The sequence below is a fragment of the Balaenoptera acutorostrata genome, chromosome 1, assembly GCF_949987535.1.
Source record: "Balaenoptera acutorostrata chromosome 1, mBalAcu1.1, whole genome shotgun sequence".
Lineage (NCBI taxonomy): Eukaryota > Metazoa > Chordata > Mammalia > Artiodactyla > Balaenopteridae > Balaenoptera > Balaenoptera acutorostrata.
This window is the reverse complement of record NC_080064.1, coordinates 97,087,560-97,148,507: the sequence shown is the minus strand read 5'-3', so window position 1 is coordinate 97,148,507 and position 60,948 is coordinate 97,087,560. Positions and strand designations below refer to the sequence as shown.

At 43.7% G+C, this 60,948-nt stretch overlaps 1 protein-coding gene across 1 annotated transcript; it reads right to left on the bottom strand.

Moving 5' to 3' along the window:
* Positions 1-13,723: 13,723 nt before the first annotated feature.
* Positions 13,724-30,122, bottom strand: GSTM4 (glutathione S-transferase mu 4). The gene is made up of 8 exons (XM_007169454.2): positions 30,002-30,122; positions 29,707-29,782; positions 29,210-29,274; positions 28,829-28,910; positions 28,630-28,730; positions 27,795-27,890; positions 27,597-27,707; positions 13,724-14,233 (listed from the first exon to the last, which is right to left on the bottom strand). The coding sequence occupies exons 1-8, from the start codon at positions 30,035-30,037 to the stop codon at positions 14,117-14,119; spliced, it is 684 nt and encodes a 227-aa protein (XP_007169516.1). The 5' UTR covers positions 30,038-30,122; the 3' UTR covers positions 13,724-14,116.
* Positions 30,123-60,948: the final 30,826 nt, after the last annotated feature.

The window sequence follows — 60,948 nt, the reverse complement described above, 5'->3', positions numbered from 1 at the left end:
GTGTTGGGTCTTCGTTTCTGTGCGAGGGCTTTCTCCAGTTGCGGCGAGCGGGGGCCACTCTTCATCGCGGTGCGCGGGCCTCTCACTCTCGCGGCCTCTCTTGTTGCGGAGCACAGGCTCCAGACGCGCAGGCTCAGTAGTTGTGGCTCACGGGCCCAGTCGCTCCATGGCATGTGGGATCCTCCCAGACCAGGGCTCGAACCCGTGTCCCCCGCATTGGCAGGCAGACTCTCAACCACTGCGCCACCAGGGAAGCCCAATAAGAAATTTTTAAAACAAAAAACTTGTGATAGCTGAATTGAATTTGGTGGAGGAGTTCCCCAAAAAGTATTAGGGAAATTCATTTGTATTCATTGTTGAGCAACTGGATTAAGGCATTTCCAGTTCAGAAGGAAATAACTTATGTGATTCAAGAAAAATTTGTAGAGCTATTTCGTTGATGGGATGGGTGGAGTGAGGAACTCTGATGTGTATGGGCATGGATCTGCCTTTAAAGACAGTTTAAGGGCTTATGAAAACACCTGGACTTGGTACAGAAATTGCATTTTCCTTATCCTTCAGCTGCAGGACTAGGTGGCACAATGAGCCATGTGGATACAAAGGGATTTAAGGAGTTCAGGTGGATGGTAGGGGAGAGGGAAGGAAGTGACATTTAGCCAGTGATTTTTCTAATGTGCAAGCTTGCTCATGTCACTCCCCTGCTTGAATATGGCTAATGGCTTCTTAGGCCTCGGGGGAAAAGACAATCTCCTCCAGTTTACAAAATTCTTCATAATCTGACCTCTGCTTCCTTTCCAGCTACATCTCTTGGCAGGCGCCCGCCCCTTTCCCTACCCTGGAGCACTGGGTTCTAGCTTTTCTGAATTCCCTAGACTCTAGAGTCAGGCTACCTGGGTTCGGGTCATGGCTCTGCTACGGTAAACTCTGGCCTCCTGTGCCTCTGTACCTTCTCTGACAAATGAACCCTCCGTCACTGGGACCTTGTAAGGAGTAAGCCAGTGTTTTTAAAACATTTAGAATGGATGGATGCTATATAAATTTGTAAATATAAATTATCCAGAAGCACCATGTTCTCTTTTATCTTCATGCTTTTGGACTTGCTGTGCCCCCTGCCTGGAATGCTTTTGCTCTGGCCAGCTAAGCCTGCCTAATGCCTATTCATTGTGTAAGGTAAGCTGAGAAGCCCCTGCCTAGAGGAGCCACAGCTGATAACCCTTGTGGGAAGCATTAGTGATGGTCACCAAAGATTTCTGATTGTTTTCCTTCTAGGGAAGCTTCATTACCCTCTTGAATTTACGTGTAACATTCTGACTTGCTTTGGCCAATTAAATGCAGTGGAAATTACACACGTTTTCCAGGCAGAAGCTTTAAAAGCCAGTGTGGGAGTGGCCATATCTGCTTCCGACTGCTGTCACGACTGAGAGCAGGTGCCAAGCAGAAGCCTCCATCAGTTTGGGTCTCTGACAGACCATGAAAACCAGGGCCTGTTGACCACAGTGGACGTGAAGCATAAGCAAGAAATAAATATGCATTAAGCCACTGGGGTGTGGTTTATCCTGGCCGACATTCCTCCACCTCCCCACAGCTAATTTAAATGCACTGACTTTTAAAATCCCTGTTCCTACAGGATTCAGTGTTCTCTTCCATCAGCACTTTCCACACTGAACTCTAATTGCTGGTTTAAACGTCTGTCTCTGCCGCTAAACTGTATGTTGCCTGAGAGCAGAGACTGTGACTTAAGCCAATTTTTTTTTTTTAATTTGGAGCTTGTATAGAGCCTGACACAAAGTAGACACAACAATGCATTGATTCCTTTCCTTCTTATGAGAATGGAAGGAGAAAAGAAGAGCTTGCTTCAGAAAAGTGCTTCATGCTCTCAAGGAGCTTTAAAAATTTCTCTCTGTTCTGGTTGGGAGACAACACGAAATGCCCTGTTCTTGAAGCAGATGGCCGAAGTGCTTGGAGTCAGCACAGAAGTTCAGGTTCAGGGAGGTCCCGGGGATCAGCAAAGAACTCTGAGTCTGGAGGGTGGGTGATGAGATTTCGTGGTCTGGCATGCTCCTTGCTTAGGCCAAATTGTAATGAAACATTGCTGAGGACCAACAGGCATGAGCTCTTAGTGTTTTGGGGGGATTTTCAATAGAAATAACTATAGGTGCTTCACACGTGAGATTTAAATCCAGAAGAAAAGATTATATAGATGTGAGTATGTTTGAATTTCAAATGAATAGGTGCTGCGGTGCAGAGGACACATGGAGACCCAGGGCCAACCTGAGGTTACTGTCATTAGAGCGGGTGTTTGAAGTGGTGGCGAGGGGTGGGAATAGAATAAACAGGATAATGTTCATGCTGTGTGAGAAGTTGGAGGGAAAATGAGAGATCTGTATCTTATCTTCTGTGGTGTAATGTTTCCAACTGTATTAACAGATTTTTTTTTTTTGAACTGTGACTGAAACCGTATCTGCTTCCTTCCAAAATTATGTTTAAAATGGGAAGAAAAGCAGAAGAATGTAGGAAATGCAGAGTGGCTGTTGGGCCTTTTAGGCAGGACTGTGCTTTTTCAGGAGGTGTGGCTACCCCACCAAGGAGAGTCTGGGAAAAGCCAGATCTGATTAAATAGGAATAGGACAATGGGCATGTTCTGGAATCCACCAGGACTGGACCCTCTTCTTTGCTTCCAAGTCTTGAGTTACCATGTAGAGCAGGCTGGTCTCTGTGTCTGTCATCAATCAGGTGGTAGACTAATAAAGTGGGACGATCGTGAACCTGGAAGTGGGGTCACCAGAGGGATGGACACAAAAGCCGATCCAGGGAGTAATTTTAGTTTGCAGGTATCAATGTGTAGTATAAAAGCCTTATTCAGCATCTCTTTGGAATCCTCTCACCAAAGAAGGGCGTCCTATAAGCATTGTAGATAAATGCAAAACAGCTTATCTGCAAATCTGAGTGCAGGCTGTTTTCTATTAAATTATAGAGCTCGCTTAATTTTCCCTGTTTTACACTTCCCATTCCCTTACTATTTCATATGGGATGAACTGGAAGTCACTGACATTATGCTTTAGTCTGTCATTTTCAAAATATCAACCTGAATGTCACCCCGAGATGCCAAACTTGGAACTGGATGCAGTAGTTGATGACACTTTGGGTGGTTCCTGTTTTGGGTGAAAGAGGGTGCACGTGTTTTTGTTGGTACAGGGATGGTTGCATGAGTGTCTTGTGGTGGCTGTAGGGATGATTGTTTGGAAATGCACGTGATTGTTTGGAAATGCACGTTATGTTTCTGTTAGGCATCTATCCTCTGCATCTTTTAAACATCATTCTTATAGGTGGGGAATTTCTCACATTATAGGTCCCACCTCCCCAAGGTAAAAGATTGCTAGTTGACACTCGATATCCCATCTCCCCATCTTCTGTTGTCACAGAAGCTCCACTTCTGCTGGGCATGTTACTTCCCAGGTGGAAGACATCATTTCCAAAATGATTAAGTTCTAGCCAATGAGATATAAATAGAAGTGTTATATGTTACTTCCAGGAAGTTTCTTTAAGAAGGAAAGAACAAGCCCCATTCCTCTTTCTCCCTCCTGCTGTCTGGAACACAGATGTGACAGGGCTTTAGCAGCCGTTTTGTGTCTATGAGGTGACAGAGAGAATGGAAAACACCTGCTGAGGATGATGAAGCATAAAGTTAAGAAACTAAGTCATTAAACCTACTATGGGGTTTCCCTGGTGGCGCAGTGCTTAAGAATCCGCATGCCAATGCAGGGGAGACAGGTTCGAGCCCTGGTCCGGGAAGATCCCACGTGCCACAGAGCAATTAAGCCTGTGCGCCACAACTACTGAACTTGTACTCTAGAGCCCATGAGCCACAACTACTGAACCTGCGCACCACAACTACTGAAGCCCGCGTGCCTAGAGCCCATGCTCCACAACAAGAGAAGACACCGCAATGAGAAGCCCACGCACCACAACGAAGAGTAGCCCCCGCTCGCCGCAACTAGAGAAAGCCCGCATGCAGCAACGAAGACCCAACACAGCCAAAAATAAATAAATTTATTAAAAAAAACGAAAAACAAAAAAAATCCTACCATGAAGCCAACATTCCCAGTGCTTAACTATCTACCTCCAGATCTTTTTTCACATGAGAAATAAACTTCTGTCCTATTTAAGCCACTGTTATTATTTAGTTATATACAGGAGAACTTAACCCTAACTAATTCACTTGCTCTTCCAGCCTCCCTTGTGGCTGAGGCATGGGCCTGTGACCCAGGCTCTGTTAACTGCACACGGTGGTACGGGACCTCAGTTCCAAAGAGGCAGGCCCTGAGAATTTATCTGGCACGGGTAGTGGTGGAGGGATCAGGATTTTGGAGGCGACAGTAGTGACACATTCGCCTCCAGTGCCACATGACAGGGTTAGGAGCCCCAGTGTCTGTGCCCAGCAATGGCTGTGGGGTTGTCTCTAGGACAGTCCCACTTGTGGTTAGGCACACTTCCTAGCTACCCAGCTTCCAATGCCAACTCCTTGGCCCTCCCAGGGATTCAGTGAGCTACCTGATACCTCTAAAAAATTATTTTCCTGTTTCAGCAACAAGGAACACTAAAGGATATGCCACTCCCCTTAGGTCTATCTGAGGATAAACATCTTATCTTTAGTACCTTAGTCTCTATCCTACCTGCTTGAAACCACTAGCTTAAACCCAAGGTTTCTCCTTGTCTTGAGTTTAACCTTTAATCCTCACTCTCCTGAGTGTGGGAGAGACTGCAACTGTCCACCAAATCTATTCTTCTGTTGAAATATGTGTCTACCCTTGTGACTAGGTAAAGCCACACAACTGATCACAAATGGAATGTGATCAGCTGTGATGTTTGCAACTTCTGCCTCACTTGTATAATGGGAAGTTGCTTCCTTGAGTTTGCTCTATTTTCTTTCCCATACTCATGATATAGCTGCAACCAAGGAAATGAGGAAGCAGCCTTACGAATGGCAGAGCCACAGGATGGAAGGAGCCTGAGTTCCTGAATAACTTCATGGAGCAAAACTGCCTCAACAGCCTGGACTATTCCCCATGGGACATGAAGGAAGACTAAACTTCCATTTTCTGTAGGCTGCTGGCTTGGGGTCTCTATCAGCTTCATCTTTCTCTGCTGATACAATGATAATGGAGGAATACTAGGCATGGAACTTGTAATTAACAGCAGGTAATTACAGGTCAATGCAGGAGACCCCAATGCAGGCAGCCATGTTCTCAGAATGTGTCTTGTTTTCTCATTCTAGAGGGAAAGGTGCACATTGAATGGTGTAGGAGCACTGCCATGAGGTGCCAAAGAATCCCAAGTCTTGAGAACTCTGCCAGATCCCAACCACAAGAAAATTCATCTTTTTTGGTTGCCTCAGTTTGAAGTACATACGTTCTACTGCTTCTACCCCAGGCTTTAAAATGTATGTCTTTACCTTTTATAATTTTGACCACAATGATTAGAAAAACTTCATTTGCAACTGACTTCATTATCACATATTCCCTCTTTTTTAAGGATTGAGTTATTTTGCTCCTTTTTTCCTTGATAATCACCTTTTACATTTCAAATCTAAGATTTAAGCTTTAATGTAGCTATGCCCTTTTAACTTGAGCTTCTAAATCATGAGTCAGGAAACTAAGGCCACCTGTTTTTGAAGTTCTATTGGAATACAGCTCCATCCATTCATTTATGTATTGTCTATGGCTGCTAAGGGGACCAATTGTCGCATATGACCCGCAAAGCCAAAAACATTTACTGACTTATCTTACCAGTTTCATTAACTTTTAGCTCTACTAGACTTTTTTTTCTTCATGTCAGATTTATTTTTGATCGGGGCATTTTTTTCCCGCTCTCTCATGTCTTTTTTTAAACTTGAAGTATAGTTGATTTACGGTGTTTTGTTAGTTTCAGGTGTTCAGCAAAGTGATTCAATTATACACAAACACACATTCTTTTTTTTCAATTCTTTTCCATTATAGGTTATAAAAAGATATTGAATATAGTTCCCTGTGCTATACAGTAGGTCCTTGTTGTTTATCTATTTTATATACGTAGTGTGTATCTGTTAATCCCAAACTCCCTAATTTATCCCTCCCTGCCCCCACCCTTACCCCTTTGGTAACCATAAGTTTGTTTTCTATGCCTGCGTGTCTGTTTCTCTTTTGTAAATAAGTTCGTTTGTATCATTTTTTAGATTCCACATATAAGTGATATGTGGTATTTATCTTTCCCTGTCTTACTTCACTTAGTATGATAATCTCTAGGTCCATCCATGTTGCTGAAAATGACATTATTTCCTATTTTATGGCTCAGTAATATTCCACTGTGTGTGTGTGTGTGTGTGTGTGTGTGTGTGTGTGTGTCACATCTTCTTTATCCATTCATCTGTTGGTGGACATTTAAGTTGCTTTCATATCTTGGCTGTTGTAAATAGTGCTGCTATGAATATTGGGGTGCATGTATCTTTTTGAATTAGAGCTTTCATCTTTTCTGGATATATGCCCAGGAGTGGGATTGCTGGATCATATGGTAGCTCTATTTTTAGTTTTGTAAGGAACCTGCATACTGTTCTCCATAGAGGCTGCACCAATTTACATTCACAACAACAGTGTAGGAGGGTTTCCTTCTCTCCACACCCTCTCAAGCACTTAATATTTGTAGATTTTTTTGATAGTGGGCATTCTGACTGGTGTGAGATGATACCTTATTGCAGTTTTGATTTCCATTTCTCTAATAATTAGTGATGTTGAACATTTTTTCATATGCCTATTGGCCATCTGTATGTCTTCTTTGGAGAAATATCTACTTAGGTCTTCTGCCCATTTTTTAATGGGGTTGTTTATTTTTTTATATTGAGCTGTATGAGTTATTTGTATATTTTGGAAATTAATCCCTTGTCAGTCTCATCATTTGCAAATATTTTCTCCCCTCCCATAGGTTGTCTTTTCATTTTGTTTATGGTTTCCTCTGCTGTGCAAAAGCTTTTAAGTTTAATTAGGTCCCATTTGTTTATTTTTTCTTTTGTTTCTTTTACTCTAGGAGATTGATCCAAAAAGTATTGCTGCAATTTTTTTTTTTTAAACATTTTTTTTTTTTAATTTTATAGCTACTTTATTTATTTATTTATTTTATTTTTGGCTGTGTTGGGTCTTCGGTTCGTGCGAGGGCTTTCTCCAGTTGCGGCAAGCGGGGGCCACTCTTCATTGCGGTGCGGGGACCGCTCTTCATCGCGGTGCGCGGGCCTTTCACTTATCGCGGCCCCTCCCGTTGCGGGGCACAGGCTCCAGACGCGCAAGCTCAGTAGCTGTGGCTCACGGGCCCAGCTGCTCCGTGGCATGTGGGATCTTCCCAGACCAGGGCTCGAACCCGTGTCCCCTGCATTAGCAGGCAGACTCTCAACCACTGCGCCACCAGGGAAGCCCTGCAATTTATGTCAAAAAATGTTCTGCCTATGTTTTCTTCTAAGAGTTTTATAATATCTGGTTTTGTATTTATGTCTTTAATCCATTTTGAGTTTATTTTTATATATAGTGTTAGAGAATGTTCTAATTTTATTTTTACGTGGAGCTGTCCAGTTTTCCCAGCACCACTTATTGAAGAGACTGTCTTTTCTCCTTTGTATATTCTTGCCTCCTTTGTCATAGATTAATTGACCATAAGTGGTTTATTTCTGGGCTCTCTATCCTGTTCCATTGAGCTGTATTTCTGTTTTTGTGCCGGTACCACACTGTTTTGATTACTGTAGCTTTGTAGTATAATCTGAAGTCAGGGAGCCTGATTCCTCCAGCTCCATTCTTCTTTCTCAATATTGTTTTGGCTTTTTGGGGTCTTTTGTGTTTCCATACCAATTTAAAAATTTTTTGTTCCAGTTCTGTGCAATGTGCCATTGATTATTTGATAGGGATTGCATTGAATCTGTAGATTGCCATGGGTAGTATGATCATTTTAACAGTATTGATTCTTGTAATCCAAGAACACGGCATATCTTTCCATCCATTTGTGTCATCTTCAGTTTCTTTCATCAGTGTCTTATAGTTTTTGGAGTCCAGGTCTTTTGCCTCCTTAGGCAGGTTTATTCCTAGGTATTTTATTCTTTTCTGTGTGATGGTAAGTGAGATTGTTTCCTTAATTTCTCTTTCTGATTGTTGTTAGTGTATAGAAATGCAAGCAATTTCTGTGTATTAATTTTGTATCCTGCAACTTTACCAAATTCATTGATGAGCCCTACTAGCTTTCTGGTGGCGTCTTTAGGATTTTCTATGTATAGTATCATGTAATCTGCAAACAGTGAAAGTTTTACTTCTTCCTTTCCAATTTGGATTCCTTTTATTTCTTTTTCTTGTCTGATTGCTGTGGTTAGGACTTCCAAAACTATGTTGAATAAAAGTGGTGAGAGTGGGCATCCTTGTCTTGTTCCTGATCTTAGAAGGCATGCTTTCAGCTTTTCATCATTGAGTATGATGTTAGCTGTGGGTTTGTCATATATGGCCTTTATTATGTTGGGGTATGTTCCCTCTGTGCCCACTTTCTGGAGAATTTTTACCATAAATGGATGTTGAATTTTATCAAAAGCTTTTTCTTCATCTATCGAGATGGTCATATGGCCTTCAGTTTGTTAATGTGGTGTATCACATTAATTGATTTACAGATATTGAAATATCCTTGTATCCCTGGGGTAAATCCCACTTTTTCATGGTGTGTGACCCTTTTAATGTATTATTGGATTCAGATTGATAGTATTTTATTGAGAATTTTTGCATCTATGTTCATCAGTGATATTAGCCTGTTATTTTCTTTTTTTGTGATGTTTTTGGTTTTGGCATCAGGGTGATGGTGGCCTCATAGAAAGAGTTCAGAAATGTTCCTTCCTCTGCAATTTTTTGGAATAGTTTCAGAAAGATAGGTGTTAAGTCTTCTATAAATGTTTAGTATAAAAAACCCTGCATTTTACTCTCCTCCCCTCACAATTACTGTTTTCAATATCATATATTTTACATCTAATTGTTTTGTGTATCTCTTATAACTGCTTATTGTGGATACAAATGATTTTATTATTTTTGTCTTTAACCTCCCTACTAGCCTTGTGTATGGATGATTTCCTACCTTTACCGTATGTTTGCCTTTATCAGTGAGCTTTTTCATTTCATAATTTTCATGTTTCTATTTGTGGCCTTTTTTCACCTAGAGAAGTTTCCTTTAACAATTGTTGTAAAGCTGGTTTGGTGGTGCTGAATTCTTTTAGCTTTTGCTTGTCTTAAAGCTTTTGATTTCTCCATCAAATCTGAACAAGAGCCTTGCTGGGTAGAGTATTTTTGGTTGTAGGTTTTTCCCTTTCATCAGTTTAAATATATCATTCTACTCCCTTCTGGCCTGCAGAGTTTCTGCTGAAAAATCAGCTGATAGGCTTATGGGAGTTCCCTTGCATGTTATCTGTTACTTTTACTCTTGCTGCTTTTAATATTCCCTCTTTATCTTTAATTTTTGTCATTTTGATTACAGTGTGTCTTGGTGTGTTTGTCTTTGGCTTAATCCTGTATGGGACTCCCTGTGCTTCCTGGACTTGGGTGAATGTTTCCTTTCCCAGGTTAGGGAAGTTTTCAGCTATTATCTCTTCAAATATTTTCTCAGGTCCTTTCTCTCTCTCTCTTATCCTTCTGGGTCCCCTATAATGCACATATTAGTGTGCTTGATGTTGTCCCAGAGGTCTCTTAAACTGTCCTCATTTCTTTTCTTTCTTTTTTGTGTTCAGTGGCAGTGATTTACACTACTCTGTCTTCCAGCTCACTGATCCATTCTTCTGTATCATTTAGACTACTATTGATTCCTTCTAGTGTATTTTTCATTTCAGTTATGGTATTCTTCATCTCTGTTTGGTTGTCCTTTATATTTTCTAACTCTTTGTTAACAAATTCTAACTTCTCACTCTGTACATCCATTCTCCTCCTGGAGAGAATGATATCTTTACTTAGTTCTTCTGAGGTTTTATCTCATTCTTCCATCTGTAACATATCCCTGTGTCACCTCATTTTATCTAAGTTGCTCTTTGTATTTTTATGTTTGTGGTAGGTTAGTTACATTTCTCAAACTTGGAGAAGTGGCCTTCTGCAGGAGATGTCCTATGCATCCCAGCAGTGCACTCCTCTCTCATCATCCAAGCTATATGCTCTAGGGGTTCCCCCTAAGATGGCTGCATGGGTCCTTTTGTTGTGTCAGGCTATGTGGGTGGTCTAGTAGGCTTGGTTGTTGCCAGGTCCTGCCTTATGCAGATGCTCCAACTGCAGTTTAGCAGAGCCTGGCCATGAGGCAGCTGGTTACAGAAGCCTAGGGGGCCAAGGAGCTAGTGCTGTCTCACTGGTTGGTAGAGCCAAGTTTCTGAAGACTCCAGGGCTGTTGCCAGATCCTGGGGTTAGTGCCAGACTACTGGCAGGCAGAGCTGGTTCCTGGAGTCTGCCTGCAGGGCCCAGGGGTTCAAGACCTCATTTCAGATCATTGGGGTGGGGGTGGGAGCAGTTCCTGATACAGTTGGGTATGGGGTCCAGGGTGTCCTGAAGGTTGCATTGGCTGGCTAGTGGGCAGGGCCAGGGCCCAGCTGGTCCCAAGGTAGGGTATAGGCTGCTATTGGTGGACTCTGTGTGCAGGATGCAAGATCATAGTTTTCTTGATTCTGGTGTCTACCCCCTGATAGATGGAGCTGGTCTAGAGGCTAGTGCAGACTTCCTGGCAGGAAGGGTTGGTGCCTGCCCACTGGTGGATGGAGCTGAGTCTTGGCCTTCTGCTGGGCAGGGCCATGTCTAGGGGAGTGTCTAGAGGTGGCTGTGGGCTCAGGAGTCTTTAGGAAGCCTGTCTGCTGATGGACGGAACACTGCCCCTGCTTAGTTAGTTGTTTGGACTGAGGCATCCCAGCACTGGTGCCTACAGGCTGTTGGTGGGGGGCCAGGGCTTGGTACTACTGAGCTAAGATGGCAGCAACCAACAGGAGTGTTTACTTTGGTTGAATATTCCTAAATATGTCTGCCACTAGTATCTGTGTCCCCAGGGTAAGCCACAGCCACCCCCCACCTCTCCAGGAGGCTCTGCAAGACCAGCAGGTAGGTCTGGCTCAGGATCCTATCAAATTACTGCTTTTGCTCTGGGTCCCAGTATGTGTGATATTTTGTGTGCACCCTTTAATTCTTCTAGGTCTTTATTAAACATTTCTTGCAGCTTCTCGATCCTTGCCTCCATTCTTTTTCTGAGATCCTGGATCATCTTCACTATCATTATTCTGAATTCTTTTTCCAGAAGGTTGCCTATCTCTGCTTCACTTAGTTGTTTTTCTGGGGTTTTATCTTGTTCCTTCATCTGGGACATATTCTTCTGCCATTTCATTTTGTCTAACTTTGTGTGATTGTGGTTTCCATTCCACAGGCTGCAGGACTGTAGTTCTTCTTGCTTCTGCTCTGTATTTCTTTCTTGAGATTCCTTTCAAAACAGGTGAAATTTTCACACCCTGTGTCACCTTTCACTGTTTCTCAGAAATCACCGAGGTCTCTGTTCGCCCTCTTATCAGCTTCCTTGGTACTGACAGGCTCAGGCCTTTCTTGTCTTTCTGTGGTGTTGAGAAAACACAGGGGACAGCCGGGCTGAAAGATGAAGGGCAGCTCCGGTCTCTGCTGAGTAGGGACGGTCAACCAGAAGGAGATCACAGCAGCAACTTTACCTGCTGCCAATCAGCCTTTTGCCTGATCCACATGCCCAATTTCTCCAGCCACATGATGGTCAGGATCCAGGGGTAAGCCAAGAACTTCTTGTAGTGCAGCCCAGCCCCTTGACACGGCACAGACCACCTCCTAACTGTGCCCCTCGTTTTGGTCTAAGGGCTTGGTGCCTGTGATAGTGCAGGTCCCGAACTCTTTAGTTGGCTGAGGCCAGCATTTCAGGGGGTCCCTCCAGTTCATGTGCACCCTTTAAGAGTGAAATCTCTTTCCCCCTTCAGTTAATCCCCACTGGCCTTCAAAGCCAGATGCTCTGGGAGCTCATCTTCCCAGTGCTGAACCCCTAGACTGGGGAGCCTGATGCAGGGCTCAGAACTCTCACTCATGGTTTGCAAGCAGTTCCCTGACCCCAGCTACAGAGCCATGCCACAGCTCTGGGGACCTCACACACCTCAGCCAGGTGAGCTAGAGCTCAAGGTGTCTACCACTACATCACATTTTAGGATCTTTATTAACTATTTAATAATGCCATACATTTGTATAAGGTTAGACTGTTTGTTTGAAAACATCTGTTTACATTCCATATTCCAATAAAATTGTATTGTAGAAAAAAAAAAGGGTCATCCACATAGGGGGTATGGGATTTCATTATATCGGGAGTCCTCCCCTCTTACCCGTCTTATTGTGGTTCCTTCTCTGTGTCTTTTAGTTATAGAACATCTTTTCTGGTAGGTCTCAGTCTTTTTGATTGATGGTTCTTCTGCAGAGAGTTGTGATTTTGGTGTGCTCATGAGAGAGGGTGAACTCAGAGTCTTACTACTCCACTATCTTGGCTGCTCTCCTTTACTGGACTTTTTTTTTAGCATACCACTTTTATCTTTAATCATTTAATTCTTAAAGACCTTTAACATTATTTTTACTGCTGTTTATGTAATAACTGCAAGAAATGGTCATCTGGACAAATGTTCAACAGGATACTTCTCTAAAGCTACTCCCTGTTTTGAGCTTGAGGCCGTGCCTTAAGAGGCCCAACTCCACTATCCAGCCACTGTTTGAGGAACCTGCTAATAAGATGGTATTCTAAAGAGTCCTACACTTTGCAGGTATCCTAACATAAAATGGCTACACGACCTCCTGACTGCACAGAGTGGCTACACTTGACCCAGCCCACTAGGCCTGCCCATTTCAGATCAAGATATCCAAGGGGCAGCTACAGCCTACTAAATGCTTAAGTTAGAGAGAGCTAATGGCTTTCCTCCAGACCTGTGGATTTTAAATCTTCTGAAATTTATTCTTTATCTCAGGTGGCTGAGATAACTATATCCAAGGCTCTAAATCCATATAACGGCTGTAGAGTTTGCCAGGGCTTTAACTAGAGATAATTCTTTCAAATTTCCAAATTTCATTAAATATTTATTGTGTGCCAGGCAGTATGATAGATATAAGAAGTATAAAGTCAAATAAGACATGGATTCTCTCCTCAATGACTTTATGGTTGAGTTGGAGAGCAAAACAAGTAAAACAACAATTATAATACAGTGGGGGTATGTTTTATTGAGATATGTTATAAGAACACAGATGAAGGGTATCTAAAGCAGGGAAAGCCTCCAGGAAAGGGTGACAGAAGGTAGGCCACCAGGATCCCACACTATCAGTAGACTACTCAAACCCCTTCCCCAGCACCCAAGACCCCCCTGAACCATGACACAGAGTACCACAAGCTGACAGGAGGCATCCCATGAATGCTGAATTAAGGAGGGAACCAGGCACAGAAGGGCCCCCCTTCTGTAGAGACCCCATGCTAAGGAACAGAGGTACATGAAGTAGCGATAGAAAGGAGCAAGCAATAGTATAATCCCACCTGTCCCCAACCCGCCGCCACACACACACATGCATGCCCATCCACGGAGCCTCTGCAGTGGACAACAGAAGGAAAAATGGACACCCCCACACACCCAACAGTCAGTCGTGACTCCAGGAAGCCAGGAGGGAATAAGACAAGACACAGCAGGTATCATTAAGGCTTTACTGGGGATCAGACAGGGCTGGGCAGGAACCACACTGGGAAGCAGGGCCTGTACACCAGGCCAATTCTGATCTTCAGGACAGTGCTGGGAGCTCAGAGCAGAGCCCTATGGGCCAGGGGTCTGGTTGGGCTCCTCAGAGCAGAAGCAACCATGGAAGGGAAGGATAATCTGGTTGGCTTTAGTGCAGGAGGGATAATGTGGGGTGGGGAGGAACTTTGCTGAAGAAAAGTGGGGAACTGAATAAAGGATGGATGAAAAAGGGGTTGGGAGGGAGATAAAGGGGGCCAAGACGGCATCTAGAGTGAAAAGAAGGAGAAAGAAAAAGACAGATGGTTCTGTGCACAGGGAGGTCCACCTGGTCTCTAGGGCAATGGCTCCTCACTCCCGTCTCCTGGTTACAGGGCAGTACTTGTTGCCCCACACAGCAGTCTTTAGAAACAGAGGGCCTGGGAGGAAGCGACTGGACTTCATGTAGGCAGAGATCTTCTTCAAGCCCTGAGGGTGGGAAAAAGAAGGCCAGGCCTCAGGTCTGCTGCCCCACTGGGGCTCATGCAGCTCTCCCCAGGTTTGGTACCCTGGTACAGCCCTTCCATGTGGGGTCAAATGTTGGGGCAAAAGACAGTCTTTTGGGATGCTCAGCTCTGGAAAGTTGACTCTTCCAATTTCCCGTAATTCATTTGATTTCTTAATAAGACTTACCACATATGGAGACTCTACACTGTATAAGGTGCTGTATATCCACTAGAGATGATAATATAGGTTTAGAATCTCTACATGACTACCTGACAAGATAGGTTCTACTGTCACCATTTATCAGAAGGGAAACTGAGGCACACAGAAGATAAGCACCTCCCTCCTGCTCACACAGCTTATAGGTAATATGTCTAGAATGCAGCCTGGCTCGCTCTCGCTTTCCCTTCTGAGCTCTTTCTGCTGCACTCCCTTCCTCGCAGCTGAAAACAAAAAGAACAAGGAGGTTCATTCATCATCCACTTATACAAAGAGCTAAAAGTCACCACTCAGGGCAGTTGTCCACCAACAGTGTGCCTGGAGGGGTATTCAGGATGGAAAAAAACAAGATGAAACATTCTGTGTTTTGGATACATGGCCCCTAGATAGTTAAGATGCATAACTAAGGAAAAAATTCCAATCACATCAGATTTATGCATCTTTCCATACACAGAAAAGCACTAAAATCACTAACTTGAGGTACCTGTTTTTTGGTGATTAGCAGTGATATTTTACTAAGACTTTTAGAGTTGATTATTCCTATTTCCCAAACCTCCTCCCCTACTTCTTGAGAGCAGTTCCTCAGAGCTATCTGAGAGGCTGTCTCCTGGAATACAGTCCTCAGTAAGTTCCCCCAAAAAAGGGAAACTCACTGCTCTTACGTTGTGTGGGTTTTACTTTCCAGTGGACAGTTTTGGCGACCACAAAGGGGCCCAGAGGAGACTTCTTCCCCTCACCAGAACTTGACAAGGATCTGGAGCCTTGGTACCAGCAAGGCCCCTTGTGCCGGTCCACCTCTCTACATGTCCATACGAATTTGGGTGAGTCTCTCCTGATCTCAGTTTTACCATCTTGGTTGACAATCCTGAGTTTCATTCAGTGGTGGATGAAAAAGGTACCTGACTTCTCAGTTCAGAGATACTGAGAAAGTACCCAGTCAAGAGACACTGGGAAAGTTCAGGCTGGGTGAGTCGATAAGGGGCTGGTTGGCATCTTTCCTTGTATTGACTACTTTAACAGAGTTGGTTGGAATATAGTGTAGATACCATATAAGAACTCTTAACTCCAAAGATAAGGGACAGAGCTCTTCCTGGCCAGGTATGGCTTTCTCAGGCAACTGAGAAACTTGCAGGAGTGGTGGAGGCCAGTCCTTCATACCACACAGCAGTCCCATAGGGAAACCCATTCTTTAATTTACAGAAAGTGGCCCACCCTGGGACACACAAAAAGATTTGGCCATCCAGTGTTCCCAGTGCCCATCGAGGCTTTAGACTGTCAGAGGGAGAAACTGAGACGTGTAAAAGACCTGAAATGACTCTAGGGTGACAACTAGGAGAGTTAAGCTCACAAATAGCACACTGGCCCACCATACAGTTATCAATAGTAACTTATCCTGACAAACAGACTCTGAAATGGGAAACAAAGCTTTCTAAACAAAAGAAAGAAGGGTGACAGATTGCTAACCTACGACTAACACCACAGCCAGGTTTAGGTGCATTACATATGGAGCTTATACTTGCAAATACTTAATTGGGGAAACTATACCAAAGGAAGTCTCATCCTAAAAATGGCCAAAATGGGGTTCTTTGGACATTCCAATACTGGGTTTTTTGGGTGTACACAGCTAGAGAAAGCGGGCTATAAGATCAAACAGACTGAATGGAATGCTCATTTCGATTGGTATTTAGAAGCTTCTAAAAGAGGAAATGAGAAAGTAACTTCTTGCAGGAAAGCAACAAAAAATGGCTTGAAATTATATCAGAATTTTTAAAAGGCCCCTGAAGCTGGACCTGCTCTCCGTTGCTCCTCCCTGTTCCTCTAAGTGTCCACTGCAATGCCCTCCTTCATGCTATTCGTCTCTCTCTCAACTTCGTTTTTTTTTTTTTAAGATGTTATTGATTGATTGATTGATTGATTGATTGCTATGTTGGGTCTTCGTTTCTGTGCTAGGGCTTTCTCTAGTTGTGGCAAGTAGGGGCCACTCTTCATCGCGGTGCGCGGGCCTCTCACTATCGCGGCCTCTCTTGTTGCGGAGCACAGGCTCCAGACGTGCAGGCTCAGTAGTTGTGGCTCACGGGCCCAGTTGCTCCGCGGCATGTGGGATCTTCCCAGACCAGGGCTCGAACCCGCGTCCCCTGCATTAGCAGGCAGATTCTCAACCACTGCGCCACCAGGGAAGCCCTCAACTTCGTTTTTATAACACCAAAATTGATTCCCCACAGAAAGCAACAATAATTCAAAAGCCTTGGTAAAATTGTGATTATGTTGGCCAAAAAGTTTTTAAAACTTTTTTTTTCAAAATTCTGACCTTAAGGAAACAAATGCCCTTCTAGGAGGAACTTGCGTCATCTCCCCATGCTTTTGAGATATAAATGTTCTACCTGATCTTAGGCATCTCCTACTGTGTTTTGGTAGCTTAGTCTCTGCAATTGAGAAGGTACACATATGGAGTACATTTGGCAGAAAGTTGCATAGACTGGGATTCCAGGCAGTCTTCTTGTTCAGCTATGCCAGCTTTAGGGAAATGTGTCATAAGGGGTCCCAGTCCATAAAGAGCCTTTGTTGTCTCAACCTTCCTTGTGTCCCTATACAACAAAGGCCTTTACTTTCTTAGATTATATTTGGGAGTAAACTTTCTGGTTCTTGTGAAGGCTGCATCCTTTGCACTCCCTTTTGGGGATGCCTCTTGCATCTTATTGGTTTGAATCACAACTAAGAATCCTAACAATGGATCCTTTAAATTGGAAAAACTTCTAAATTGGTAAATTTTTAGAGACCTCTCATTGTAAACAGTTGTTTTATTGGTACCTATGGAAACACCAAACTAGAAGGTGGATACAAAGAAATATAATGGCTAACCTTAAGAACTCCCTTAGTTTATAGGATGGAAATCTTTAGATGGTTATTAAGAGATGGGATAAATGAAACAGACTTTGACAGCATTAAAACAAAGGTTTTGATACAACACTACCAAAAAAGATGTTTTGGAGAGGCCAAAAAGACCCCTTATTGGTCCTCCTAATGTTAAAGGGCCCCAAACAAGTCCACTCTATTTACCCCAGTTTAGAAAAATTTTAAAGGCAAGGAGGTAAAAAAAATTACACTCAGATACTTGACCAGCAATTGCGCGGGGCAACATGCCAATCAATCAAGTTAAAGATTGACAAAAAGCCCTGGGTCCCTTGGCTCAACCCCTCACTGGAGACCCCAAAGCCTTTTATACAGAAATGGGTAAAATGGCCAGGGAATAAAAAGGAAAGTTTCTGGGACTCCTTATAAGACCAAGACTGGTTAATAGGGTCCTAATGAGGGCTACGGTTAAAGGTATAAGAGTTGATAGAATTGAGAAGAAAGTTTATTAAAAATTGGTGTATTTGTGTTTTTTTAATATATTTATTTATTTATTTATTTATTTATTTATGGCTGCATTGGGTCCTTGTTGCTGCGCTCGACCTTTCTCTAGTTGCAGTGAGTGGGGGCTACTCTTCGTTGCAGTGCGCGGGCTTCTCATTGTGGTGGCTTCTCTTGTTGCAGAGCATGGGCTCTAGAGCACAGGCTCAGTAGTTGCGGCGCATGGGCTTAGCAGCTCCACTACCTGTGGGATCTTCCCAGACCAAGGCTCGAACCCGTGTCCCCTGCATTGGCAAGCGGATTCTTAACCACTGCCCCACCAGGGAAGTCCCAAAAAACTGGTGTATTTGAACAGGCTTTATGTAAGATGGTTCATCTCTTTTACCTCATATATTGTGGGGATGTACAATATGTCTCGCTGGGGAATGCTCCCCTGCCTGGTATAAGACAGGGCATATAATCTGTCTCTCAGGCAATGTTGATTAAACATGATAAAGGAAACCAATAGGGTTACATGAGTCCACAGAGTATGAGGTAAAAGCTGGGGTCTAATATTCAGGGGCTAACAAAAGCAATAATGGAGTTTGGTTTGGGGGTTTTGTTTGTTTGTTTTGTTTTGTTTGTCCCTAGGGTTAATTGGTCTGAGTTTGACTTGTGCACTCAGAAAGAGGACCTTCTGCAAACATTTGAAGGCATGATACACTGATTCCTAAAGTTCTAGAATATGGAAAGCTTTTGATTTCCAGTTTAGTTGGAAATTTTCCTTCTGATATAAAAAAACAAATTAAAGAAAATGTAGTTGGGCAAATCAATCTTTTGATATCACTTAGGTGGCAGCCCAGTTCTTTGGGGAATTAAAAGCAACTGTGGGGACTTCCCTGGTGGTGTAGTGGTTAAGACTCCAAGCTCCCAATGCAGGGGGTCCAGGTTCAATCCCTAGTCAGGGAATTAGATCCCACATGCATGCTGCAACTAAGAGTTCGCATGCCACAACTAAGGAGCCCATGAGCCGCAACTAAGGAGCCCACCTGCCACAACTAAGACCTGGTGCAACCAAATAAATAAATAAATAAATAAATATTTTTTAAAAATAAAAAAATAAAAGCAACTGTGTTTGTCTTGCAAATCCCCACATTTCAGAAATGTAAATACAGCCCACAATGACATGAGACTGAACCTGATTAACTTAATAAGGTAGAACCTGAAACCAAAGGGAAAAAATAAAGGAAAAGAGGCCTTTTTAAATTCAAATGGTTAGAAAGGCTCCTTCACCCAAAATCTAATTCACAGCCTCTTTTAAGGATTTGTCAAGAATGAATGTAAATCTTAAGTCTTTTCCACGAATAGTAAAAAGCCTAAAGAGTCTCCCTCATTATCGGTTTTAGAAAGGAGTAAGCTGCAACCCACTGCAGTCACCCACTGACAGTGTGCCCTGAGGGGAATTCAGGATGGAGAAAACCAGGATGAAACATTCTGTATTTTGGATATGGGGGACCTTAGAGAGTTAGGATGCATATCGAACAAAGAATTTCAGTCACCCCAGATTCATGCATCTTCCTACACATAGAAAAGCACTAAAATCATTAACTTGAGATAATTGTTTTCGATAATTAGCACTAATCTTTTACCAAGATGCATGCTTGACTACATGTACTTCCCAGCCAAAACTTCATATACCTACTGTCTCCTACCTTACGTCTTGAGAGCAGTTCCTCCGAGCTCTCTGAGAGTCTGTCTCCCGGGCTACAGTCCTCAGTAAGGTCCCCAAATAAAACTGAAACTCACTGCTCTTAAGTTGTGAGGGTTCTTTTTTCCAGTCAACATCTTGTTATAGGAGTACTTGTTCTTCTCATTCTGCAAAAACATTCTCTTTTTCAGAAAAGACTTCTAGGTTCCCAGGGTTTGCCCACAGAGGGATGGACGCCTAGCAAAACAAAGGGGCTCAGAAAGTGCCCAAGCAACTTGCAGAAGAAACCAGATCTCACTCAGCAAAACCTGGATGAAAGGTGATAGTGAGGCAGGAGATAGATGGGACCCAGGCCAAACAGCTGAAGTTCGTCCCCTGTGGACAGAAACTCCATAATAGCAGAAACTCCATAATAGCAGAAACTCCATAAAAGCAGGATGACGGAGGAGGCTGGGCCCTGCCCAGATAAGAGACAAAAGACCACATATTCCTCATTCTCGAAGTCAAGGAGACCTCCCCGACTACACATGCACAGAAAGCCTCCCTGGAGGTCAAAAAGGGAGGGGGCGCCACCTCATAGTAAATGATGTCAACTACCCATAGGCCTCTTCGCTAGAATCCATCTTGGCTAAGAGATGTGCAAGCACATAGGGGAGGACCCTGAGATATACCAAATATGGACTCAGAACCAGGCAAAGCAAGATGACTGGTCAAAGGAAACCTGGAAGAAATGCCCCATAAAAGTGATTCAAACTACCACAAGGGCGTGACTCTCTCTCTGAGCCCACCCGGTGTCTATCCACACATACTGTACTCTTTTTTTTTTCTCCTAATAGACACTTTACTTGTTTCACTACTTTCCATCTTCATGGGAATTCTTTTCCGCAAAGCCAAAGGGCCAGGGCCTCGTCACTGACCACTGTTCTAGTAGCTAGGATTTGGTGCTCTCACCGCCGCGACCCGACCTCAGTCTCTGGCCGGGAACCAAGACCCTGCTTCAAGCTGCTGCAGGCTGAGGCCACCTGAGATCATATTTGGTGCCGAAACCAGGGAATTTAAGGTAAATTGCGGGCTTTGCCCAGCTGCGGCTTGAGGCCTCTGACTTTCACTCTTGCCCTCTTTCTCTTGCTCTCTGCTTCACTTTCTTTTCAAGTCCCACCCCTCAGGCCCTCAGGTCCTGACCCCCATGGCATTTTCCATTGCGACCAACTCCAATTCCTCCAGAGCCCCCCCTTCACTCCAGGAGTTGGCAGTCCATACACTGCAACAGACAGCCTATTGGGCTGGCCACCTTCAAGCAGACTGCGATGCTCAAGGAGAACCCTGGCAATGCACCAGCAGTGGTTCAAGGAACCCCTCACTCGAGGGACTGGGTAGACCAGAGATGTCTGGTCAGGGATCAGTGGGAGAGTAGAGGACACTCAAAATCCCACCAAGCACAGGATTTGAAGGAAATTCAGAGGACGCTCTGAATCTCCTTCAGGTACCTCCTAGTAATGTTTCCAGGATGCCAGATTTCATTTCTAGGAGTGCAGTTAAGCCAGACGAGCTGAGAAAGGAAAGCTTAGGTCCTGCTGTAACATTGCCTGGCCTTTATTTAAGTAGGGGAATGGAAAAAATGGCCTGAAAATGGGTCTCTTACAATTAGACCTTTACTGCCATAGTATGGGGAAATGGACTGAGGAAAACTCTCCTGACATTCTAAACGATCCCTTCTAACTTCTTCCAACTCTCAGGGGGGAAACCAAGCTTCCCCCACTCCTGCAAGTTCCCTTACTCCTTCAGATTCTTCTGATCAAACTAAGACCCCACCTCCCTGGAGGGTCAATCCCTGCTGGAACAACATTTTATCAGCCAGTCTGCCCCTGTTATCCAGGCCAATCTGAGCATTAAATTGGTCTAAATTTTAGCTATGAAACTATGACCAAGGAAAAAGAAAGATGATTTTTGACAGTGTGGCCACAATATTCTTTAGACTTTGGAGAAAACTGGTTAAGAAAAAAACTTTTTTTTTTTTTATCCCAAAACTGGTTCTTTTTTCATGTGCAATTAGAGAAAGCTAGCTTGTTACTTTTTTTCAGAATTCTGACACTGAGGAATAAGTCCTACTAGGAGAACTTGATTTCCTCTCCCTGTGCCTTGAGACCAGGGCTCTCAGGAACACTTATCTTATCTAGACCATCTCTAGTTCCTGAAGCTAAAAAAAACTGGAATGAAGCCTTTTAAAATTTTTCTTATTCCAACTGTTATTTATAAACTAGTGAGTTTTACATTGTGATATCTAATTCATGACTAAGTTTAGAAAATGAAGTTAGATCTCTCGTTGTGTCAGTCTGGATATATGTATGTCTCAGTGTATGTCTTTGTCTTTGGATAATATTGCTGAGGTTAATTTGTAAATGAGCTCTATTTAATGGGCTTAAAGAAAAGTAAGCGCTTACATCAGGCAATTCTAAATACAAGAGAAATTAAGCTAAATGAATTTCAGGTTCACATGAACTGGGAAATATTCAGTATTAAATTAATACCTGGTATTAATGTTTAAGTTTGTTGATCTAATTAATATAGACATGTCTTTAGAGTCATCAACATTAAGTATAACACTTTTATTGCATCTAGGTTTAATATAAGCTAAATAAAATCTTGTTATATCCATTGTAAATTTGTCAGCAAGGAAAGTAACTCAATGTGAAGAAACTTTTAAGGAAAAAAATTCAAATGAGATAAGAGCTTCAGGTGAACTTTTTAGGAATAAAATAAGATACTGAAACATTAATTACTGGACACTGGCTTCCTTTTACAGAGAAACAAAAGGTCTAGAACTATTAATAAATATGTTTGGTGCCACACTGAGATATTTTCTGTAAGAAAGCACATTTTTCAAGAAATTATTATTTGGATTTATGTTTACCAATCTACAGAGTGCTGATATAAAGGACAGTTCATGGATGCTTAAAGAAAGTAGGATGTGTGTTTTTAGTAAAGAAGGTATGAGGAATGGAATTGCATTTTATTAAGGGAAAAAGAAGTAGGTCTGACTTACAGGTGGCTGTTTCTAGATGGAAAAATAAAGTAATGGATACAGAAACTGATAAAAAGATTTGTGGAAAGTGGACCCCAAGAAAAGAGTTTTGAGCATGGTCAGGATTGACTAAGCTTAAAATAAATTTAACTGAGTAAATGAATTTTAAAAGTAAGCTGGTGCAAAACTTGAATTTGGGGACTTCCCTGGTGGCACAGTGGTTAAGAATCCACCTGCCAACACATCCTCAATGGTGAAAAACTGAAACCATTTCCTCTAAGATCAGGAACAAGACAAGGTTGTCCACTCTCACCACTATTATTCAACATAGTTTTGGAAGTTTTAGCCACAGCAATCAGAGAAGAAAAAGAAATAAAAGGAATCCAAATTGGAAAAGAAGAAGTAAAGCTGTCACTGTTTGCAGATGACATGATACTATATATAGCGAATCCTAAAGATGCTACCAGAAAACTACTAGAGCTAATCAATGAATTTGGTAAAGTAGCAGGATACAAAATTAATGCACAGAAATCTCTTGCATTCCTATACACTAATGATGAAAAATCTGAAAGTGAAATTAAGAAAACACTCCCATTTACCATTGCAACAAAAAGAATAAAATATCTAGGAATAAACCTACCTAAGGAGACAAAAGACCTGTATGCAGAAAATTATAAGACGCTGATGAAAGAAATTAAAGATGATATAAATAGATGGAGAGATATACCATCTTCTTGGATTGGAAGAATCAACATTGTGAAAATGACTATACTACCCAAAGCAATCTACAGATTCAATGCAATCCCTGTCAAACTACCACTGGCATTTTTCACAGAACTAGAACAAAAAATTGCACAATTTGTATGGAAACACAAAAGACCCCGAATAGCCAAAGCAATCTTGAGGAAGAAAAACGGAGCTGGAGGAATCAGGCTCCCTGACTTCAGAATATACTACAAAGCTACAGTAATCAAGGCAGTATTGTACTGGCACAGAAACAGAAATATAGATCAATGGAACAGGATAGAAAGCCCAGAGATAAACCCACACACATATGGTCACCTTATCTATGATAAAGGAGGCAAGAATATACAGTGGAGAAAAGACAGCCTCTTCAATAAGTGGTGCTGGGAAAACTGGACAGCTACATGTAAAAGAATGAAATTAGAACACTCCCTAACACCATACACAAAAATAAACTCAAAATGGATTAAAGACCTAAATGTAAGGCCAGACACCATCAAACTCTTAGAGGAAAACATAGGCAGAACACTCTATGACATAAATCACAGCAAGATCCTTTTTGACCCACCTCCTAGAGAAATGGAAATAAAAACAAAAATAAACAAATGGGACCTAATGAAACTTAAAAGCTTTTGCACGGGAAAGGAAACCATAAACAAGATGAAAAGACAACCCTCAGAATGGTAGAAAATATTTGCAAATGAAGCAACTGATTAATTTGCAAATGAAGCAACTGATTAAACAAAGGATTAATCTCCAAAATTTACAAGCAGCTCATGCAGCTCAATATCAAAAAAACAAACAACCCAGTCCAAAAATGGGCAGAAGACCTAAATAGACATTTCTCCAAAAAAGATATACAGATTGCCAACAAACACATGAAAGAATGCTCAAAATCATTAATCATTAGAGAAATGCAAATCAAAACTACAATGAGATATCATCTCACACCGGTCACAATGGCCATCATCAAAAAATCTGCAAACAGTAAATGCTGGAGAGGGTGTGGAGAAAAGGGAACCTTCTTGCACTGTTCGTGGGAATGTAAATTGATGCCATGGAAGCAACCTAAGTGTCCATCAACAGATGAATAGATAAAGAAGATGTGGCACATATATACAATGGAATATTACTCAGCCACAAAAAGGAACGAAACTGAGTTATCTGTAGTAAGGTGGTTGGACCTAGAGACTGTCATTCAGAGTGAAGTAAGTCAGAAAGAGAAAAACAAATACCGTATGCTAACACATATATATGGAATCTAAAAAAAAATGGTCATGAAGAACCTAGGGGCAAGACGGGAATAAAGATGCAGACCTACTAGAGAATGGACTTGAGGATACGGGGAGGGGGAAGGGTAAGCTGGGACAAAGTGAGAGAGTGGCATGGACATATATACACTACCAAACGTAAAATAGATAGCTAGTGGGAAGCAGCCACATAGCACAGGGAGATCAGCTCGGTGCTTTGTGACCACCTAGAGGGGTGGGATAGGGTGGGTGGGAGGGAGGGAGATGCAAGAGGGAAGCGATATGGGGACATATATATATGTATAACTGATTCACTTTGTTATAAAGCAGAAACTAACACACCATTGTAAAGCAATTATACTCCAATAAAGATGTTAAAAAAAAAGAATCCACCTGCCAATGTAGGGGACACAGGTTCAATTCCTGGTCCAGGAAGATCCCACATGCCATGAAGCAACTAACCTCATGTGCCACAACTACTGAAGCCCGTGTGCCTAGAGCCCGTGCTCCACAACAAGAGAAGCCACCGCAATGAGAAGCCCGCACACCGCAACGAAGAGTAGCCCCTGCTCACCACAACTAGAGAAAGCCCATGAGCAGCAACAAAGACCCAACGCAGCCAAAGATAAATAAATAAAAATCTACTTAAGATTAAGAAGCCTGGCTTGTTCTTTCTAAGGACACAACGGTTTCCCAGACAAGATGACGGTGATGCGGAGATTCCAGACACTCCTTGGAACAGATCCTGCTGGAATAACAGCAGATGTCACCCCAGGTCCCTTAATGAGTCAGGGCAAGAGCTCCGTGACCCCAACTAGGTAGGGTCTGTGAGCCCCTTGCCAGCCTGAAGAAGCTACAGAAGACAGACCTTTGCCCTTCATCCTCCCAATAGAGATTTCTTGGGGTTCATGTCTCTCAGGGGGGGGATTTGAGGCAGGAGATAGATGGGTCCCAGGCCAAACAGCTGAAGTTTGTCCCCTGTGGACAAAAACTCCATAATTGGAGAAACTCTATAAGAGCAGGATGACGGAGGAGGCTGGGCCCTGCCCAGATAAGAGATAAAAGACCACATATTCCTCACTCTCGAAGTCAAGGAGACCTCCCTGACTACAAATGCGCAGAAAGGCTCCCTGGAGGTCAAAAAGCGAGGGGGGCGCCACCTCATAGTAAGTGATGTCAACTACCCATAGGCCTCTTCTCTAGAATCCATCTTGGCTAAGAGATGTACAAGCACATAGGGGAGGACCCTGAGATACATCAAGTACAGACTCAAAACCAGGCAAAGCAAGATGACTGGTCAAAGGAAACCTGGAAGAAATGCCCCACAAAAGTGATTCAAACTACCACGAGGGCGTGACTCTCTCTCTGAGCCCACCTGGTGTCTATCCACACGTACTGTACTTTTTTTTCTCCTAATAAACACTTTACTTGTTTCACTACTTTCCATCTTCGTGGGAATTCTTGTCTGCAAAGCCAAAGGGCCAGGGCCTCGTCACTGACCACTGTTCTAGTGGCTAGGATTTGGTGCTCTTACCGCCGTGACCCGACCTCAGTCTCTGGCTAGGAACCAAAATCCTGCTTCAAGCCGCTGCAGGCCGAGGCCACCCGAGATCAGTACGAGGGTGTGGAGCACAAGGCCAGGCCAAGCCAGACTCTAATTATTCCACTTAAAGGACAGAGTCCACCCGCCTGGCCTGGGACTTGAGCCCAGTCTCACTGGGCCCCAACCTACCACATCCTCAGTACTGCTGCAGCCAACTAGGCAGTGAGACACTCAGGTGTATCTGTGCACAGTCGTCCCAAGACAGACAGTGCCCAATAAGTTCCAAGGATTCAAAGATCCTGGGGCTGCCTGTACCCAACAGCCCAGGCCCCAACAGGCCACACACTGCAGCCCACATCTGTCCCCATCCTCCCTGCCGGGCAGTCATCCCAGCTCTTGCAATATTCTCAAGGCCAATAAGCCTGGACCAGAACCAGAGCTGATGAGAACTAGCTAAGAAAGCAGATTTGATGATGGGGCCGGGTTGGGAGTGAGGGTGGGAATAGCAAACAGACTGTAGTCTGAAAAACCTATTGGATTAGAGCTTCAAATTCCCAAATCTGACATAAAGCAGACTTTGTTGCTCTCCCACTGGTTGACTGAGGGTGACTGATGATGAGCTGGGAGGTGAGGTCAGGATGTGCTCCTCCAGCACCAAGTGGTTCCACGCACACCACACAGCGCGGGGTCCCTGTAGTCCTCCAGCTGCACCGAGCCCCAGAGGGTGGGCGCCAGGACTGTGTTACTTCTTCATCCCCACTGTGCCTGACACAGTGCCTCATACAGAGGAGAGGGTTAGATCAGTGAATGTTACTAAAAATAAATGTACTATCCCGCCTCTGAGATCGGAATCTTGGGTAACTGGAAGGAAGAAGGAAGGAAGACGAGGGAAGGAAAGTGCCCACTCTAAGAGGTGTCGAGATAAAATCCTTCCAAAGGACACCTATGTATGTACTCAAATCCCAGCACCAACTACAGTCCTGAGAATCTCAGTACAACTGGCGGCGACTCACTTGTGCAGACCCCTCTGGAGATCCAGAGAAGATATTGTCTGTGTTTTTAGTACTTGATATCAGTCCTACTGTGTCTCAACTCTACTAATGCCAGCTGCAGGCAAACTCCTGAAGGTTCTGCTTCCTCCACACTTTCCAGAGCTGTGAACCCAGACAAGAAAAGGACCTGAGCTTTCTTTTCCATACAGGAAAGGGAAAGCCACTGACTGCTGCCCATAGAAGCCAGATGCTCTGACTGGGAGCCCAGCACAGCCTGTACTGGCTCTGTGACCTTCAGAAATTACTTATCCTTTCAGCTTAATTCCTTATCTGTAAAATGGAGAGGATAATTCTTTTACCACGGAGGAATGTTATAAAGATTAAATTTGACACAATATATGTTAGATGCTGAGCAGAGATTCTGGCATAAACCAAGTCCTCATTAAATGTTATTCTTCATTTGGGTTCCAACTAGGAAAGCATCAGCGAAGAGGGGGAAGAGAAGAGAGATATAAGTACTAGAGGGATCAGGAGAATCACCTCAAAACGGGAAATGAAGTCTTTCAGGTTTGGGAATTCATCCAGGCACTTGGGCTCAAATATGCGGTGTATGTCAAGGATGTCGTAAGCCAGGAAATCCACATAGGTGAGCTGCAGAAAGGCAAAGCATGAATGGGCACCAAACTCTGAACGTGGGAAAAATGACAGCTCTCCATCCCCCAAAGCCGTTCCCCTTACCTTGTCCCCTGCAAACCAGGGCCTCTTCCCCAGAAAATCTGAGAAGAGCTTCATCGTTTTAGGGATCTCCTTCAAGTAATCAGGCTTTAGTTTCTCCTGAGGCACAAAACAGCTGTCACTGCCCACAGATAGAGACCCCCTGGGCAGAGACCAGGCCTCCCAGGGCTGTGCCTGATCCCAGCTGCCAAGTGAGCCGCCATGTCCCCTGACTACACCCGGGTCGGTGCCCAGGCTGCAATTTAACCCACTTGTGTTCATTAGACTCCTACCAGGTACCACCTCCCATCTGTGAGAGGAGATGGGAAGGCAAAGGGCAAAACCACACTGTGCCTGAACCTGTCACCGCTCAGCTCCAAACACCTGCCATGGGTCAGACCAGCAGTGCTGTGAGACCTGGCAGAGCTCGGGCCTCAGACCTCAGGAAGATCAACACTCAAATGACTCAGGAAAGAAGTCCTAAGTTCCAGCGTGGGTGACAGAAAGGGTGTGAATGCCGATGCAGTCTCTGAACAGATGAGGAGAATCTGAGAGGCTGAAAGGAAGGAGGGAGAGGAACAAATTCTGACCCCAGGCTGCCTACTGGGCACATGCGTTTATGCATGAGATGCCGAGGAGGAGGTGCTGGGCTAACGAGGAAAATACCCTGTCTAGGAACTGAATTTCCACCCAAGGGTGTCTGGACTCTATCCTAAGATTGGTGGGAACTAAGTCAGAGTTTCCAAGGGAATGTCTTGGTTGATCAGTAGCTCCAGGGAGTTCAAAGGCCAAAGACCAGTGTAGACGCGACCCAGACCAGCATTTCAAACCCTGTCCAGCCCAGTGGGAGGGGACTCACAAAGTCAGAGCTGTAGCAGATCATGGCCATGCACAAGCGGACATCCATAACCTGGTTCTCCAGTACGTCCACGCGAATCTTCTCTTCCTCTGTCTCCCCACCTGTGGCCACACAACAGGGACTCACCCTCAGGATCCCACCCCAGACAAGCCCAGGGCATGGCCACCTGTGCCCCTCCCCCGCCCACAGCTCCACTCACACATGTTGTGCTTGCGAGCAATGTAGCGAAGGATGGCGTTGCTCTGGGTGAGCTTGTGAGCCCCATCAATTAAGTAGGGCAGCTGGAAGAACAACAGGCCAGGTCGGTTGGGCCATCAGGCTCCCCTGCACCCACTCCCTTGAGCAAGGGCAGAGATGAAACCTGGCACTCACAGAGCCTGGCCCATGGTAGACACTAAATAATATACTGTAAAATGAAGGGATGAGCTGGGACATACAGCATTATGGAAAGGCAGTGAAGAGAACCAGGAAGCTGAGAGGCTGAGCAGAGGCACCGGATCCTGAAACCTCTAAGCTGGGTAAGGAGATGGACAGGGACACCGTCCACTTTCCCCCAGAGCACCCCAGACCCTGCACCTACATTGGGGAAGTCCAGGCCCAGCTTGGATTTTTCATGCAGCCACTGGCTTCTGTCATAGCTGGGAGCTGTGGTAAAGAAGATGCAGTGAAACAAACCACCCCCGGAGTCCAACCCTCCTTCCTGGGGGACCTACCAAGGAGTCAGAGACAAGAGCCCCTGAACAGGTGGATCTGGAATCTGAACCTCTAAATCTCGCATGGAGTTTTGGGGGAAAGCACAATTAGACGGCTCTGGAACCCACATGAGTAAGGCTTACAAAGGGTTAGTGCAAGCAGTAAAGGGAGCCCGTGCCAATGGCTGATACAGGGGCCCGGCTATCGGCTCTCATGGCCTGCCTTGGAGGCCAGCTAGACCCTCAAAGAGTTCGGGTAGGGTTAGACCTCTCTCCAGCTGCTGGAGGGCAGCAGATAGAAATAACAGGGGCCAGGACATGGGTTGCTTGGTACCAAATCAGCATGAGTTGAGCAGAAGCCAGGCCATGACAAGGATGCTATTACCGTCCCCCATCGGGTACTTCTTCTCCTCATAGTTTGAGTCTGTGTACTCCAGGAGCAGGCGGATGGCGTGAGCCAGCTGGGAGAGATGGCCGGGACAAAGGACAGACATGAGGTTTAACCGCGCGACTTTCTGTGCTCCGGGTCCCCTCCCACACTCCCAACCCTCTCCCCGACCTGGGAAGGAGAGGCGGAGGGAAGGGGCTGGGCTGCAGCGATCCCCACAAACGAAGTTTCTGGCGAACCGGTCCCCAGCTGCGCAGCATTTCCCCGCCCGCCCTGGTGGACCCCCGCTCACCCCGCGGATGTCCCAGTAACCCAGGGTCATTGCCATGGTCAGGGTTCGTGGATCGGGGTACTCTCTTCGCACCGCTGTGGAAGTTCATCCGGGTGCCTGGATCAAGCCTGGGTGTGGCCTGAGTGAGGCCACGCCCCTCGCGTCTCTCCGCCCCGCCCCCAACTACTACCCAATCTCCGAGGCCTCCTGCGACCCGGGACGCCCGGGGTCCTCAGCGCGGTATCTGCACCCAGAGCAGTGGAAATAGTCCGTGTCCCCGTCCAGCCGCGGGGACTCGGGAGCCGAGCTCTGGGCGCCAGGACGCTGAGGGCAGCCTGGTTCCCGTCCCCAGTCAGATCTCAGCTAAATCGGGGGAGTTGGCAGTGCGCTCGGGGAACAAGCCTGAATCACAACAAGAGCACGAATCTTCCACCTCCCCTGCCCTCCCAGGAATCGCTCAGGCTTGCTCCTGGGCTGCTGAGTTCCCCCGGGCTCTGGGAGGCTCTGACTGACAAGTTAAGTCCAATGAGTGGTGCCCCTCAAATCGAAACTTTAAACGAGCCACTAGCACAGGAAGCTCAGGACTCCAAGCAATCCTAACGCTCCCCCGACTCTTTATAATCCCTGACAGCAGCGTATCTTCTAGAACAGACTATCAGTGGGATACAAGAAACACCCATGACAAGGAGCAGAAAAAGTAAATGTGGTCAGTGCTTTCCTTTCAGGGACTATGGAGGACTTGTCCCTTCAGTCGTATGCCTAAGAGTGATAATGACCAACTGTTAATTAATCGGGTAGCTTTATGGTCTAAATAGTGACTCTAAATTCAGAACCAGGCCCAGCAAAGAAGATATCCAGGTGCAGTCCGGAGATGTCCCAACAGCCAGCTAGATGACCCTCACGTTGACTGGGTTGACTGGGTCAGTGACCTGGATTGTGGTGGTCACAGAGGGATCTGAGTTGGGGGAAGAGGGCTGTCCTTTGAGCGGCTAGGAGCCTCTCCTGCTTCAAGGGGGGCCAGAGGGGGGACCAGCAAGAAGCCTGGAGGACTGGCACAGGACCACAGGCAGAGTGGGCCCAGGACACCTTGGCTGCCCAGGTCCACGGATTCCTGCCCTGATCCTGGCTCCTGACCCACGTGTGGTTTTGTGTAGGAGAGGGTGGCTCAGGTGGCCTTTGATGACGCTCTGTGATACAACCTCCTCAAGAACAATGTCCTACCTGCCAACTTTCCTTTTTGAAGCTTGAACGTTATTTCAGAATGAGGAGAATAGGACAAGGTTGGTCTGGGTTCACTTTTCCCTTGCTTAAAGTATATTACAAGGTAATGGATATATGAAAAGAGATGAGAGGAACTTTTAAAAACAAATGGATTTTACAAGTTAAAATGCAAGGTTGGTACACTACAGAAAAATAAGTTTAAAATTAGCTAACAATTTACAAGGATAGAAAGGTATGAACCCAGCATTCAATAAAGGTTTCTGACCTCCAAGATAGAGTGTGGAGTGGGGGTTTGAGGAAAGCAGATATATTCTATCTAATCCCTGTTAAATCACAGAGTCAGAGTCTGCACATCTCGGCTAAGTTGGGGAGCTGGGAGACTGTGTCACCAGAGACCAGCAGAGCTCAGTCCCCATGGCAGATGCTTCCAGCCATACTGACTTTGCCAGTCCTCAGGGCTCCAGGTTGAGGTCCAGACTCAGGATGCAGCTCAGGGTCAGGTGGATTCCTAGTTCGGTTTGCCCACAGGGAGGCGATGGTGGCCATGCACACACAAAAGTGCTGGCCCTCAATAGTTATATTTTTCACAATATAAAGAAGTTGTCATTCTGAGTTTTACACATCTTGAGCTTGGAAAAGAAACATGACCAGATTCCACTGAGAAAATGACTTTCTTAAACTAACATTAAACAGAGTCATAATATTTAAAATATGTAGAACAGATATTATTACATTAGCATTCATCCATTCATTCTTTTTTTTTTTTTAAGGTTGGAAGTCAGCTGGAAAATACAAGGACAGATTTTAAAATATGGAAGAGACTTTAAGTGTTCAAACACTGAGAGGGACTAAGAGGGAGAGAGGTTGAAGGCAGGAGAAAGAGGCAGTGCCTGGTAGGACAAGGAACTGCAGACATAGGGACGGCCCAGAGCACAGGTGGCCCCTTCAGGAGGAAGAGGACAATTCTGCAGGAGGATGAGGAGGGCTGGCCGAGCAGGCTGTCAGACTCAGCCCCCAGGCCCAGGGGTCACACCCGTAGGTGCAGTGGGTGTGAGAAAGGCAGTAGCGGGCAGTGGGGGACTCGGGAAACTGGAGAGTGGGCTGAAGGGCGTGATGCAGCCAGTGGTTGCCTCGCTGAAATTCAATGCCAGTGTGGCCACATCTTCTGGATTACATGTGCTCTCTCTTGATTGTAATGTGTTGATAAGTTCTAATATTTTAGAGAACACTGTGCAGGACATCAAAACATGTTGTGTCCAATGTTCAGTTGAGAATTTGGTCTCTAGTCTGACTCTGCACTGCATTCCATCCTTCCAGCTCTACTGCTGACATTATGAACTCTCAAAGTAAATTTAAAATTCTGTATAAAATAGCCACAGAATACAAAACAACCCACTAAATAAATACCAACAGTAGTATTAAAATGTGTCCTACCATATAGTAATTTTTTTAAAGGTTTTCAAAATATTTTCTGGGTAAACTTTGGTAATCCAGGATATAAAGAATATTTTTTAATCAGAATAAAAACTAAAAATCATAATTTATTAGCTTCTGTGATAGGAGAATATAGAAAATAAATTTTCTCCATGTCTATAGTTTTAAGAATAAATAAATACAAACCAAGGCTTCAAGAATTTAGAAAGGAATTAAATTTAAAATAAATAACATGTGGAATTCTATTTCTACATGTTTCAGTCCTGTTAGGTTTTGTGTTTCTAGGAACATATTTATTTTATTCAGATTACCTGATTTATTGGCATATGGTTGTTTGTAGTATTCTGCTGCGATATTTTTACTTCTGTAGAATCAGTAGTCCTGTCCCATCTTTCATTTCTGATTTTAGTAATTTGCATCTTCTCCCTTTTTTCTTAGTCAGTCTAGCTAAAGGTGTGTCAATTTTGTTAAACATTTCAAAGAAATTTCCTGAACCTTTTATTGATATTCTCTACTGTTTTTCTATTCCCTTTTTTATTTATCCCTGCCATAGTCTTTATTATTTCCTTTCTTCTGCTAGATTTGGGTTTAATTCTTTCCCTAGTTCCTTAATTTATAAAGTTAGCATGTTTATTTGAGATCCTCTTATTTTTAATGTGGGCATTTCTGGCTGTAAATTTCCCCCTTAGCAGTTCTTTTGCTGATTTCCATAAGTGTTGGCATTCTGTGTTTTCATTTTCACTCATCTCTCAGTATTTTCTAATTTCCCCTGTGATTTCTTATTTGACTCATTATTTTAAATGTTTTGTTTAATTTCCACAAATTTGTGGATTTTCCAGTTTCCTTCTGTTATTGATTTCTAACTTCATCCCATTGTGGCTGAAGTAGATAGTTGATATGATATCTATTTTTTAATTCTTGATGCTTTATTTGTGTCCCCACATATCTTGGAGATTGTGCCATGTGCACTTGAGAAGAATGTGTACACTATTGTTGTTGGGTTGAATGTTCTAATATGTCTGCTGAATCTAGTTCATTTATTATGTTGTTCAAGTCCTCTATTTCCTTACTTTTCTTCTGTCTGGTTGTCCTGTCCATTATTGAAAGCATGGTGGCATGGTGTTTAAGTCTCCAACTATTGTTGTAGAACTATTTCTCTCTTCCATTCTGTTTTTGATCAGTTATTAGGTGTGTAAATGTTTATAATTTTTATATCTTCTTGCTTTATTGAACACGCTGTAATAGATAATGTTCTTATTTCTGTCTTATAACATTTTTTGATTTAAAGTCTATTTTGTCTGATATTAGTATAGCCCTTCTCTCTTTTGGTTACTGTTTGCTTGGAATATCTTTTTCCATCCTTTCACTTTCAACCTATCTATGCCTTTGATCTAAAGTCTGTCTCTTGTAGATATCATGTAGTTCAATCATGTTTTTTTAAGGCATTCTGCCTATCTCTGCCTTTGATTAGAGAGTTTAATTCATTTACATTTAAATAAATTATTGATGAGAGACTTACTTCTATCATTTTGCTATTTGTCCTCTATTTGCCTTATAGTTTTTTCTCCCTCATTTCTTGCATGACTGTCTTTTATGTGTAGTTGATGTTTTGTCATGAAACTTTTCATTTTCCTTCTCATTTTTATTTGTGTATATTCTATAGCTATTTTTCCTTGTAGTTACCATTGGGGATTATATTCAACATCCTATAATTACAACACTCTAATTTGAATATCTACCAGCTTAATTCGAATACCATTCAAATACTTTGCTCTTATACAGCTCTGTCCCTTCTCTTTGATTTTTTTTTTAAGTATTTGTTTTATTTTTATATTTATTTATGGCTGTGTTGGGTCTTCGTTTCTGTGCTAGGGCTTTCTCTAGTTGTGGCAAGCGGGGCCACTCTTCATCGCGGTGCGCGGGCCTCTCACTATGCGGCCTCTCTTGTTGTAGAGCACAGGCTCCAGATGTGCAGGCTCAGTAATTGTGGCTCACGGGCCCAGCTGCTCCACGGCACGTGAGATCTTCCCAGACCAGGGCTCGAACCTGTGTCCCCTGCATTGGCAGGCGGATTCTCAACCACTGCACCACCAGGGAAGCCCCTCTCTTTGATTATTGATGTCAGAAAATAACATCTTTATACATGTGTGTCAAAAAACATAGACTAATAATTATTTTCTAATGGACTAATCTCTTAAATTATGTAGAAAACAAAAAGAGAGTTATAAAACAAAGTTATAATAGTACTAGCTTTTATCATTATCCATGTATTTACCTTTTCCAGGAGTCTTTATTTCTTCACATGGCTTCACATAACTCTCTAGTCTCTCTTCATTGCAACCTGAAGGATTCCTTTTAGCACTTCTTTTAGGGGAGGTCTAGTGATAATAAACTCTCTCAGCTTTCACTTATCTGGGAATGTCTTAATTTCTACTTAATAGCTGAAGGACAGTTTTGTCAGATATAGAATTCTTGGTTGACAGGTTTTTCTTTCCTTTATCACTTTGAATATGTCAACCCACTGCTTCTGGCTTCCAAGGTTTCTAAGAGAAACCTGATAATAATCTTTTTGGAGAGCTCTTGTATGTGATGAGTTACTTCCTTCTTGTTGCTTTTAAGATCTTCTCTTTGTCTTTGTCTTTCAATAGTCTGATTATAATGTGTCTTGGTGTGCATCTCTTTGAATTTATCCTACTTGGAATTCCCTGACTCTTTCTTCTTCCTTCTTGAAACTTCCTTTGAATCCTTCCAGTGAATTTTTCATTTCAGTTATTGTAATTTTCAGTTCTAAAATTTATTTTTGGTTCCTTTTTTATGTTTTCTATATCTTTTTTGATATTTCCATTTTGTGCACTCTTTTTTTTTTTTACATCTTTATTGGAGTACAATTGCTTTACAATGTTGTGTTAGTTTTTGCTGTATAACAAAGTGAATCCGCTATATGTATACATATATCCCCATATCCCCTCCCTCTTGCATCTCCCTCCCACCCTCCCTATCACACCCCTCTAGGTGGGCACAAAGCACCGAGCTGATCTCCCTGTGCTATGCAGCTGCTTCCCACTAGCTATCTATTTTACATTTGGTAGTGTATATATGTCCATGCCACTCTCTCACTTTGTCCCAGCTTACCCTTCCCCCTCCGTGCCCTCAAGTCCATTCTCTACGTCTGCGTCTTTATTCCTGTCCTGCCCCTAGGTTCTTCAGAACCATTTTATTTAGATTTCACATATATGTGTTGGCATATGGTATTTGTTTTCCTGTTTCTGACTTATTTCACTCTGTATGACAGACTCTAGGTCCATCCACCTCACTACAAATAAGTCAATTTCATTTCTTTTTATGGCTGAGTAATATTCCATTGTATATATGTGCCACATCTTCTTTAACCGTTCATCTGTCGATATGGACACTTAGGTTGCCTCCATGTCCTGGCTTTGTGCTGCAATGAACATTGTGGTACATGTCTCTTTTTGAATTATGGTTTTCTTAGGATATATGCCCAGTAGTGGGATTGCTGGGTCATATGGTAGTTCCACTCATTGTTTTCCTAACTTTGTCCACGTCTTTTAGCTCTTCGAGCATCTTTAAGACTGTTGACTTAAAGTCTAGTAAGTCCACCATCTGGTCTTTCTCAGAAATAGTTTCCACTGATTTACCACCCCCCTCCCCTTGGAATGGGCCATACTTTCCTGTTTCTTGTATGTCTTGTGACTTTTTTAAAAAATGGATATTTGAATCTTATAATGTGGGAACTCTGGAGATCAGATTCTCGCCCTTCTCCAGACATTGCTGTAGTGTGTGTGTGTGTGTGTGTGTGTGTGTGTGTGTGTGTGTGTGTGTTTCAATTGTTATATGGTGTCTTTGTGTCAGGGCTCAGTCTGAGATGTACATGTAAGGTCTGTGTGGTGCCTTTCTAAATTCCCCCATATATATGGTTGCTTTTGAATGTCCTAGACCTCAAATGTCTGGCTTCCAAAAGGAGAAAAAGTGAAACATGGAGAAGGGAAAAACCATGGCACTGGCCCTTTAAATCTCCTGGCAGCAGCAGGGCCAGTTGGTGAGTCCAGGTAGGCAGGAGGGAAAAAGACAAGACACAGCAGGTGTTGGCCAGCCTTTACCTGGCAATCAGACATATCTGGGGCTGGGACCAGGCCAGCTGCTGCAGCTGAGAGCAGTAAGGGGCCCAGCTGGCCATGAGGCCTCCATACCAGGCTGGTACTCTCCTGGCAGGGCAGTGGAGAGCAACCTCAGGGTTAGGTATAGCAGGTGAGAGGTCTAGTTGAGCTCTTCAAAGCAGAGGTAATCACAGCATCTGCCCCAACTCCCCTCCTAAGTTGGGGACCTATTTACTGGACAAGGGTACTACCCTTCAGTGACCCTGACAGCAGAAGAGAACATCCAACTGGGGCAAGTGCAAGGAAACTTACTGAAGAGAAGTGGGCAGCTGAGGCCTTAAAGGACACCTGGAACTCTCCAGGGCTCCGGGGTCACTTCTGCCCTGGGCTGGAAGGAGCAGCTGGCTTTCTGCAGGCAGAGATTCTCCTTTAGGCCCTGAGTGTGGGGAAGCAGAAGAGCCTGACTCAAGGTCTGGAATCCATCAGAGCACAGGCGCTGAAGACACAGACTGCCCAGGGAGGCCAGTGACAGCTGTGCTCTGTGGGGTTAATAGTGACAAAGAAGACAGCATCTGTGAACTAAATCTCAGCTTTTCTTCCAACTTCTTTGCAACAAAAAGGGGAAACTGAGGCACACTGAGGTTAAGCAACTTTCTCATGCTCACATAGCTAGGAAAGATTGGAATGCAGCCTGGCCCTGGCTCTCCCCAGGGTTTATGCTCTTTCCACTGCACTCCCCTCACTGCCACCCAACCACCACTGTCCCTCAGGAGGCACCATCATTCACTCTGTCTCTACAATATTCTTCTGTTTCAGAAGGAGGCCCACAGCTCCCTAAGGGCTGCAAACTCAGGAGGGACCCTAGAAGAACAAAGGAGCTCAGAAGGTACCTGTGCAACTTGCAGGAGATGCTGAATGACTCAGCAAAACTGGATAAAGCTGGATGAGGGAGGTGCGGGCCAGGCTCTAATTATTCCTCTTAGAGGAGAGAGTATTTAAAATTCCTAAGCCTGGTTTTGGGACCCTCTCGAATTTCCTAACTTGCTCCTGTAACGTTGTCTCCTGGTCTCTGAGACAGGATGGCCCTCAGGTGCGTAACATGAGCAGGGGATTCAAGGATTAATAATTCCCTCAGAACCTGGAGAGATTAATGTGACCTCGTCTTCTAACAAACACGAAAACCTTCACGCTACTTCCTCCCACACTGACCTTGATGGAGTTAACGATCCTCCCGTCTTCGTGTCTTTGGCTGTCCTCCACCCACCTTCCAAGAAGAACCTTCTGGCTTGGAAGAAAGGACCGAAACATCCACTGGGCTCCCATCTACAGAGACTGACCCGGAGGACATGTCCCCCTGGTCTTCTCTGCTCCCTTGTCCCTGAGGGCCATCGTTGACAGGATGGATGCTTCCACTGGCCTTAGCTGCAGCTGGAGCCCAGAACTCCTCCTGGACGGCCCTTCAAGGGGCTGCCAGGGTGGCTCCACCCACTCCTGCCCACCTGGCCTGCCAGGTGCTCTGAGACCTGGGAAATGCAGAGCCTCTAGCTGGAAACATCTGGGGAAGAAGTGAAATCTGTTTCTACCTCTCAGCCCCAGGGATCTGAAAAACCAAGCTCTGGAAGCTCTTAGAAGCCAAATGAGAGGGTGGAGACAAGAGCTGGGTTGGTGCTGGGGAGAAGGTTCTCTAAAATCTAAAAGGATTTAGGTGAAGGAGCTATATTCCAGAGAAATGCCCTGGTGAACTGAACTGATCTAGGCAGCCTTTGATCTATAAATACGTTGTTATCCTCTTGCTTTTCCCTTTCTTAGAAGTTCCAACTCTGTTAGTCACTCATTCAACAAACATTTCGTTACCTCTATGTGCTGCGCTCCATGCACGACTCCGAGAATGCAAAGAAACAATCCCTACCCTCAGGAAGCCTATGGTTGAGAGTTGCGCTCTGCCATGTGGGATCCACCAGCCACATGTGGCCACGGAGAACCTGAAGTGCGGCCAGTGCAGCTGAGAAACTCAAATCTTCATTTTATTTCATTTTAATTAGCTTAATTTTTTAAATTGATACTCAATTCAGTCACTGAAATCTTTTAGGTATATTTGGGATGATTTGGGTATGTGAATCAATTTTTTCAACTGTAAATGTTTTGAAATCTAGATACAGGTTAAGTATTTCTAGTGAAAACTTAGGATCTGAATTGAGACATGCTCTAAGTATAAAGTATACATCAGATTTCAAAGACTTAGTAGGGACAGAAAAGCTTGTAAAATATCTCATTAATCATTTTAAGTTGATTTACATGTTGAAATTATAATATTTTGGATATATTGGGTTAAATAAAACATATTACTAAAGTTACTTGTTACTTTTTAATGCGGCTATTAGAACAATTAAAATTAAACAGGTGGCTAGCATTATACTAGTCTTCCTTGACTTTGGAGAGATTATGTCCCCATAAACTCACCGTAAGTTGAAAATGCATTTAATTCACCTAGCCTACCTTAGATATGCTCAGAGCAATTACATTAGCCTACAGTGGGGCAAAATCATCTAACACAAAACCCATTTTATAATTAAGTGTTGACTACCTCATGTAATGTACTGAATACTGTACTGAAAGTGAAACACAGAGTGGTTGTCTGACACTGAATGTTGGTAGTGCATCGGTTGTTTACCCCCGGAGACCGCATGTCTGGCTGAGAGCTGCTGACTGGCCGCCCAGCCCAGCATCAGGAGAGGGTGTCATACTGCGTATCACTAGCCCGAGAAGAGAGCAAAATTCAATATTCAAAGCAGGTTTCCACTGGATGAGTAGGGGTTTCCGCACCATTGTAAAGTCAAACCATCGTTAAGTTAGGGACCGTCTGTATTTCCACTCCATGGTGCTGGTGGAGAGTATGAGGAAATCCACAAAGAAGGGCCACCTGGCATGGCAGCGTCCGGAGGACAGTCTGAACGTGGGAGAGAATGGTCAGGAAAGTCTGAGGGAGCCAAGTATGAGCGGCACCTTGGAGGGTGCACTCAGATGTGGGTGTCACCATTCTGAGCAGAGGGAGGACACAGAAACAAGATGCAATGGGCACTTTCCAGGAACTGCAGGGGCGTGGGAGTGATGGTCGAGAGGAGGCACCTCTCTTCAGCTCACCCCGCCCTAGCGGCCACAGCCCATGGTCAAGGAGACAGCTGAGGACAGCAAAGGCAACGGCAGGTGCTGGGCTGGGGGAGGGGAGAGCTGCCCCTCTTCCCCCACACTTAGGCCTCCCTCGATTTGAGGGTATGTTTGTGCTGCTTTCTTTGGGCTGCAGAATCTAGAGACTACTGGGTCCTGAAGTCCATCCATACATTTCAACATGCACTTAACGATGTGAGCTACACCCTATACCTAAAGGTAGTGCAGGGATCCCGGCTTGAGTTAAAGAAAATCCAAAACCTTGCCTTAGTCAGCAAGGCAATATCCTTTCTTACTGTTGATGACAGGGGGAGAGGGCGTGATGGTGAATTCGACTTCTCAGATGTGTCGTTTGAAATGAGCACTGAAAAGTCCTCTGGTGTGAGCCTTCCAGGGACTGCCGGCAAGCTGAGCTAAAGCGCTCTCAGAGGCTGCCTGGGGAGGGCACCCCTCGGAACCGCAGCAGCCTCACAGGAGGGGCTGCAACAAAGCCAAGTGGGAAGGCCGAGGTGTTGTGGAGACTCCCAGGAATGACGGAGATGGGGAGGGAGCAGGCCTCCTAAAATGCAGGTACTTGGAGTCGCAGCAACCCCGTTTTAACTCTGGGCTATTGGGTCCTGGAAAAATATGGATCACATTCTTTATGGAGCATAAAAAGAGGAGATGGGGAGAAGTACCCATTTTATGGATTCTAAGATGCGCTTATTTTTTCCACATTCTAACATCTCTAAAATCAGGATGTCCTTGTACACACTATATTTAAAAAGGATAACCAACAAGGACCTACTGTATAGCATAGGGAACTCTGCTCAATGTTATGTGGCAGCCTGGATGGGAGGGGAGTCTGGGAGAGAATGGACACATGTATATGTATGTCTGAGTCACTTTGCTGTGCACCTGAAACTATCACAACATTGTTAATTGGCTATACTCCAATATAAAATAAAAAGTTAAAAAAAATAAGAAGATAAAATCAGAATGTCTTACAGTCAACAGCGCTTTGTTGTTTACATGGTAGGGTTTCTAAAACTTCTTATTTGTCCATAAAATAAAAGTGCACCTCACAATTGACGAAATAGAGTGTGTATGCTTTTTGCCTCCACTCTGACTTTTTTTGGGTTACAGTCTGTTTCTCAGAGCAGACTTGTATATACCATTAATATTTTGTTATGCAAAGTGTGTGCAGAGCCTGAAAGAATACTCCAGCGCAGCCATGGAATGACACTGGTTCCTTTAGTGGACCAAATGGCCAAGGGCCACTGTGATGTGGGGAACACCCACCCAAGCTAGTGACAGTGGGCTGTGTCACAGGATTTTAGGATATGGGCCATCCGTGAGGCATCTGTATCTCGTTCCTCGCCCACAGTAGGTGGCTAGTTGGTTAATTGGTGCCTTCAGGATGAATGAAGATTTTCTTCACCTAGAAAATAAGGATTATTATACCCATCCTATCTCACAAGGTAGCTATGCAAATCAAGTGACAGTGATCTGCAAACTCTAAAGTGTTATACCCAATTACAGTATAAGCAAAGAAAGTTGTCATTTAAGAGGATTCAACTAAGAACAAGAAGATGGAAACTATATCAGAGAGACACAGGCAATCCCTTGTCCTCTAATCCAGGCACATGCCCTGGTTGTGTTTCTTAACTTTTATTAAAAAAAAAAAAAAAAATCAGCCTTTCCTCAAGCTCTGCTGACTTAAAAGCAATAATTCTCAACCTTGTCTGCACAAGAATCACCTGAAGAACTTTTATAACAATACTGGGCCCCGTCACAGACCAATGAAGTACGAATCCCCGAATGTGGTAGCATCTGTAGTTTTAAAAGCTCCCTGGGTGATTCTCTCGTGGACCAGGGTTGAATAGTTGCTTCACAGAATATGCTATCTTCTTATCAGAAACACGGAATATCCGCACTCCAGGATTTGGTCAGAAGACGTCAGTCTGAACTCTCTGCCACTTGATAATTATCAAATGCTCCACCGCAAGAAATAATATTCTTTATATATATATTTTTATAAATTTATTTATTTGTTTTTGGCTGCATTGGGTCTTCATTGCTGCGCATGGGCTGTCTCTAGTTGTGGCGAGCGGGGGCTACTCTTCGCTGTGGTGCGTGGGCTTCTCATTGCGGTGGCTTCTCTTGTTGCGGAGGATGAGCTCTAGGTGCATGAGCTTCAGTAGTTGTGGCATGTGGGCTCAGTAGTTGTGGCGCAAGGGCTTAGTTGCTCTGCAGCATGTGGGATCTCCCCAGACCAGGGCTTGAACCCATGTCCCCTGTACTGGCAGGCGGATTCTCAACCACTGCACCACCAGGGAAGTCCCATATTCTTTATATTATTTCTGCAGTTCATTCATTCCTTTAGATACTTTAGGTTGTAACACTGGATTAAAACAGACTTTCAGAAAGTGAGTCTTTAGACCACCTTTTTTTTTTAATTGAGGTAAAGTACACATAACATAAAAATTCACCATCTTAATCTTGACCACACTTCTGGGGCCACTCATAAAGCGTCTTTAACAGAACAGAGCTTTGGCATTTTGACTTCTGCCTGCTGTTTTGGGAGAGCCTGGTGAAAGTCCCCTTTATGGGACTGGAGGCCCTCTGACATCACCATGAAACAGGTGCTCCTCCTGTGACCTGCAGCTATGGGTTACTGTTCTTACGAAAGGTACTCAAAGTCTTATGTGTCCCTTCCCAGATTGCTTACTATAGATATTTGACAAAGAAACAACCTGAAGTGTTTTAAGTCCCTCTATTTTTGTGTGTTTCCATCAGAGAAGAGGGCAAACACTGTAGCTCGGAGCCCAGGAAGAAGTGAGGGATGTGGGTCTGGCTGTCGCCTGCAGCCCACAGTACCTGCTAAGGGAAGCAACAGTCCTCCGTCTCCATTGAGCTGCCCAGGGTGTCCTGCGGAGGCCTGGACATGACGGGTCCCAGCCACTCCTCAAAGCCCAGTGGATGGTACCAGCCTGGATCATCCAGATGGTGGAAGAACTGCACCTCCGGGAGAGGGCAATGTGGCACCGGCCCTCGTGGCAGGGAGCCCCGTGATGCCCCACACGGTGTGATCACGAGAGGCCACGTACAGCCTGGCCAGGAGGGGAAGACAGCCCTCAGCTCGGTGGATCCTAAACCAGTTCTTTAGAAGGATGTTGCAAGAAATAGCCTCCTGAAACCTGTCATTGGATTTTCCCTTGTGAATAATGTGGATAGTATTCACTGTAACAGGATCCTGCAGGAAACATTCCTCTAAGGCATCATTACCAGAACAGGGGCAATTTCCTCAAGCCACTTGTTCATTTTCAATATTTTATAGGTACAGAACTGCATAACAAATTGTACTTCACTCCTTGCCTTTACTTCTAGGAAGTTCACCGCCAAATTTTGTCATTTGGAAAGAACACAAGGTCTCACAATGTTCATTGTGTGTTAATCTGGCCTCTGACTCAGCACTATTTCTCTTCCTTTTATGGTACTTTTCTCCCAATTACCTCACTTTTTAAAACTTTGTATGTCTTTTTATGTCTCTTGAAATGCCTCTTGCAAAAAGGGAGAGACCAGAGTGGGCAAGGGAGAGACACGGGCACCTGAGAAGTACAACTGTGATAAAAGAACGCAACACTGAACAACATACGTCACCAGCCACAGAACTGTTTTGCTATATGGGCCAAGAATTTTAAATGGGGGGCACTGTCGCTGCCCTCCAGCCAGAGGCCACCAGGAACACAGCTGCGGTGGCCAGGTGGGTTTATTGACCTTTGCAGCCAGGGAGAACACTCAGGGACCCACAGGAAGAGTGTTAGAAAGACTCTATCAGGGAATTTGGGTGCTGGTTGGCTAATCTGGGAAAAGTCCAAGGAAGAAGGACCTACATCTAGATTTAATGCTGTCAGAAATTTGCAGGGGGTGGGGAACGGGGGCAGCGATTCTGTGATTGGGTATTTTGTGGGTAACACAGTGACCTTGTTTTTGTCTGTGATTAGGTAAAATTATGGAGTGATCTTGTTTTGTTTCATTTTATCATGATCTCAGAGTAACTGTGAGGTTTTTACTCTGTGGGATTATTGGTCAAAGAAGAGAACAGGGTCCTGCTGTCAGCATCAGAGCAGCTTGCAGTAACTTTGAGGTCTTGCTCTGAATGTCAGATCAGTTCCGGACACCAGGGACTGCTTTCTTTCTTTCTCAGCGCCACCCCAGCCCCAATATTTGGGCCAAGGACAGACAAAGTCAGACCACAGGACGTTAATTCAGGAAATCCAGATTTCCTCCAGAGATTTTGCTAAGAGCAGAAGAGTGTGCATTGAGTGTAGTCTGCAGTTAAACTGAAGTTAATCTTTTCCTCTCCTTCTGTTGCAGGATGAATGGTTGAACTATCTGATGTGACAATGGCTGTGCAGTCATATTTAAGACTCAGAACGTGGGGACTTCCCTAGGGGTACAGCGGTAAAGAATCTGCCTTGCAATGCAGGGGACACGGGTTCGATCCCTGGTCAGGGGACTAAGATCCCACATGCCGCGGGGCAACTAAGCGCCACAACTACTGAGCTTGCACGCCTCAACTAGAGCCCGTGTGCCACAAACTACAGAGCCTATGCGCTCTGGAACCCACACGCCACATCTAGAGAGAAGCCCGCGTGCCAGAACGAAAAGCCTGTGGGCCTCAACAAAGAGTCTGCGTGCCTCAACTAAGACCAGACGCAGCCAAAAATAAATATAATAAATAATAATAATAAAATAAATAAATAACACATCTAAATCTTTTTTTAAAAGACTCAGGGGCTTCCCTGGTGGTGCAGTGGTTGAGAATCTGCCTGCCAATGCAGGGGACACGGGTTCGAGCCCTGGTCTGGGAGGATCCCACATGCCGCGGAGCGGCTGGGCCCATGAGCCGCAATTACTGAGCCTGCGCGTCTGGAGCCTGTGCTCCGCAACGAGAGGCCACGATGGTGAGAGGCCTGCGCACCGCGATGAAGAGTGGCCCCCGCTTGCCACAACTAGAGAAAGCCCTCGCACAGAAACGAGGACCCAACACAGCCATAAATAAAAATAAATAAATAAATAAAAGACTCAGGACATGATACATTAGCCAACTGTAAAATAGGCAATTATCAGAAACAAAATGACTTTCAATACTTGTAATACATCTCCAAACCAAAAGGTAAAATGCTACTTTCCTTTTCAGGAAAACAAAGTAATTAAATTATCCTCTTAAATAGAATCGATGCTATTAGTTGTTTAATTGACATAAGTTGATAAATTGATATCAGAATGTTAATCTTTTTTTTGGCTGGGCGGCATGCAGGATCTTAGTTTCCTGAACAGGTATCAAACCCACACCCCCTGCAGTGGAAGCGTGCAGTCTTAACCACTGGACCACCAGGGAAGTCCCAATATCAGAGTATTAATCTTGATCTGAAGTCTTGAACAGAAGCTGTCCACGTCTGAAGTCAGCAACTTCTGGAAGATTCCTAAGAATCTCAGTTTAAGATTTCCAGTGGAATGGACATCAGTAGTCAGAAGGAAGTGTTTATCTTTTGAGCTGGGAAATATTAACCTAAGGATCAATACTTTGGAGTTTTGTTGGTCTGTTTTTAACTGTACCTTAATAGGTCATTTTTTTTTTTAATAGTTTTTTTTTTTAATTTTATTTATTTATTTATTTATTTATTTATTTATTTATTTTTGGCTGTGCTGGGTCTTCGGTTCGTGCGAGGGCTTTCTCTAGTTGCGGCAAGTGGGGGCCACTCTTCATCGCGGTGCGGGGACCGCTCTTCATCGCGGTGCGCGGGCCTTTCACCATCGCGGCCCCTCCCGTTGCGGGGCACAGGCTCCAGACGCGCAGGCTCAGCAGCTGTGGCTCACGGGCCCAGCCGCTCCGCGGCATGTGGGATCCTCCCAGACCAGGGCTCGAACCCGTGTCTCCTGCATTAGCAGGCAGACTCTCAACCACTGCGCCACCAGGGAAGCCCAATAGGTCATTTTTATCGAAGTTCAAGGGCAGTTTATCCCAGGTATCTTTTCCAGAACACTTAATCTTCTGTTGCAAATGATAAGTGAGTGGTTTGGAAATGTAGCTGGTAACCATTGATGATAAAGCTGGAGGTACTGTATGTGTTCCTTGTAGTACTTGATCATATTTCATTGCAGTAGGATAGAATTTATATTGAGGGTGAAATTTTCAAAGGCATGGACCAGAAATTTATTAATTCATAAGGAAATAAACTGTGAGTCCCAGAGGGGGTTGATCTTATACACCTTAAAGCCAATGGCAATATTTTAGGCCATGGAAGTTTAAGGGAGCTTATTAATTTCAGTATTTAGAATTCCATTAGTTCTATTTTTCTTAAGGACTGTGGATGATAAAAACAGTAAGATTTGGAGTTAAAAGGCAAACATTATAGATTTCCTTAATAATGGTACCAGTAAAATGAGTGTCTGTCATTAGAGAGATAAGTGGGAATTCCCCAGGCCAGAAAACAAAATCAAGCAAAAAAAAAATTTTTTTTTTTTACAGTTAGAGCCACAGCTCTCTGGCAAGGGAAAGCTTTAATCTATTCTGAGGAGAAACCAGAAAATAACCAGAATATAGTATTTATAATCCATTGCAAGAGACATTTGTATAAAGTCCATTTGGAGGATTGGAATTTGGTCCTTGTCCATATCCTACCTCTACAATTTACCAGGATCACATCGTTGGCAGTAGGACGTGTTTTAAAAACATCTTTGTCAATACCTTTAAAGTTACCCCACCACTGTTTGTTTAGTGTTGTCAGTGTACCTGCTACTATAAGTAATACCATGAAGTATTTTTGCTAAGCTCCATTTTAAATTATCTGATGTCATGAGTCAGCCATTCTGAGAGCACCAAAAGTTATCCTTATGCAACTTTCCCCACTTCTGAATTTTTCCACTTTCCATTTTTCCAAATTAGGGATTTGTCTCTGACAGTTAAGAATAGCCTCTGAATGCCTCCAAGGCCTCTCTTTTCTTTACAATTACAGGAGCAATTGTCTTGATTACCACTGCTTATGTAGCAGAATGGTCAGCTAAAGCATTACCAGGAGGTTGTGGGTCTTGGTGCTTTGAATGAAGTTCTACTTTTATTATAGCTATTTCTTTAGGTAACAGCAAATCAGCTAAAAGGTTTTTTTTAACTTGTCCAATTTTTATATGTTTTGTCAAAATTAGAAAACTCTTCATGTCTAAAGAATTCCAAATTTGCAGATTACCCCAAAAGCACATCTACTATTACTATACATGCTTGTTCTTTTACTTTTTAACCAGCTGGCAGGCCAAGGTGAGGGCAATTATTTTAGCCTTTGGAGCTGATTTAATTTCTGGACTGGTCTATATTTTAAGGGTGAATTTAGGTCTGTGATAGCATTTTAAAATACAAACAAAATTAGGTAAGGGCTAACCAAGAGATTTCCAACAAAATGATTTAAGAGTATGAGAAAAGCACTGAAAGTTATGAGAATCATTTGGTTAAAAAAATAAAAGGAACCTCTGCTAATCTGGGCATAAAATAATTTAGTCATTTTACATGAAAGATCGAATTCTAATTTTACTCCTTTGGTACATTATTTATTCCTTTATTTGTATGTATTTAGGCATATGTAGATATATAAATATAAAATAGATAATTTAAAGCTTTTAAATATAGCTTTAAAATATAATTAACTTCCCAGTATATTAAATAAAACAATATGTGTCATATTAAATTTATCATTTGAATAAATTATAATAATTTTTCTAAATAAACAGAAAATCACCTCTTATTCTGTATATATACCTATATCTCTCTGCAATTACTATATCTAGGACAATTAACTATCTACACTAATTATTATCTTTAATTAGAGTAACCAATATTTTCTCTTGTTTTTAGACACAAGAGAAACTCAGAGGAAAGAAAGTTTAGAAGCCATCCAGCTGTTTTTTATGAGCATTTATTTCACAGCATGTAAACAGTTTGAGATGGCCAAAACAAATATACATGCATTAGCATCCATATTCTGTTACTTTACTGGCATTTTAAGAAATAAGGACAAATTAAAATTATGTTTAGTAACCCGTGTTTTTGTATTTTTCCCCTCCTCTTAGAAACCACCTTCGTTCTGTCTGCCTGGAATCAGGAGCTCTTGTCCGACTCCGGTTGGGTGATGCTTGGTCTTTGACCAAGTCCCAGAGATGCAGGTCACACTGAATGTTTTATGGATGGTCACACTACAGTTCTCATGTTGGCTTTTCCATCTGAAACTGCGCCCCCCTCCAAGCCAAACACCAGCCCCATTCATTCTTTCCCACTATAATGCTCATTCCTGTGTATCTTTCTAACTGGCACAGTTTCACCAGACAATTTGAAATTACACTGGCCACTTTTGGGGAACTTTACGATGGACAAATTGTTCATTTGAGAGGCACCTTAAAATAAAACAAACAAAAGCCCCAACTGTCCACAAGTCAGCTTTCTTTAATTGGTGTTAGGAAGCTAGCTTCGAAACGTAATTCAGACTCAAAAATTTCCTCCCTGAAATATTCTTTAGCTAGCACAATTACAAAACGTGAGAAACTGTCTCCCTAAGCATCCCCCTTAGACATTAATCAGAATTAGCTCCTGATGTTATTCTAATTCCCTTCCCACTTTTTTGTTGATGGTTTAACATCAAAATGTAAACCAAAATTGGAAAATCACTCCATTGCATGAACTTCAGCTTTTGGTTAAGCATTTTAAAGAGATTTTGAAGACCAAAAAAAAAAGAACTGCCATAAGAAATTGTTTGTCCTATTTGTCTAAAGAGATCACTTTGTGGGCTTCCCTGGTGGCGCAGTGGTTGAGAATCCGCCTGCCAATGCAGGGGACACGGGTTCGAGCCCTGGTCTGGGAGGATCCCACATGCCGCGGAGCAACTAGGCCCGTGAGCCACAATTACTGAGCCTGCACATCTGGAGCCTGTGCTCCGCAACAAGAGAGGCCACAATAGTGAGAGGCCCGCGCACCGTGATGAAGAGTGGCCCCCGCTTGCCACAACTAGAGAAAGCCCTCGCACAGAAACGAAGACCCAACACAGCCATAAATAAATAAATAAATAAATAAATAAATAAATAAATAAATATTAAAAAAAAAAAGAGAGATCACTTTGTTTAACGTGGGATGCATGCCGTCCTTCATTTGCATACTTTGGGGGTTAGTAGGTGCTTATACTTTAATCTTATGGCTACTTTTTGTGTCCCAGACAAGGTGAGGGCCTCAGAGCTGGGCTGGGATGTCCCTCTTTAGTGCTTATTTAAGCCCCAACCCAAACCTTGAGAAAAGTAATGGTGAACGGTGACACCTGTCAAATACGAGTTTCTGTAGTCAGACCACACCTTGAAGTGGGGGAGGGAGAGGATTTCCCCCAAGGGGATATTTGTTCCCCATTTGCTCCACTAATGGTCAGAGGACTGGAAGAGAAGGATGGGGGAGGGATGGAGTGGAGAGTGAGGCAATTTGACCTGGAATCCCAGGTGCGGGGAGCCATGCTGATAGAGGCTGAATTTGCATCTCCTGTTTAAAGTCTTCTGAGAGTTAACATGGGACTCTCAGTAAGGTTTGTGCCTGTGGCTGCTACCCGTAAACCCTCCTAGAGACACACTAGCTTCTTTGGCTTAGCTGCCTGAGGTTGAGAGATTAGTTTCCTCATCTGTTCAATGGGGATAATAACAGTACCAACCTCACTGGGTCGCCGTGAGGATGAAATGAAGCAGTTGGAGCTGCCTGGCACACAGTGTTAGCTGTGAAGATGATGGTGATGATGGCAATGATGGTAATTCCTTCCATTATTCTCACACCTGGAGGAAGGTCTTGTTAACTGCTTTCCACCTGCTTTCAGTTCCAGGCTCTGAAGTGGAAACACAGGGGTATGAAGGATGTCACCACAGGAGACAGCTGTGCCCGGCTCGAGGCCATCACACTGGAGTCAGAGCAGGGGAACAGGGGACACACATAAAGCAGTGCTCTGGGCAACTAGCAGAAAGAGAATATATATGAGCTGGCACTTGGGTCAAAGAGGCTCCTGCCATTCACAAATCAGTGTAAAAATGAAACATTATCTCAACGTAGATTGGGAACATACAGGTTACAATATCCCAAGTAGTTCTCCACAGCAAAAGAAACAATCAATAAAATGAAAATGCAACCCACAGAATGGGAGAAAACATTTCTAAGCCATATATCTGATGAGAGGGTAACATCCAAAACATATAGGGAACTCATACAACTCAATAGCAAAACCCCCAAAAACCTGATTAAAAAATGGGTAATGGACCCAAATAGACATTTTTTCCAAAGACGATATACAAATGACTAACAGGTGCATGAGAAGGTGCTCAACATCACTAATCATCAGGGAAATGCAAATTAACACCACAATGAAATATCGCCTCACACCTGTTAAAATGGCTATCAAAAAGATAAGATATAGCAAATGCTGGTGAGGATATAGAGAAAAGGGAACCCTTGTGCACTGTTGGTGGGAATGTAAATTGGTATAGCTGCTATGGAAAACAATATGGAGGCTCCTCAAAAACTTAAAAATAGAACTAGCATATGATCCAGCAATCCCACTTCTGGGTATTTATCTGAAGGAAATGAGATCACTACCTCAAAGAGATACCTGTGCTCCCATGTTGATTGTAGCATTATTCACAACAATCAAGACGTGGAAACAACCTAAGTGTCGACAGATGAATAGATAAAGAAAATATGGTGTGTATATATATACACACACACACGGGAATAATATTCAGCCTTGAAAAATTAAGGAAAAGGAAATCCTGCCATTTGTGACAACATGGACGGACCTTGACCATTATGCTAATTGAAATAAGTCAGACAAAGAAAGACAAATACTGTATGATCTCACTTATATGTGGAATCTAAAAACACCAAACTCAGAGAAACAGAATAGATTGGTGGTTGCCAGGAGCTTGGAGGTGGAGGAAGTGAGGAGATGTTGGTCGAAGGGTACAAACTTATAGCTGTACGAGGAACAAATTCCCGGGACCTAAGGTACAGCATGGGGACCATAGTAAACAATATTGCATCGTGCGCTCGAAAGTTGCGAAGTGAGTAGATCTTAGATGTTCTCACCACACACTGCACGGAAATGGTAACTATGTGAGGGGATGGATTTGTTAACTAACCTTGCTTTGGTAATCATTTCACAACATATACATACATCAAATCATCACATTGTATGCCTTAAACTTATGCAATGGTATGTGTCAATTATATCTACTTCAATAAAGCTGGGTGAAAAAACCCCAAGTAAGCCTCCTGAGCACATTAGTTCTTTTCACAGAATCAGCACAGTAACTCTAAATACATCCTTTCATCTCTTTGTCATATAATCCCAAGTTAAGGAAACCTGGGAAGATAGAAGAGCGGTTTGTTAATCAAGGCCTGCATCAGAATCACCGGTGGACAGAGTCTGTGAATGCACATCCCTCAACTCTCCCCCAGACCTGCTGAATTCGAATCTGGGGAGGGTGGTGGCACAGGGCACTTGCATATATTTATTCCAGACCCACAAGTGCTGCTGATGGGCAGCGAGGGTTGAGAGCCCCAGACTGGAGAGAACATCCCCAGGCTGGGCAGGGCAATGCTCAAAGCCCTCCAGGCTCCAAAACCAGAGAATGAGCGGTTCTGGGGCTGAGGCAGGAGGGGAAATGGTGAGAAGTGGGTAGAGGGAGAGGAGGGACGACGCAGAGAGGTGGGGAGCAGAAGAGCCCCCAAAGTGAGGTGGAGACCCAGCCACACCGGTGGCTACTCTCTTGCTAGCTTATCCTTGATTTCTTTCCAAGTTAGTTTCTTCTCTAACAGATGACCCCTTGTAATAGGGAAGAAACTTTGCTATTACAAGTTAATCACTAAAGGGATGTCACCTGTAAGCTTAAATTATACATAACGGCCCATCTCTGGGAACCCTGCCTCCCAGGTAATGAGCATTAAGCTAAAATACCTTCGTTTAGCTCTCAGGAAACATCCTGACCAGGCCCACCTGTGAATGACTGCAGCGAAGAAGAAACTAACACATCCCCTCCAGCTGACCGGAACCAGGACTTTACTCCCCAACCTTTTAGCATAAAAGAAGGCTGAATTCTAACTCAGGCAAGATGGTTCTTCGAGACTATCTTCTTGGTCTGCCAGCTTTCCGAATAAAGTCGCTATTCCTTGCCCAACAACTCGTCTCTCGATTCATTGGCCTGTCGTGCGGTGAGCAGTACAAGCTTGGACTCGATAACACCCTCACAGGCTGCCCAGAAGGAAGGGCAGGTTCAGACACCATCACACCCATTTCTCACATCCTCACTGAATGTGCAGAACACACTTGGACAGTCCAGAAGGATTTCCAACTGGGTGCAAATCCACCAGCCTTCAACCCTGGAGATCTAATTCCCTGCAACACCCTTGTCGTCAGGAAAAACTAGAGTTTGCAAACTTGTAAACCAGACCTTCTATTGAAATATAGGAAAGTTGTATTCTGTGAAAATGGGAAATGAAGGGTAGGTGAAGCTAAGTGCCCCAAAGGTAACTCTCCTGAGGTTACAAATATCTACAGATAGCCAAGGTAGGAAAAGCTCCAAGTAAGCAGGTCACAAGAAGGAAAAGAAACTGGTCAGACGTTCTGTGAAAACAGGCAGTGGGGAGACTGGGAATCCAGAGGCTTGCAGACAGCTTCTCACTGTGGCCTGGGTTCCAGTCCTGACTTGGCCCTTTACCAGCTGGGGAATCTTGGGCAAGTTACTTAATCTCTCTGCATACTCGAATTTCCTCTGGCAAACCTCACAGGGTTTGTTCATTCACCGAATTTGTAGCAGGTATCAACTATGTGGCAGGAACTCTTGTGAAATTCAACAGTGAACAAAATAGACAAAGTTCAGATTTCACAAAAGCCATTCATGGGGGGTGGCTTGGGAAACTGAATCTCCTAACATGTGAAAAGCACTTTGATCAGTGCCTTGCACGTGGCGAATGCTCCGTGTGTGTGTGTCATCCTGAGGCCGGGCCTGGCTCGCTGCCTGTGCGGTCTGCAGCCACTCTTCTAAGACTGGGGCCTGAGTTCGCATCTAAGGTCCCTCAAAGCTCTGTTATTCTCTGAGGTTTGATCCCACGTTTAGCTGCGGGCCTTTTACCTAATTCCTCAGAACAACGCTGGCTCTGCCTCACCCAGCCCAGGTGGAGGGCCCAGCTCCTCAAACCAGCAGAAGTTGGAAATGGCCTTTCTCCTACTTTTGTCTGAGGGTGCAGGTCCCTAGCACCGCGTGGCAACGCCTCTCCCCTGCACCCTGAAACACCCCTCTCCCTGACCTCTGCTCCTGGATGTCTTGGGGAACAATAACTTCTTTGCAGCCAAAGATGTTTAGAAAAAAGCTGTCTTCCTCTGTAAAGGAGAGGTCTGTTTGCATTGACTAATAATCCCAGCCAATATTTCTGAGTGCCAATCACATCTACCACATATACTTTCTCACTGAAGTCTCAAAACATCTTTTTAAATTACATATTTCTCCCCCCTTTTTATAGATGGGGAAACTAAGGCTCAGAGAAATTAAGTAACTTGCCCAAGGACACACAGCTAGTAAGTCACTGAAATGTTTTTGATTCAGTCCAGCCAACCCCAAGGCCCATTGCTACCCAGGACACCGCACTGCCTGAAAAGTCTGCAGAGTGAAACCACAGGACCGGAAGATCTGACAACAATCCAAGACTGTTTCCAAACACTGTGGGAGCTGATACTAGACAAACTTGGCAGTAAGCAAAGGACCCTCACTCACCAAGCACAGTGGGTGTTTCTTAGAACGCTTTGTGTCCCTTGTATTCCTTATCGGCAAGAAATGCAACTTCACAAGGCCAGAATATTTCAGTGTAAGTAGATCTTATAAACACTTGAAGTGGTCTCAACAAGGTAACTGATACACCCGAGAGAGACCATAAGCCAGAAAGAATGTGCTGGAAAGATTCAAAACAGTGGATTGGGGCGCAAAAACCTCATTGGGCTGCAGAAGACCCGTTGTATCAAACCTTTGGGCTTTTGCATACCATGATAAGATTAGTGAAGTAAACTTCTAAGTACAAAGAAAGTGTCAGAGAAAGGCTGGGACCAGGTGGAGGTCTGTGTAAACAAAGAATAGAGAGCATTGCTCATCACCCAGTTCTGCAAGGATTGACCCTCTGCAGTTGCTGACTGATGGTGCATTCTGTGCTCCAGACAGAGGAAATGACTATAATAACAGGTTGCCCTGTGCTTTGGACAAGCAGACCTCTTAGATGTATATCTCAAGAAGAATTTTAATGACCCCATATTCTTGCACCTTCCCATACATGGGAAAACACTTAAATCATTAACTTGAGATATCTGTCCTTTGTGACTAGCAGTAATCTTTTGCCAAGATGTATGCTTGACTGCACATATTCCCTAGCTACAAATCACATATAAACTGGCTTCTCCCTCTACATCTTTGGATTAGTTTACTCCAAGCTACTGAGCGACTGTCTTCTGGGCTATAGTCCTCAGCAAGACGCTGAATAAAACTTAAACTCACAGCTCTTACACTGTGCATCTTTCTTTTGGTTAACAGTTTTGGTGACCACAAAGGGACCCAGAGCAAACTTCTCTCCTTCACCTGAACTCTACAAGGATCCAGAGCCTTGGTACCAGCAAAGTCTCCTTGTGCCCATCCACCTCATCAGCAAGTCCAGTCAACTGGGTAAGTCTCTCCTGGCTTCAGATCTCACATCTTGGTTGATGATCCTGAGTTTTATTTGATGGTTGGTAAACTCCTTGCTATGAGGAGGTTTCTCTGAACTTAAGGCAGTTCAGGAAGAGGTACCTGGATTCTCAGTTGAAAGACTGTCGGAAAGTTGCTCAGTTGAAAGACACTGAGAGGGTTTGGACTGGGTGACTAGGTAGGGGCCTGGCCTGGTGTTTTTCTTTAATTAGCTACTTTAACACAGTTTGTTGGAATAAAAGTGAAGATATCATATAAGAGCTTTCAGCTCCGAAGATAAGGGACAGAGCTCCTACTGGCCGGGTACGGCCTTCTAAGGCAACTGAGAAATTTACGGGAGTGGTGGAGGTGCGTCCACATACCGTGCAGTGGTCCCATAAAGAAAACCACTCAGTAATTTAAAAACTGCTTGTCTAAAGTGAGAGAGTGGCAGGGACATATATACACTACCAAACGTAAAATAGATAGCTAGTGGGAAGCAGCCGCATAGCACAGGGAGATCAGCTCGGTGCTTGGTGACCACCCAGAGGGGTGGGATAGGGAGGGTGGGAGGGAGGGAGACGCAAGAGGGAAGAGATATGGGAACATATGTATACGTATAACTGATTCACTTTGTTATAAAGCAGAAACTAACACACCATTGTAAAGCAATTACACTCCAATAAAGATGTTGAAAAATAAATAAATAAATAAATAAATAAATAAAAACTGCTTGTCTGAGGGACACACACACAAGGATTGGCCATCCAGTGCTCTGAGAGCCACGGTAGTTTTAGACTGCTGCAGTGAGAAGCCAGACACGTAAAAGAGCTGAAACGCCTCTCGGGTGACACCTAGAGGAGTTCAGCGCACAAACAGCACACCAGCCTGCCACACAATTTTCAACAGTAATTTTATCCTGACAAACCAACACTGAAATGGGAAACAAAGGCTTCAACTAAAAAGAAAAAGGGGCGCCAGATTGTCAAACCCCGACTAACACCTCAGCCGGGTTTATGTATGTACAGAGCTTATAATACCTAGAAGTACTTACTTAAATGGGAACTAAAGGAGATCTCGCCCTGAAATGGTCAAGATGGGGCTCCGAACTGTTTGTGTGTGTATGCAGCTAGAGAAAGCCAGCTTGAAAAAACGTCTTTTCAAAGTTCTGACCCTAAGGGAACAAAAGTCCCTCTGGGGGGAAATTACATTTATCTCCCTGTGCCTTTGAGGTGTGTCTCCAGGTTTTCTCAGGACGCTCTTATCTAGACCATCTCCAATTCCTGAGACTGAGAGGGAAAAAAAGGGAAAATAGGCCTTTTTAAACTCAGGCAAGTAGGCTTAATTTATTCCAACTGTTATTTATAAACTAGTGAGTTTTGTATTATACCTGTTTCATAATTAAAACCTTAAAATGAAAGCTATGCGATCTCTGTGTCTATCTATTATGTCTGCATATATACTATAGATATAATATGTTTCTAACTCCGGAGAGTATTGCCAAAATTAATTTGTATATCAGCTCTATTTAACTGGCTTAAAAGTAAATGCTTATGAATTAATTTTTTTTTTTTTTTTTGGCCACACCGTGTGGCTCGTGGAACTTCCCTGACCAAGAATCAAACCCATGTCCCCTGCCGTGGAAGTGTGGAGTCTTAACCACTGGACTACCAGGGAAGTCAGAATTAAATATTTCTAAATGCAATAGAAACTAACCCAAATTCTTTTAAGATCACATGACCTAGGATTAATCCTTAGTAAATAAAAACAAGTTTGTTGGTTGGTTTAGTTAAATAGGCCTGTCGAGTTATCAACATTAAATGTAAAACTTTTATTCTACCTAGGTTTACCAAAAGTGAAATAAGTTCATGTTATCTCTTTAACAAAATTTGTCAGCAAGAAAACTAAGTTGGTATGAGAATTTTTTCATAAGTAAATTAAACGTAAATGAGATAAGAGCTTTTAGGCAAACTTTCAAGAATAATTATGTTTATGGTATGTCTACTTAAAAAGAGTTTCTCCAGATCTTTTTAGTAACTTGAAACTTTAGAGTTTTGCTACATTAAATTATGGGAATTTATTGAATGTCTAGATTATTTCCAAAATAAGGTAAAATACTTATGCATTAATTGCTAAGCAAATCTAAGTTTACCTACTTTTGTCTTCTTACTAGAGAAAAAAAAGAAAAAAAGAAAGATGTTTGGGTTTATCGGACATACATCTTGTACCACATTGAGGAAACAAATTATGCTGTGAGGAAATGTGTGTTGCTAGAGGCTGTGGAATGTGTTCATAAGTTTGCCAATCTACAGACTGCTAATGTGAAAGACAGTTTATAATCGCTTCTTAGTTTTCACTAGAAATTAAGTTTTTTAAAGGTTAAGAATTCTAATTAATATGTGTGATTAAAACTACTAAAATTAATAAGGAGAAACATCTTGGTATGCAAGGAAAGAAAGGTATAAGGAATGGAAATGCGTTTTGTTAAGGGGAAAAAAGTAATTTTGTCCTAAAAAAAGGTTAAGAGAGAAAGGGAAAACATAGAACAAAATCTGAAGATAACAAAGAAAGTTGTGAAAGGTTTGTGGAAGAAACCCTGAGAAAAGAGTTTTGTGCATGGTCAGGACTGGCGAAGGTTAGAATGAATTTAATTGAATGAATGAATTTTAATATTAAAAGTAAGATGGTACAAAACTAGAAATTGGTTTTCTCTCTATTAAGAGGACCAAGTTTTCTTGGAATATCAATCTGCTTTTGAGAACAGATTGTAAAATTTCTTCACCTTTTAAGTAATCTGTTGAAACTTTGTGTATTTGCCTTTGAAATCTCTATTGTCACTTTGGTTAAGTGAATAAGCATTGTTTCACAGTGACCTATGACTCTATTTGGCCAAGTGTTTTAAAATCTTTTGATATCTTTGAAAAACTTCCCGAAATCAAATTCTAAATGAAGTCCTTTTGACTCCTAGCTAACTTTGGAACATTTCAGAGGGGCTCTGAAAACCTCAAAGAAAGATATTAAACTAATTAGGCTTATTTGGTGTATTAAATTACATGAGAAGCATTGTCAAATGAGTGATAATAAACCTTCTTAGGTTATATTGTATGGATAAGTGTTATTAATATAAATGCTCTAGAAATTATACTAAATTTGCATATGCCCTGGTATAATGTTATCAGTCACAATTCTATTTATTATCTTGAAATGTTGTATGTCACAGAAATAACCAAATTTCTTTGTCAATTGCATCGTAATCAGATCTTTAACCATGCCATTTTAAGTCTTGTCATTTACAGACAGTTATTGTTTTACTCTGATGCTTTTACAAAAGGCCTTATCTTCAAGACAATTCATAGAAAGAACTTTTTGACAAGTAGAGGTTTCTGATAACTTTTAGATCATACCACTGAACTAGGTTAGAAATTATAGAACTTCAGTGGAGAAACTGATGGCTTCCTAAAACTGTTAACAGAAGATCAAGATCAACAAGAATTAGTTACATAGGGCTGAAGGTTTCCTTATGTTGGAAACTGTCAAATCATACAAAGGATAATCAGCCTAATAACAGTAGGAAAGTGGGCTGGGTGCCTTATGAACAATACAATATATCATTACCCTTAAAGATAGCAGTTGGTACAGAATGGACTGAGTCAGGTAACCGGGGATAAACTGGGCTGCACCTAATGGGAGTTCTTGACTTAAATTTTTACTTGTTATTAGCTATATTGTATTCAGCTTATTTACAAGATTGTTGTTTCTTGTATTTCCCAATGAGTAAGTGAGCCTCCGACAAAGATAATGATGACTAAGTGACTTGAAATGATTGACCAAATATATAGTGCCATGTAAGATTAAAATGATTGTAATAGTGTAACTCTTGGTATAGGAATAAACAACAAGGCAGAATCATGTCCTGGACCATAACAGTAAGACAAATGGTCCAGAGACTTTTACGGCTACCATTAGAAGGGCCCATTCCAGTCATAACACACTGAGTGGCCCGTCAACAAAATCCTCATTTGACCTAGGAATGAGCCTTCCTAGCACAGCGGGACATATTGGTCATGAAATGCCTCCCAAATCTTGGTTGAATTTATCACCAAAAGGGGAGAAACTGTAAGTAAGGAACAGAGAGCATTGCTCATCACCCAGTTCTACAAACATTAACCCACTGCAGTCGCTGACCAACAGGGCACTCTGTGCTTCAGAGGGAGGAAACGAAGACAATAACAGGATGCTCTGTGCTTTGGACAAGTACCCCTTAGGCAGTTAAGGTGCATGCCACAGTAAGAATTTTAATGACCCCAGATTCTTGCACCTTCCCATGCACAGAAAAGCACTAAAATCCTTAACTTGAGATATCTGTCCTTTGTGACTGGCAGTAATCTTTCACCAAGATGTATGTTTGACTGCATGTATTCCCTAGCTAAAAATCACATATAAACTGGCTTCTCTCCCTACCTCTTCAGAGCATTTTACTCAGAACTATTGAGAGACTGTCTCCTGAGCTATAGGTTGTAAGACCCTGAATAAAACTTACACTCACAACTCTTGCATTGTGTGTTTTTCTCTCAGATGATGGTGGCAACAAGTTGGTCTGGCAGGAGCACAAAGCAGGTTGTAGGCTTGGCTCCAGAAGACTGGAACTGGGCCTTGTATGCATTCAGGAGGTCTGACCAGGGATGGGAGAAGCAGGAACCTCTAAGTAGCGATGGTGGTGATGGTGGTCTGGTTCAGGGAGTTCTGCCCTTGGTAGAGCATCAGGAGTTGGGGACACCCCTAGAGGAGGGGCAATGAGAGCTGTGGTCTCAGTGGGCAATCTGGGATGCCAGGTCGACTCCAGCCTGGCTGAGAACTGCCCAATTAAACATGAAGCAGAGGTTGACGCAGGCTCATGCAGAAGTGGCTGGGAGAGAAGGAAAGGCTGTGACTTTGTGACACGGAGGGATCAGACACACCTCAGATCCCCAGATCCCTGAACCACCAGCAAGGAGACCAACTCCAACCCACCAGCTCCTGGGTCTGAGCCCTCCCACACTCGGCCTGCCTCTCAGCATCAGCCCGGCCCTGAAGGCAGAGGCAAGGCCATTAGTGCAGTAGCTGGGGGTGGCTGGGCCTTGGACCTCCACTCCAAGCTCACCCCCCTCCCTGTAGAAGACACAGCAACCCCTTGACTCTATTCAGGGTGTAGGCAAGAGAAGGAGAGGAGAGGAGCCTAGAGGGATCATCTGGCCATGGGTCAGTATGGGGCAGGGAGATTTTCCCCTCCCCCTCTTAGTTCTGGCTGGCATAAGGCAGATTAACAGGAGAAAACAAATTTATTATGTGCACACAGGCAATCCACATAAGTATGAAGAATTTCAAAGACAGCAAGGCAAGATGAAATACACACACACACACACACACACACACACACACACACACACTGGACCAAAGAGGAGGATACGGTAGGAGTTTGAGGCTTCAAAATTAAGTAAGGTGAGACCTTCAAGATAGCGGAGGAGTAAGATGCAGAGATCACCTTCCTCCACACAAATACATCAGAAATACATCTACATGTGGAACAACTCCTACAGAACACCTACTGAATGCTGGCAGAAGACCTCAGAACTCTCAAAAGGCAAGAAACTCCCCACGTACCTGGGTAGGGCAAAAGAAAAAAGGAAAAACAGAGACAAAAGACTAGCAACGGGACCTGCACCAGTGGTAGGGAGCTGTGAAGGAGGAAAGGTTTCCACACACTAGGAAGCCCCTTTGCGGGCAGAGATTGCAGGTGGCGGAGGGGGGAGCTTCGGAGCCACAGAGGAGAGCACAGCAACAGGGGTGCGGAGGGCAAAGCGGAGAGATTCCCGCACAGAGGATCGGTGCCGACCAGCACTCACCAGCCCGAGAAGCTTCTCTGCTCATCCGCCAGGACGGGCGGGGGCTGGGACCTGAGGCTCGGGCTCCGGAGGTCAGATCCCAGGGAGAGGACTGGGGTTGGCGGCGTGAACACAGCCTGAAGGGGGCTAATGCTCCACAGCTAGCCGGGAGGGAGCCTGGGAAAAAGTCTGGAACTGCCTAAGAGGCAAGAGACTATTGTTTCAGAGTGTGCGAGGAGAGGGGATTCAGAGCACCACCTAAATGAGCTCCAGAGACAGGCGTGAGCCGTGGCTATCAGCGCGGACCCCAGAGATGGGCATGAGATGCTAAGGCTGCTGCTGCAGCCACCAAGAAGCCTGTGTGCAAGCACAGGTCACTCTCCATACCGCCCCTCCTGGGAGCCTGTGCAGCCCGTCA

Bases quoted from the DNA above. Each gene is read 5' to 3' on its own strand.
- GSTM4 (XM_007169454.2), bottom strand. From the start codon at position 30,037: ATGGCAATGACCCTGGGTTACTGGGACATCCGCGGG. The intron at 28,731-28,828 runs GTGAGTGGAGCT...GTGTGGCCACAG, and splicing joins TGCTCGCAAGCACAACATGT to GTGGGGAGACAGAGGAAGAG. The intron at 14,234-27,596 runs GTGATTCTCCTG...TCCCACCCTCAG, and splicing joins ACTTCATTTCCCGTTTTGAG to GGCTTGAAGAAGATCTCTGC.